Source organism: Dendrobates tinctorius, unplaced genomic scaffold (assembly GCF_039654945.1).
Source record: "Dendrobates tinctorius isolate UK_male_01 unplaced genomic scaffold, ASM3965494v1 ptg000297l, whole genome shotgun sequence".
NCBI classification, from domain to species: domain Eukaryota; kingdom Metazoa; phylum Chordata; class Amphibia; order Anura; family Dendrobatidae; genus Dendrobates; species Dendrobates tinctorius.
In genome coordinates this window covers 837278-909366 of record NW_027361964.1, presented here as the reverse complement: position 1 = coordinate 909366, position 72089 = coordinate 837278, and the positions used below count along the sequence as shown (strand labels likewise).

General features: G+C 47.0%; 2 protein-coding genes across 3 annotated transcripts in view; both read right to left on the bottom strand.

The window, feature by feature from the left end:
• The window catches only part of LOC141073163 (uncharacterized), a 35541-nt gene extending 4417 nt beyond the window's left edge, over nt 1-31124 (bottom strand). The window contains exons 1-2 of the mRNA XM_073560549.1: nt 30789-31124; nt 7523-7643 (exon numbers count right to left, since the gene is read on the bottom strand). Coding sequence (XP_073416650.1) covers nt 7523-7643; nt 30789-31098 — 431 coding nt within the window. The 5' untranslated portion in view covers nt 31099-31124. The remainder of the gene's footprint in view (nt 1-7522; nt 7644-30788) is intronic.
• Nucleotides 31125-51754: 20630 nt separating this feature from the next.
• LOC141073127 (uncharacterized) lies at nt 51755-71888 on the bottom strand. Of its 2 annotated transcripts, XM_073560484.1 has the most exons (4): nt 71520-71887; nt 58510-58630; nt 56424-56497; nt 51755-53881 (listed from the first exon to the last, which is right to left on the bottom strand). In XM_073560484.1, the coding sequence occupies exons 1-4, from the start codon at nt 71833-71835 to the stop codon at nt 53346-53348; spliced, it is 1047 nt and encodes a 348-aa protein (XP_073416585.1). In that variant the 5' UTR covers nt 71836-71887; the 3' UTR covers nt 51755-53345. The 2 variants fall into 2 exon arrangements, with proteins under 2 accessions (XP_073416585.1, XP_073416586.1); XM_073560485.1 differs by lacking the exons at nt 56424-56497; nt 58510-58630 and having other exon boundaries at nt 71520-71888.
• Nucleotides 71889-72089: the final 201 nt, after the last annotated feature.

Here is a 72089-nt window from a genome sequence, read left to right as displayed (position 1 = left end):
TGGACACAAAATATTCAAAATCTCTCAATTTATTCAGTATGAGCCAGTAATGTAGTGTCTCGGGACTTGTCTCCATCGAGCACATCGAGGACGTCATTGGTTGGTGATTACACAGGAGCTGCCGGCAGCATCTCCAGACTTGTCTTCATCGAGCACATGGGGACGTCATTGGTCGGTGATTATGGGTCGCCCTCCATCCCAGGGCCGTGGGGTACTCGGTACCGGGCCGGTGTCAGGGGGATGTGCTGCGGTGGCGGTGACCCGGTCCGTGGCCCTGGGCGCCCAATGAATATGGTGGAAGTTTATATTACAGTTTATAGGAATAGTTTGTGATGCCACGTGTGATGTTTGGCAAGTGTGATGTTAAGCCAACGCTGCGTGCAGATCCACTGGGACTGATGGCGGGTGCAGCATAGATGGTAAAGCTCCCCACAGGTGGAGCTGAAGTCCCAGGGCAGTGTAGATGTAGTTATGGAGGAGAGGCGCAGATGGTATGGCTGTTGGTACTCAAGTGTAGCGGTACTCGAATAACTGGAGGACACCAAAGCATGTAGTTCCAAAGCTTTATTCACTGATGCAGTTCACACAGGGGCCTGCCTCCGTACCATGTTCTCCAGATCAGGGCTCCAGCCAACCTCCAGGTATGACAGGACTCTCCCTTCCAACACTCCGCCAACGTGTACCTTCCTGACAGTCTCCTCTAATGCGCCTTTAAGTGTGAAGCACCCCAGTACCGTTTTTCCCTGGAGTACCTCTTATCTCGGGGTCCTATGACCCTTACTTGTATGACAGACAGCTGTAGCCTCTATCGGGGACTCCTCACTCCTGGCTCACTATTAAGGTGCTGTTGTATCCCAAGTCTATGATGGGAGCAAGGCGTTAGCGGCTCACTACTCCACCGGTGTCTGTTGCTGGATATTAAGGATCCGATCAACCTCGGGACCGGGCCCCGGCCTTGCGCTTTGGACTGGAAGGGTTATCTATCTCTCTAACCCACTTCCCACTGTCCTTCTGTTCTCCTTCGTTCCGATCTGTTCTATCTTTCTATGGAAGCTGTAGTTTCAGGTCTACGTCTCTTCTCCTTCCTTTCCTTTCCTTTCTGTGCCAGCTGGCCCAGATCACTGCTAATGTTCACACTTGATTTTGTTGGTCTATTCAGTTTTTTGTGTGGTCAGCCAGCCCCGGCTGGGGCTGTGCTGAATTTCCACTCTTATTTATCTGTATTTGCCAATTTGCTTTTTAGTCCCTTATTAGCTTGGCCTCTTTTTGCTCTGTCTCAGAATATTTCAGAGTGCTGATATAGTGGGAGAAGTCTAGTGACTTCAGGGTTAATTTTTTTATCAGAAGTGTTGGACATTATTTTGTAGGGTTTTTTGGCAGATTGCAGACAGTGTCTTTCCTTTCCTGTTGTTTATAGTTAGTTTGGCCCCATCTTTTGCTCAGCCTATTTTCCTGCCTGTGTTTGTGTTTTCATCTTGCTTCACCGTCAATACATGTGGGGGGCTGTCTGGCTGTCTTTCCTTTGGGGTCTGCTCTGGGGCAGTTAGTTTTTCCTTTTCTTGCTTTAGGTTTATGTAGTCCTCCGGCCATGACGAGGCGTCTAGGAACATTGTAGGAACGCTCCACTGCTACTGCTAGTTGTGTGGTTAAGATCAGGGATCTGCAATCTGCATAGTTAGCAACCTCTCTGGTTTTCTGGGACTTAGCTTTTGTTGTTCCATTCATAACAGAATCACCAGCCATACCGCAGATTCTAGGGTACTCAAAAGCAGGGAAAGATTGTTTAAAAGAAAAAGAAAAAAAATGTGTCCATTTTTTTATATATATATATATATATATATATATATATATATATATATATATATTTATATATATATATATATATATATATATATATATATATATATATATATATTTTCCTCTTTTTTTTCTGGGGCCGTAGGAGGATTTTTTTTTTTTTCCTAATGGAGATTAAGCAATTGTCTGATCATGTGGAGCAACTTGCTGCTGAAGTGCAGGGAATTTTCACCTACCTCATTCAGTCACATGCTGCTGAACCTAAGATTCCTACTCTTGATGTGTTTTCTGGGGATTGGTCTAAATTTCTGAATTTTAAGAATAATTGTAAATTATTTCTTGCCTTGAAGCCTAATTCATTGGGGAGCTCTGTGCAGCAGTTTAAAACTGTCATCTCCTTGCTGCGCGGCGATCTCCAGGATTGGGCTTTTTCTCTGACACCTGAAAATCCTATTCTGACTAATGTGGATGCATTTTTTCAAGCCTTGGGGTTGTTGTATGATGAACCTAATGCTGTTGATCAAGCTGAAAGAACCCTGTTGGCATTAAGCCAGGGTCAGGATTCTGCAGAGTTATACTGTCAAAAATTCCGAAAGTGGGCGGTCCTTACTACATGGAATGATAGTGCATTGGCAGCTCTCTTTCGGAAGGGTTTGTCAGAGACCATAAAAGATATGATGGTGGGATTTCCTGTTCCCTCTGGTCTGGATGATTCTATGTCATTAGCCATTCAAGTTGATCGGCGTTTACATGAACGTAAAACTACACGAGAGGGGCTGCCACCTTTTGAACAAATGTCTGAACCTATGCAATGTGATGGGGTTTTGTATAGGGCGGAACGTCAGGAGTTTAGAAGGCGTAATAAGCTGTGTTTTTTCTGTGGAGACGCCTCTCATACTATTTCTGTCTGCCCTAAACGAGAGAAACGTTTTGCACACACATTTGCTGTGGGCAGTATACAATCTAAGTTTCTTTTGGCAATTACTCTGATCTGCTCCTTATCCACGTTTTCCACTAAGGCTTTTGTGGATTCAGGAGCCGCTCTGAATCTGATGGATTTGGACTTTGCTAAACATTGTGGTTTTCCCATGATACCTCTGCAGACACCTATTCCTTTGAGGGGTATTGATGCTACTCCTTTGGCGGAGAATAAACCTCAGTTTTTGACCCAGGTGACAATGCGAGTTGCCCCAGACCACCAAGAAAATTGTAAATTTCCGGTGCTGCATAATTTGCATGATACTATTGTTCTGGGTTTTCCCTGGTTGCAAACTCATAACCCAGTTTTGGATTGGAAATCTGGGTCTGTGGTGAGTTGGGGCTATCAGTGTGTTCTTAGAGACGCTCCTGTTTTCTCCACCTCTCCTCAGTCTCATGATATTCCTGATTATCTGGCTGATTTTTCTGATGTATTTAGTGAGAGTAAGTCTGCATCTTTGCCCCCTCATAGGAGTTATGACTGTGCAATTGAGTTGATGCCCGGTTGTAAATTTCCCAAGGGTCGGCTTTTCAACTTATCTGTACCCGAACATGATGCTATGCGATCCTATATTAAGGAGTCATTGGAGAAGGGTCATATTAGACCATCCTCGTCACCTTTAGGTGCTGGGTTTTTTTTTTGTGGCCAAGAAAGATGGTTCATTAAGACCGTGTATTGATTATCGTTCCCTTAACAAGATGACTGTTAAATATCAGTATCCGTTACCTCTGATGTCTGATTTATTCTCCAGAGTAAAGAGTGCCTGCTGGTTTACTAAGCTTGACCTCAGGGGGGCATATAATCTTATTCTCATCAAGCACGGGGATGAATGGAAGACGGCGTTTAATACTCCGGAGGGACATTGAGTACCTGGTGATGCCTTTTGGGCTCTCTAATTCCCCTTCTGTCTTCCAATCCTTCATGAATGATATTTTCCGAGACTTTGTGGATAAGTTTTTGATCATCTATCTGGATGATCTGATCTTTTCCAGTGATTGGGATTCTCATGTGGAACATGTCCAGACTGTGTTCTGGATTTTGAGGAAGAATTCCCTGTTTGTTAAGGGATCGAAATGCCTCTTTGGTGTACAGAGGATTTCATTTTTGGGATTTATCTTGTCTCCGTCGACTATTGAAATGGACTCAGCCAAGGTATAGGCCATTTATGATTGGGTTCAGCCTACTTCTTTGAAGGCTCTCCAGAAGTTTTTGGGTTTTGCTAATTTCTATCGTAAATTTATAGGTCATTTTTCTGGTATTGTCAAACCACTGATTGATCTGACCAAGAAGGGCGCTGATGTGCTGAATTGGTCTCCTGAGGCTGTCTCAGCATTTCAAGAGCTTAAGCGGAGATTTACTTCAGCTCCAGTTTTACGGCAACCTGATGTCTCACTTCCATTTCAGGTGGAGGTAGATGCTTCTGAGATTGGTGCAGGAGCTGTTTTGTCCCAAAAAGACCCTGTGACTTCTAAGATGAATCCTTGTGCCTTCTTTTCTCATAAGTTCTCCCCATCTGAACGCAATTATGATGTGGGGAATCGGGAATTGTTGGCCATGAAGTGGGCATTTGAGGAGTGGAGACATTGGTTGGAGGAAGCTAGACATCAAGTTGTGGTCCTCACCGATCACAAGAATTTGATTTATCTGGAGTCGGCCAAACGCTTGAATCCTAGACAGGCTAGATGGGCCTTGTTTTTCACGCGTTTTAATTTTGTGGTCTCTTTTCTTCCGGGCACTAAGAATGTTAAGGCAGACGCTGTTTCTAGGAGTTTCTTTGCTGATTCTCTTAATGTGACCGAGCCTACTACCATCCTAGGGTAGTTCTTTCTGCCATTTCGCCCGATTTGAGACGCACCCTGGAGGAATTTCAGGAGGATAAACCTGAGCGTTGTCCTATGGGAAAATTGTATGTTCCTGACCAGTGGAGGAAGGGAGTGATGTCTGAAGTTCATTGCTCCGTATTGGCTGGTCATCAAGGTATTTTTGGTACCAGAGATTTGGTGAGTCGGTCTTTTTGGTGGCCCGCTTTATCTCGTGATGTCAGGAATTTTGTGCAGACCTGTGGGACTTGTTCTCGGTCTAAACCCTGTTCTCGTTCTAGTTGGTTGCTGATGCCTCTGCCATTGCCCAAGAGACCATGGACCCATATCTCAATGAATTTTATTTCTGATCTTCCTGTCTCTCAGAGGATGACTGTGATCTGGGTGATTTGTGAAAGATTTTCGAAGATGGTCCATCTTGTACCACTCCCAAAGTTGCCTTCTTCCACTGAGTTGGTGCCCTTGTTTTTACAACAAATGGTTTGGTTGCATGGGATTCCTGAGAACATTGTGTCGGATAGAGGAGTCCAGTTTGTTTCCAGATTTTGGAAAGCCTTTTGTTCCAATCTGGGAATTCAGTTATCCTTCTCCTCCGCGTTTCATCCCCAGACCAATGGGCAGACTGAGAGAACAAACCAGACCCTGGAGTCTTATTTAAGATGTTTTATATCTGCTGATCAGGATGATTGGGTTTCATTTTTGCCCTTGGCCGAATTTGCGCTGAACAATAGAGCTAGTTCTGCCACTTTGATGTCACCCTTTTTCTGTAACTTTGAGAGTCATCCTCGATTCTCTTCAGGGCAAGTGGAATCTTCATCCTGCCCAGGTGTGGATACTGTGGTTGAGAGAATGCAGCAGATATGGGACCAAGTAGTGGATAAGTTGTCACTCTCTCAGGAAAAGGCCCAGCGATTTTCCAACCGGCGTAGGACCATTGGTCCCCGGTTTAAAGTGGGTGATATGGTCTGGTTGTCGTCTAAGAATATTCCTATGAAGGTTGCATCTCCAAAATGTAAGCCAAGATTTATTGGACCTTATAAAATTTTGGAGATTCTTAATCCTGTTTCTTTTCGATTGGCTCTTCCAGTTACGTTCAAGATTCATAACGTATTTCATAAATCACTGTTGAAGAGGTTTGTTGAGCCAGTGGTTCCTATGGCAGCACCTCCTGACCCTGTATTGGTTAAAGGCAATATGGAATATGAGGTAGAGAAAATATTGGATTCTCGTTTGGTTAGACGGAGACTCCAGTATTTGGTCAAATGGAAGGGTTATGGCCAGGAGTATAATTCTTGGGTCTCTGCCTCTGATATTCATGCCAATAGATTGGTTCGTGCTTTTCACCAGGCCCATCCTGATCGGCCTGGTGGCATGCATGAGGGTTCGGTGACCCCTCCTCAAGGGGGGGTACTGTTGTGAGTTCATTCTCTGGTCCACCAGTGGTGACTTCGCCTTCCAGACTCCCTCTAGTGATGACAGGAGGTGGTGAGGCTGATTTGGTCAGTGGAGATCTACCACCAGATGGTGATGATGACGATTGGACCTCAGGAATCTTAGATTGGATTTAAGACTGCCGACGCCCTAAGTCAGTGCTGGTGATTGCTTCAGGCTGCTCAGGTCTTGGTTTTCAGCTCTGTTCCAGCCTTCTCAAAGCTAAGTGTTTTTGCTAATGTTCACACTTGATTTTGTTGGTCTATTCAGTTTTTTGTGTGTTCAGCCAGCCCCGGCTGGGCTGTGCTGAATTTCCACTCTTATTTATCTGTATTTTCCAATTTGCTTTTTAGTCCCTTATTAGATTGGCCTCTTTTTGCTCTGTCTCAGAATATTTCAGAGTCCTGATATAGTGGGAGAAGTCTAGTGACTTCAGGGTTAATTTTGATATCAGAAGTGTTGGACATTATTTTGTAGGGTTTTTGGCAGATTGCAGACAGTGTCTTTCCTTTCCTGTTGTTTATAGTTAGTTGGGCCCCATCGTTTGCTCAGCCTATTTTCCTGCCTGTGTTTGTGTTTTCATCTTGCTTCACCGTCAATACATGTGTGGGGGCTGTCTATTCCTTTGGGGTCTGCTCTGGGGCAGTTAGTTCTCCCTTTTCTTGCTTTAGGTTTTTGTAGTCCTCTGGCGATGACGAAGCATCTAGGAACATTGTAGGAACGCTCCACTGCTACTGATAGTTGTGTGGTTAAGATCAGGTATCTGCAATCTGCATAGTTACCAACCTCTCTGGTTTTCTGGGACTTAGCTTTTGTTGTTCCTCCTCGGTGACCCATTCATAACACTTTCCCCTTCTTTTATACTAACTCCACCCACCTCCCCAGCACCTCTCGTGTTACGAAGCCAGGGACCACAAAAGGTACTCTATTACCTTTCCAGCATGAAGCATGGATGGGCCCCTGCTGAACTATCCTATGTGTGGGGTGCAGGTGTTGGAGTGTGGTCAGGAGTTCCCACCTTACCTGGATGGTGGGGCACTACACCTTAGGAGAAGGTGCAGTACCTCTGTGGCGACTGAAGCCTCAGGGGCGCCACAATTACACAGGAGCTGCCAGCAGTGGATCCTGATGATTTGTAATATTAGCCCCAGAACCTTCCTCAGACGACCATGAATTACCCCAGTGACAGCAGCCAAGGCCGGAGGTGCCGGGATTTCTTCATGTGGCTTAGTTACCAGATTGAAGAAATTCAGAGGCTTGATAATTATGTTTCCACTCGCCATCTTCTGCTGATCAGTGACATCTCCATCCTGTGATTTCCAGAATTGTGCCTCTTTTCCTTCTTGGTGATGTAATCTCTTTGTTGAGGGGTGTATCGCCTATAATACTGCCCCTATATACAGGAACAGAGGTTCAGTGCTGCTCTATATCACACTGATGTAGATTCTTGGCTGTAGCACTGAGCCAACGTGTTGGTGTCCGGTCTCTTACTCACCTGTGCACAAATACTGGGAAGATGAAATCGGAGGTTCTTACGTCTTTCTCGGCTTTGACCATTCTTTCTGCAATTTCAAATCCCATTATCCATTGTACGTTACCCAGTGGCAGCAGATTCCCTGGAGATATAACAGAAATCAGTGTTAGACACATAAGTGTCACCTCCAGTCCTCTTCTCAGAGATCAGTATTGGGGGTGGTAAGTGGCCGGCAGGGACGTAACCAGAGTCTTATGGACCACACGGCAATAACCGGCATGGTCCTCAGTTGTGAGGACCCCAGTAGCGCTGATACACTCTGTGTTAGCTGCTGATAAAAAAAAATACAGATGCAATAAATGTAAAAGATAATTTTCTATGTAATAAATGTACAGTGACATATGAATAATATATCTTTGTACCGTGTTAGCCAGTAGATAGAAGAATATTCAGAATTGAGAGTCCTCAGTGGTTGATACCTTTTAATGGCTAACTGAAAAGATGGTGACTAGTGTTGAGCATTCCGATACCGCAAGTATCGGGTATCGGCCGATACTTGCTGTATCGGAATTCCGATACCGACTTCCGATATTTTTTCAATATCGGAATTCGGCATCGGAATCGGAAGTTCAGTTGATTGACGGCCTGACGTCATCATGATGCGCGGTGTGTGCGCATCATGATGCGCCGTCATTTCGGGCCTTCCGGGGGTCTCTGCCGGCCTGCCGGGGGGCTGTGCCGGCCTGCCCGGGGTCTCTGCCGGCCTGCCGGGGGGCTGTGCCGGCCTGCCGGTGGTCTGTGCACCCTGTGGGGGTCTGTACCGGCCTGCCGGGGGGCTGTGCCGGCCTGCCGGGGGGCTGTGCTGATGTCCGGGGGTCTGTGCAAGCATCGTCCGATGGGACTACAAGTCCCATCGGGCGATGCCTGCTACCATGACAGTGATTGACACATTAGCCAATGATGGGACAGTAGTAGTCCCATCATCCGGCTAATGTGTTAAATGTTAAAAAAAAAAAAAAAATACTACATACATACTACATGCATGCTACATACATACTACATGCTACATACATACTACATATATACTACATACATACTACATACATGCTACATACATACTACATACATGCTACATACATACTACATGCTACATACATACTACATGCATGCTACATACATACTACATATATACTACATACATACTACATACATGCTACATACATACTACATACATACTACATACATACTACATGCATGCTACATACATACTACATGCATGCTACATGCATGCTACATACATACTACATGCTACATACATACCACATACATACTACATACATACTACATATATACTACATATATACTACATGCATGCTACATACATACTACATATATACTACATACATACTACATACATACTACATATATACTACATACATACTACATACATGCTACATACATACTGCATGCTACATACATACTACATACATACTACATACATACTACATGCATGCTACATACATACTACATACATACTACATGCTACATACATACCACATACATACTACATACATACTACATATATACTACATATATACTACATGCATGCTACATACATACTACATATATACTACATGCATGCTACATACATACTACATATATACTACATACATACTACATACATGCTACATACATACTGCATGCTACATACATACTACATACATACTACATACATACTACATGCATGCTACATGCATGCTACATACATACTACATGCATGCTACATACATACTACATGCATGCTACATGCATGCTACATACATACTACATGCTACATACATACCACATACATACTACATATATACTACATGCATGCTACATACATACTACATATATACTACATGCATGCTACATACATACTACATGCTACATACATACTACATGCATGCTACATACATACTACATGCATGCTACATACATACTACATACATATGGGAAATTCCCACGCAGCAATGGCATAAAGTGAGACTAGGGACTTTTTTTTTTTTTAAGTGGCGGAGGAATACAGTGCGGAAGGATACCTACCTTCCGTCATTGGATTCCTGCAGCCCGTAGAGAACGGCAGCATCATCTGATGCTGCCGTTCTCTACCCAAGATCGTCATGGGACACACTCGTGGACTGCTTCGGATCGTGGGTGAGTATTTTTGTGGTTTGTTATGTTAATATTTATTCCGTACACGACAATGGCTTCGGGGAACAATGTGACAAGTATTGGTAAGTATGTTACTCTATGTTATATGTACTGTATGTCTATGTATGTATTGTATGAATGTATTGTATGTATGTAGTATATATGTGGTATGTATGTAGCATGTAGTATGTATGTAGTATGTATGTAGCATGCATGTAGCATGCAGTATGTATGTAGCATGCATGTAGTATATATGTAGTATGTATGTAGCATGTAGTATGTATGTAGCATGCATGTAGTATATATGTAGCATGTATGTAGCATGTAGTATGTATGTAGCATGCATGTAGTATGTATGTAGCATGCATGTAGCATGTATATGGCATGCATGTAGTATGTATATGGTATGTATGTAGCATGTAGTATGTATGTAGTATGTATGTAGCATGCATGTAGCATGCAGTATGTATGTAGCATGCATGTAGTATATATGTAGTATGCATGTAGCATGTAGTATGTATGTAGCATGCATGTAGTATATATGTAGTATGTATGTAGCATGTAGTATGTATGTAGCATGCATGTAGTATGTATGTAGCATGCATGTAGCATGTATATGGCATGCATGTAGTATGTATATGGTATGTATGTAGCATGTAGTATGTATGTAGCATGCATGTAGTATATATGTGTTATGTATGTGGTATGTATGTAGCATGCATGTAGCATGTATATGGCATGCATGTAGTATGTATATGGTATGTATGTAGCATGTAGTATGTATGTAGCATGCATGTAGTATATATGTGTTATGTATGTGGTATGTATGTAGCATGCATGTAGCATGCATGTAGTATGTATGTAGTATGTATGTAGTATGTATGTAGTATGTATGTAGTATATATGTAGTATGTATGTAGCATGTAGTATGTATGTAGTATGTATGTAGCATGCATGTAGCATGCAGTATGTATGTAGCATGCATGTAGTATATATGTAGTATGTATGTAGCATGTAGTATGTAGCATGCATGTAGTGTATATGTAGTATGTAGCATGTAGTATGTATGTAGCATGCATGTAGTATATATGTGTTATGTATGTAGCATGTAGCATGCATGTAGCATGCATGTAGTATGTATGTAGTATATATGTGGTATGTATGTAGCATGCAGTATGTATGTAGCATGCATGTAGTATATATGTAGTATGTATGTTGCATGTAGTATGAATGTAGCATGTATGTAGTATGAATGTAGTATGCATGTTGTATGTATGTAGCATGTAATTTTTTTTTTTTTTACATTTAACACATTAGCCGGATGATGGGACTACTACTGTCCCATCATTGGCTAATGTGTCAATCACTGTCATGGTAGCAGGCATCGCCCGATGGGACTTGTAGTCCCATCGGACGATGCCTGCACAGACCCCCGGAGCCTGCACAGCCCCCCGGCAGGCCGGCACAGCCCCCCGGCAGGCCGGCACAGCCCCCCGGAGCCTGCACAGCCCCCCGGCAGGCCGGCACAGCCCCCCGGCAGGCCGGCACAGCCCCCCGGAGCCTGCACAGACCACCGGCAGGCCGGCACAGACCACCGGAGCCTGCACAGACCCCCTGGCAGGCCGGCACAGCCCCCCGAAAGGCCCGTACAGACCCCAGAGAGGCTGTACAAGGGCAGGAAAGGGTTTTTCTTATTCCGATACCGGAAGTCCCATAGACTTGAATGGGACTTCCGGTATCGGAATCGGCGATACCGATACTTTTTTTAAAGATCGGCCGATACCATCCGATACGATACTTTGAAGTATCGGACGGTATCGCTCAACTCTAATGGTGACACATTGTAGTCTCGAAAGCTTGCAATGTGTTACCATCTTTTCAGTTAGCCATTAAAAGGTATCAACCACTGAGGACTCTCCATTCTGAATATGAATAATAATACAGCCATACACTGATAACAGGTATCACCCACATACTATTACTGAGCAAGGTCCACAAAACAAGGGGCCAATAACATCACCATATACCATCACCATATATTATAATATCACCAGAAAGTGACCAAATATACCACTATTCTCATTATTAACCCCTTAATGACCAGGCCAAATTTTGACCTTAACCCCTTTACCCCCAAGGGTGGTTTGCACGTTCATGACCGGCCAATTTTTACAATTCTGACCTCTGTCCCTTTATGAGGTCATAACTCTGGATCGCTTACATGGATCCCGGTGATTATGACATTGTTTTCTCGTGACATATTGTACTTCATGTTAGTGGTAAAATTTCATTGATATTTCTTGCGTTTATTTGTGAAAAAAACGGAAATTTGGCGAAAATTTTGAAAATTTCACAATTTCCCAACTTTGAATTTTATGCCCTTAAATCACAGAGATATGTGTGGCGTCCCTGAGAGTCCAGTCGCCACAGAGGTACTGCACCTCACCCAGAGGTGTGGTATCCCACAACCAGGTAAGGTGGAGGCACCCGACTAGATTCCAACACCCATATCCCACACACACCAGTAGTGTAGCAGAGCACCCTTTATGGCTCCCTGCTTGGAACACGAAGAGTGCTGGGAGGTGGGCGGAGCGTAGTTTAGGAGGGAGAATCCTAGAATTGTGGGCTAGGTGAGATCCCTCTGAGGGAGGGAAGCAGACAGACGTGCTCTGAGCAGCTCCTGACTTGCAACAGTGGACTTAAACGGAAGGTTCTCCGTAGGAGAGATTGGTTCTTCCAGGGACACGGTTGGAAAGTGTATCTCGTGGGTCTCGTTCCACGCTGACCGCCGTCAGGTGGAGGAAGGAACCAGACTGGTCACAAAGGGAACAGCCCCTAGCCTAGATCGCATTCCTCTGGGTGCCACTAGCAAGCCGACAACTTTGGTTACTTTATGGACCATCGCCCCTACCACAGTTAGTCCGACTGGAAAGGCAGCTATATAGAGTCACAGAAACGTTGAGGCGTTGTCTGAACAGGATTCGCAGCTGCTGGCCCAGAACGATAACTGTGAAGTGCTGGAGTGGAAGGAAGGAGTTGAAGCAGAATAGTTTGGAAATGGCCATGAAAGGCACACACTGACAGGGAAAGCTGGGAAGGTGCATTTCATCTTGTTTGGAAGTTGGCTGGACCCCTCACCTGGAGAACACAGCATTGAAGCGGGCATCTGTGCGCACCAGAACTGTGAGTAAAGCCCATTGGAACTACATGCAATTGTGTCTTCCACGCTCTTTCCGCACCTCACACCCAGCTCTGCTACATTCTCCACTCCTCACTTCCTCACCATCTACCCACTCACTTCATCTGCCCTGGGACTACAGCTCTACCTGTGCAGGGATTCTACACCTCAGCTGCACCACAACATCTGTCCCAGAGAAGCAACACTGCAGCGCTGGTCAATCTGACCAGAAACCACAGGTGGTGTCACGAATCACTTCAGAAACTTTATCCCCATCAATTCTACCCCTTTTACATGACTGCTTGAGGCCACCGACCGGGTCCCTGCCACTGTGACATTTCCCATTGAAGTTAACGGGCCCGGCGCCGAGTATCCCACGGCCTCTGGGGCACATCATATGTCACACAAAAAACTTAATAAATAACATTTCCCACATGTCTACTTTACATCAGCACAATTTTGGAACCAAAATTTTTTTTTGTTAGGAAGTTATAAGGGTTAAAAGTTGACCAGCGATTTCTCATTTTTACAACACCATTTTATTTTTAGGACCACATCACATTTGAAGCCACTTTGAGGGGTCTATATGATAGAAAATACCCAAAAGTGACACCATTCTAAAAACTGCACCCCTCAAGGTGCTCAAAACCACATTCAAGAAGTTTATTAACCCTTCAGGTGCTTCACAGGAATTTTTTGAATGTTTAAAAAAAATGAACATTTAACTTTTTTTCACAAAAAAATTATTCAGGTCCAATATTTTTTATTTTACCAAGGGTAACAGGAGAAATTTGACTGCAAAAGTTATTGTGCAATTTGTCCTAAGAAGGCTGATACCTGATATGTTGGGGGGGAACCACTGTTTAGGCGCATTGGCAGAGCTCAGAAGGGAAGGAGCACCGTTTGACTTTTTCAATGTAAAATTGGCTGGACTTCAGATCGGACGCCATGTCACGTTTGGAGAGTCCCTGATGTGCCTAAACAGTGGAAACCCCCCACAAGTGACCCCATTTTGGAAACTAGACCCCCCAAGGAACTTATCTAGATATGTGGTGAGAACTTTGAACCCCCAAGGGCTTCACAGAAGTTTATAACGTACAAATAATCATATTTTTTCCACAAACATCTTTTAGTCACCAATCTTTTTATTTTCTTAAGGGTAAGAGGAGAAATTGGACCCCAAAAGTTGTTGTCCAATTTGTCTTGAGTATGCTGATACTCCATATGTGGGAGAAAACTACTGTATGGGGACACGTCGGGGCTCGGAAGGGAAGTAGAGACATTTTGGAATGCAGACTTTGATGGAATGGTATGCGGGTGTTATATCGCGTTTGGAGAGCCCCTGATGTACCTAAACTGTTGAAACCCCCAACAAGTGACCCCATTTTGGAAACTAGAACCTTTAGGGAGCTTATCTAGATGTGTCATTAGCACCTTGAACCCCCAGGTGCTTCACAGAAGTTTATAACATATAGCTGTGAAAATTAAAAAAAAAAAATTTACCCACAAAAATGTATTTTAGCCCCCAATTTTTTTTATTTTCACAGGTGTAACAGAAGAAAATGGACCAAAATATTTATTTTGCAATTCTCCTGAGTACGCCGATACCCCATAAGTGGAGGAAAACTACTGCTTGAGTGGACGGCAGGGTTAAGAATGAAGGAGTGATATTTAGGAAGTGCAGACTTTGTCATGTCACATGTGGAGAACCCTGGATGTGCCTAAGAAGTGAAAAACCTCCACAAGTGACACCATTTTGGAAACTACAGTCATCGATGATTTTATCCAAGGGTACAATTAACATTTTGAACCAACAGTTACTAAAAAGAATTTGATAACACTAGGTAGTCATATTGAAAATTTTCAATTTTTTTTCACACTGTTGTTTTAGCCCCAAATTTGTAATTTTCACAATGGATGATAGGAGAAAATAGACCCCATAATTTTTGCACAATTTGTCTCAAACACGACTATACCCAATTTGTGGTCAAAAACTTCTGCTTGGGCACATGGCAGGGCTAGGAATGGAAAGAGCTCAATTTGCCTGGGATTGATTGTGAATGCCATGCCGCATTTGAAGAGCCCCTGACATGTGAAAACATCAGGAACCCCCACAAGTGTCCCCATTTTGGAACCTAGACCCCTCAAGGAATTCACCTAAGGGTTTAGTGAGTATTTTTAACCCATAGGTGTCTCACAAAATTTTATGAAATTGAGACGTGGAACTATGAGATCATAGTGGTAATAATATAACTTTTGCATTTGCTGCAAATTTGTCAGATACACAAGGGTTAACAGGTTAAACTAGACCCCATAATTTCTTGCACAACTTTTCCTGAACATGGTGCAGCCCCTTATGTTGTCAGAAATTACTGTTAGGCCACATGTCATGGCTGAGGAGGAAGGAGCGCTATTTGGTCTCTGGAGCACAGATTTTGCTAGAATAGTTTGCAGAGCGACATTTGCGGAGGCTCGAAGGTGCCAGAAGAGCAGAAAATCCCCAAAAATGAACCCACTGTGGAAACTGTGCATCTCAATGAATTCATCTACGGCTGCAATGACCATTTTGTAACATCCACGCCATGCTTAATTCTGGAGAATTGCAAATCTGCCAGTCTAGTACCCAAACATTGTGTCCCCATACAGTGTAGCGGCACATTGTGCCCAGCTTGTGCTTCTGGCGATATGCACCCGTAAATTAAGCGCCTTCTCTTTATTGCAATAATGACAAACATGTGGCCACTTGCTGTGGTGTAGGCACAGGGGGTCTCAGAAGGGGTCTCAGAAGGGGACATTTGGATTTGAGAGCACATAATTCACTGGATTTTATTTGGGGGGTGGGAGTCATGTCGCTTTTCCAGAGTCGTTGTTCTACCACTAACATGGGAACCCGCTATAGCTCCAGTGACAGGTGGCAGACCTGAGTGGGGGCTGGTTTTGCGCAAGATAAATTAGGGTTTTTATTGGTAACATTTTGGGGTATATTATATTTTTCTATTGCTACCAGAATAAGACTGAGATCACCTTCTTGTGTTCTACACTGAGCACTTACCTTGGGGTTTTCCTTGTAAATCCCACTCAAATGCGATTTATGGATGATGGAGACACTTCATACTCCGTTTGGCATCTGCTCCGATGGTATCCATCTTCTTAGGCGTGCACAGATCTGACATCACCAACACTTGTGCACTAAAAAGACACCTAAAATGATGGGACACTGCCAGAACACATACAAGTCCAAAGTGACTCCATCTGTCACATAAGTGAGTGTTTCCATTGGGGTTTTGTCTGAATTACAATTTTGGGGAATTTACATGGAAACCCCAACGTAAGCGCTCAGTGGAGAGAGCAGGATAAATGTGAGCCGAGCCTTATTCTGATATTTGTGAGGTAGAATGAACAAATAGGCAACAGTGCAAGAATAGTTCTTAATTTTATTTTTGCATGGCATGATGAGGTGGATTTATTCTTGGGGCAGGTGAGACTACAGCGATACCAGATTTATATCTGTTTTTTTTTTAGGTTTTGTTGCAATCACACAATTAAAATGCTTTTTTTTTTATAAAAAGTGGGGGTTTTTTTTTTCACCATATTCTAAGAACTGTAACTTTTATTTTTTGGTGAACAGAGTTGTATGAGGGGTTATTTTTTGAGGGACGAGTTGCAGATTTTTTTGGTACCAGTTTGGGGTACATAATATTTTTTGATTGCTTTTTATTAAAAATTTTCAGACACAGTTATTGTTTTTATTTTATTTTTTGCACTGTTCACCGTGCGGTAAAAGTGCTTTATTTTTCTATAGTGCTCTGAAATTTAAGTGTAAGCCTCTTTTTTTCTCTTTTACCAAGGACATGCCCTTCTCTATGAACGTAGTGTCTCCCAGCAGCTGGCTCAGTCACCACATTGATACTGAGGACAGAAGACCCCTGATCCACATAGTACAGAACGGACCAGAACTGACAAGCTCAAGTGATCCCACAGCCCAAGCCTCCCATAGTAGCTAGGATTACAGGTGTGCGCCACAGCACCCAGCCGTGCGGTAAAAGTGGTAACACCAATTTGTTCAATTACTGCGATACCAGATTTATGCAGCTTTTTATGATTTGCTGTTTTTACACTCTAAAAGCAATATTTTAGCAAATTGAATGCATTTTTGCATCGTCCTATTCTGAGAACTGCAACTTTTTTATTTTTTGCCGAATGAGAAATATTAGTGCTTGTTTTTTGCCGGACGGTTAGGCGTTTTCATTTATATCATATTTTTTTACATGACTTTTTGATCGCTTTTTATTCACTTTGTTGTGAGTCACTATGATGAAAAAGCAACATTTTTTTTCTTTTTTATTGTTTTTTTTTATATGATGCTCGCTAAATGGAATAAATAACGTGCCAGTTTAATAGAGCGGGTCATTCCAGACGCCACAATACCAATTATGTGTATTTTTTTTTGTTTATTATTGTTTTATCAGAAATGCTGCATTTTGAGCGGCGAAACAGATTGTAGTGATTTGTGTAGGCTTTTTTTTTTGTTTTTTACTCTTTTATATATTTTATTTTACTTATTTTCATTTTTTTACACTTTTTCACTGTGGGATATGTATAATTTTCTGTTTGATCACTGGTCTCATACGCTGCTTATTGCTGGATCTCACAGGCCAACGTACTCTGGGGTCATCACATGACCTCAGGGTACCATAGTAACCATCGGGACCCGCGATTTTCATTGCGGGGGTCCAATGGTTATTAAGGGGGTCTTATGACCCACTTGTAACAACTTAAATACCAGTGTTGTGATTAACAGCGGTATTTAAGGGGATAATTGGCCCCGATCGGTCTCAAAACCGGTTGAGTCTGGAGCTGCAGGATGTAAATGTAGTTAAACCTCCACCAGGGGGAGCTGGTGAGGGAAGAGAGGTTACACACTAAGAGCAGCAACCCTGAGCAACAGCACAGGTGCCTCAGGTAACGAGAGAGAATAGTCAGACGAACCGAGTCAGAAACTAGCAGGAGCAGACGTACCAGAAGGAGCAGCAATACACGTAGTCAAAATACCAAGCCGAGAGTCAGAAAGTCAGAACATGAGCACGGGGTCCAAAACGTGAGACGAAATACATGGTTGGGGTACAAGCCGGGGAGTCAGATGCCAGAGCGGGAAGTAACAGCAGAGACGAATACCAAGAGACGGGGTCAGAAATCAGTCCAGGTCATACACGTGAATATCAGTCAAAGGCAGGAGGAACACCAAGGTACAAGGGTCAGCGGCTCTAAACTGGAAGCTTGAGCTATCACTAACACTGGTCAGCAGGCTGTGAGAGACTGAAATAGCCCAGCTAGCTCCAGAACGAGGCTGAGATTAACTCCCGCATGACCAGTCCGGAGTGAAGACAGCAGAAAATAAACTCCGGACTGGACCATGACAGTACCCCCCTCTCAATGGGGGCCACTGGACCCCCAGACTTCCCTGGATGACGAGCGTGAAAGGCCCCGACCAACCGATCCGCATGGACCGAACACGCCGGCACCCATGACCGATCCTCAGGACCGTATCCTTTCCAATGGACCAAGTACTGAAGTGAACGACGGAGCATACGAGAATCCACCACCTGTTCCATCTCGTACTCGGTCTGACCATCTACCATAACAGGCAGCGGGTGCGAGGGAGACTCATCAGAGGAAGGCACCGACGGCTTCAGAAGCGCTTTATGGAACACATTAGGAATCCGTAATGACGGAGGCAAACGCAGGCGAAAGGCCACAGGATTAATCACCTCTAAAATCTCATACGGACCAATAAACTTGGGACCCAACTTAGCAGAGGGAATTCTCAGCCTTATGTTTTTGGTGGATAACCATACCTTATCCCCCACCTGATAAGTCGGCCCCATCGAGCGTCGTTTATCCGCAAAAAATTTATATTTGCCCTGAGCCTCCCCAATGTTTCTCTGAACCTCCCTCCAAGCCTCCTCCAACCGCAAAAAGGCCGAATCAGCCACTGGACACTCCAAATCCAGTCTGGAGAATTCACCAAAATGAGGGTGAAACCCATAGTTGCAGAAGAAAGGAGAAGTACCAGTAGACTGATTGACACGATTATTAAAAGCGAATTCCGCCATCGGTATCACAGAGCACCAATCATCCTGTCTGGATGTGACAAGACACCGCAGGATCTTGTCACCGCAGAACAGCCTAGTGATGGCCTAGTGATGGCTTTACGAGTGGCCGAGATTCCAGGATGCCCACTCAGAGCCGAGTCGTGGAACTCCTGAAGCACCCTTAACCGATACTGGACAGGCACAAAGAGCTTATTTTCAGGTATGGACGGAGGAGCAAGAGATTGGGCCTCACGAATCTCCTGATCCAATCTCGGGGACACCACAGCCACCACCACCCCACGCTGAAGAATGGAGGAAGGAGGCGATACCGGATCTAGGCTGCGAGACAAGGCATCCGCCTTCACATTCTTGGAACCTGGTCTGAAAGTAATGGAAAACTGAAATCGGGAAAAAAAAAGTGACCACCTTGCCTGTCTTGGAGTCAAACGTTTGGCGGATTCGATGTAAGACAGGTTCTTGTGATCTGTAGTAATGACAGTGATACGATGGACAGCCCCCTCCAAAAAATGCCTCCATTCTTCAAAAGCCAATTTAATGGCCAACAACTCTCGATTACCCACATCATAATTCCTTTCAGCAGAGGAAAATTTTTTAGAAAAGAAGGCACGGGGTCTTAAGTTAGTTAATGTGGTGGGCCCCTGGGACAACACAGCCCCCACCTCAGAGGCAGCCACTTCTATGATGAATGGTTTAGACAAGTCAGGTTGCACCAGTAGCGGAGCAGTCATGAGACGTTCTTTTAACAAAGAAAACGCCGCCACAGCTGGAGCTGACCAGTTTTTGGGATCCGCCCCCCTTTTGGGTGAGATCAGTGAGGGGTTTGACCACTTGAGAGAACCCCTTGATGAATTTTCTATAATAATTGGCGAAACCCAGAAATCGCTGAAGACCCTTGAGATCTCTGGGTTGCACCCAATCCACAATGGCCTGTACCTTACTAGGGTCCATACGAAACCCCTCAGCGGACAGGATGACCCCTAGAAAGGACAATTCTTGAGAAAAAAATGAACATTTCTCCAATTTGGCAAAGAGTGAGTTCTCCCTGAGCCTCTGGAGAACCGCATGAAGATGACCCATATGACTTTGTCTATCAGAAGAATATATGAGTATATCGTCAAGATAAACAACTACAAAGCGTCCAATAAAATCAGAAAAAACATGGTTAATGAAATTCTGGAATACCGCTGGTGCGGTAGTCAAACCGAAGGGCATAACCAAATTTTCAAACAGACCCTCAGAGGTGAGAAACGCAGTTTTCCATTCATTCCCCTCACGCATACGGATGAGATTGTATGCTCCCCTGAGGTCAACTTAGAGAACCACCTGGCCCCCGACAATTGATTGTACAAATCAGGTATTAGTGGGAGAGGGTAAGCGTTTCTTATGGTTATTTTATTCAGTTCTCGAAAATCGAGGCATGGGCGTAAACCACCATCCTTTTTTTTCACAAAAAAGAACCCCGCTGCCACGGGAGAGACAGATGGCCGTATATGCCCTTTACGGAGGCTCTCAGAGATATACTCCTTCATAGCAGCCCGCTCAATTTGGCACCGGGAACAAGATCCACGGCACAATCGAATGGGCGGTGTGGTGGTAGAACCTCAGCCTCCTTTTCGGAGAACACATCCTCAAAATCATTCTGGTACTCCAGAATACCCTCCAGACTGACGGATGACAGACACAGTAGCAAGACAATTTTCAGAACAACCAGGTCCCCATTTAACAATATCCCAGGACCCCCAGTCAATAACTGGGTTATGCCGTTGCAACCAGGGAAACCCTAACACCAGGCCAGCAGGAAGGTTATCCAAAACAAAGCATGACATGCGCTCCTGGTGTAGGGCCCCCACCCTGAGGGTGAATTCTTTAGAAATGAAATGGAGACCATCCTTAGTGAGAGAGGTGTAGAGTCAATAGCCACAATTTTTAAGGGAGTCCCCAACCTAACTGTCCCTAATCTACAGCGAGCAACCAGCTTAGAGTCAATCAGGTTCAGGGATGACCCACAGTCTACAAAAGCCGAAGTATGGAAAAAGCCGTTCTCGACACCAAGTTCCACCTTTAGCAGTATCTTTGAAAAAGAATAAATAGGTACCTGAGAGTCTGGGTGACCTCCACGATTATCACCCAGACTCAGCCGCTTGTTAGTCGGAGGACAGGAGGGGCAGTCTTTTTTCCAATGTCCGGGATCTCCGCAGTAAAAACACAATTTTCCATCACATCGTCGTTTCCTCTCTTTCTCTTGGGGGTTGGTGGCTCCCACCTCCATAGGTTCAGATGGAAGCAAAACATCAGGGTTAGCAGGGAAAAACGGAAACCCTCGCTGAGTAACACCTCTCTCCCGCAGTCTCCGATCCATACGGATAGCCTGACTCATTGCCTCCTCCAATGAGCTGGGAGGTGGATGGAGAGCCAGAGCGTCCTTCAAGCAATCCAACAGTCCCTTCCTGAACAGACATCTCAGTGCGGAGTCGTCCCAGGACACCTCAGTGGACCATCGACGGAATTCGGAGCTGTACCATTCGGCTGAGTGCTTCCCTTGCCCCAGACCCAAAATAGTGTCCTCTGAAACCCTAACATGGTCCGGTTCATCATAGATAAGTCCTAGGGCCTCAAAGAACCTATCTACCGACATCTGTTCAGGGGCAGTAGGGGGCAATGAAAAAGCCCAGGATTGGGGACCCTCCCTAAGTAAGGAGATAACAATCCCCACCCGCTGAGTCTCATCCCCAGACGATCGGGGTCTAAGAGAAAACCATAATTTACAACTCTCCTTGAATATATGAAATTTATCTTTTTCGCCAGAAAATGTGTCAGGAAGTTTAACTGAGGGTTCAGGAGAGTGCAAAATAACATCTACAGAGTCACCTGGTGGACAAACAATATGAGAGGTGTTTCCCTGCATGGTCTTAATAGTCTCAGTCAGTTCTTTCTGTAAGTGGGTCTGAGACATGACAAGGGACTGATGATTCACAGAAAAGTCCTGCGCCATCTGCGTCAAACTGGACACTTGATCTGCCAAGTTATGCAGCAGATCCATGGCCAAAGAAAAAAAAGTGCAAAATCCCATTTAAATGTATTGGTTAGTGATAATGTAGTGAAACCTCCACCAGGGGGAGCTGGTGAGGGAAGAGAGGTTATACACTAAGAGCAGCAACCCTGAGCAACAGCACAGGTGCCACAGGTAACGAGAGAGAATAGTCAGACGGACCGAGTCAGAAACTAGCAGGAGCAGACGTACCAGAAGGAGCAGCAATACACGTAGTCAAAATACCAAAGCCGAGGGTCAGAAAGCCAAAACATGAGCACGGGGTCCAAAACATGAGACGAAATATGTGGTCGGGGTACAAGCCGGGGAGTCAGATGCCAGAGAGGGAACGTAACAGCAGAGACGAATACCAAGAGACGGGGTCAGAAATCAGTCCGGGTCATACACGTGAATATTAGTCAAAGGCAGGAGGAACACCAGGGTGCAAGGGTCAGAGGCTCTAAACTGGAAGCTTGAGCTATCACTAACACTGGTCAGCAGGCTGTGAGAGACTGAAATAGCCCAGCTAGCTCCAGAACGAGGCTGAGGAGATTAACTCCCACATGACCAGTCCGGAGTGAAGACAGCAGAAAATAAACTCCGGACTGGACCATGACAGTAAACTGTTATGTACAGGTGACACTCGTGGGAATTGCTGGGTTCTATTCCCTTATTCCTCAGCACCATTTAAAAACTTATCAGCGGTCTTTAAGGTGTTTATACAAACCACAATACTAATGTTACCATCATACAATGACCGCCTGGTGAAGTCATTGATTGTCATTTTTCTTCATCTGGCGCAGACCGCTATGACTTCTTCCAGTCAGGATTCGTCTCTATAAAGGTCACACCTCCAGTTGAAAGTAGTGATGGCTTCTACAGGCTCTCCTCATTGTCAGGTCCTCTGCAACCTTATGAGGAGCTATTGGACTGAAAAGAGCCCATATACTGTTCTTGTACATGGACCCTTTTTGACTATGTCCGACAGTGAATCCCAGACTAGAACAAATGTATATCTTTGTACCGTGTTAGCCAGTAGATAGAAAAATATTCAGAATTGAGAGTCCTCAGTGGTTGATACCTTTTAATGGCTAACTGAAAAGATGGTAACAAACAAGGTCTTAGGAGCAAATTCCTTAATTGATGTAAAAAGACATAAATCCATGTGACACATTCATTCCTGTATTGAGAGTGTCAAAGGTCATCATGAATTTGTACTCACAGACTCTTCTCTCTCTCTGAGATGTGAAGTTACCTTTCAATACCAGTAATTTCATGTCCATGGTGCTGTGATCAGGCATACAAAAATGTTTTGGGGGTCTGTAAGTGGGGGAGACAGGGCAAAAGCTTAGAACAAGGATGAATTCTCATCGCCACACAATAAGAGAAAAAAGAATGGATCTACCTGTGGCAAAACATTTTTGTATGATGGACCACAACACCATGGATATGAAATTACTGGTATTGAAAGGTAACTTCACATCTCAAAGAGAGAGAAGAGTCTGTGAGTACAAATTAATGATGACCTTTGACATTCTCAATGCAGGAATGAATGTGTCACATGGATTTATGTCTTTTTACGTCAATTAAGGAATTTGCTCCTAAGACCTTGTGGGGGCATCACAACACATTACCAGACCCCAATCAGAGGACAATAAAACTTTCACGCCTTATATATGAACTGGTCCAATATTTATGTCTATCTCTCTCCCATATTGATAATTCTGCTTCACGTCACTTGTCTTATCTATTGCATTTTTTATGTCCTGTTGTGTATAAATATGTGATTCTTCAGATGTTGTATTAGTCTAGCCTGATGAAGCAACCTGAGTAGTCTCGAAGGCTTGCAATTTGTCACCATCTTTTCAGGTAGCCATTAAAGGTATCAACCACTGAGGACTTTCAGTTCTGAAGAATAGAACAAAGTCAGTAAAGTATTTATTCTGGCAAAAAATGAGGACAAAAAAGATTGTGGTGTCGCTGTCAGGATCAAGACAAGGATGAACAGATGTAGAAGAACAGCAATAATTGCTTAACAAATAGCAACACAATTCAAAATCCTCAGGCTATAAAGTGCGGTGGGAAAGGTTGTCACTTTATATAAAATTATAAGTCTATAAAACAACTAATAAAGGAAGATGTGATTCGAGGAAATGACCCCCACTGGTGAGTATCAAAACCCGGACACACAAGAGAGGAACACATGAATTGTTTAGAATCAGTTTACAAAACAATTGAACATTATATATACAATCTCTAGATGAAAAAACAAATAATTGTGAAAAAAAGATAAAGTGCAGCAAGGCGGGACAAGGTGCAGATGGAGAGTTCGGCACTAATATCACCAGGACTTTACAGCGAGGTGGGACAAGGTGCAGATAGAGAGTTCAGTACTAATGTCATCAGGACATTACAGCGAGGTGGGACAAGGTGCAGATGGAGAGTTCGGCACTAATATCATCAGGACTTTACAGCGAGGTGGGACAAGGTGCAGATAGAGAGTTCAGCACTAGCGTCATCAGGACACTACAGCGAGGTGGAACAAGGTGCAGATGGAGAGTTCAGCACTAATATCATCAGAACATTACAGCGAGGTGGGACATGGTGCAGGTGGAGAGTTCAGTACTAATGTCATCAGGACATTACAGCGAGGTGGGACAAGGTGCAGATGGAGAGTTCAGTACTAATGTCATCAGGACATTACAGCGAGGTGGGACAAGGTGCAGATGGAGAGTTCAGCACTAATATCATCAGAACATTACAGCGAGGTGGGACAAGGTGCAGGTGGAGAGTTCAGTACTAATGTCATCAGGACATTACAGCGAGGTGGGACAAGGTGCAGATGGAGAGTTCAGTACTAATGTCATCAGGACATTACAGCGAGGTGGGACAAGGTGCAGATGGAGAGTTCAGTACTAATGTCATCAGGACATTACAGCGAGGTGGGACAAGGTGCAGGTGAGAGTTCAGTACTAATGTCATCAGGACACTACAGCGAGGTGGGACAAGGTGCAGGTGGAGAGTTCAGGACTAATGTCATCAGGACATTACAGCGAGGTGGGACAAGGCGCAGATGGAAGAGTTCGGCACTAGCGTCATCAGGACATTACAGCGAGGTGGGACAAGGTGCAGGTGGAGAGTTCAGTACTAATGTCATCAGGACTTTACAGCGAGGTGGGACAAGGTGCAGGTGGAGAGTTCGGTACTAATGTCATCAGGACATTACAGCGAGGTGGGACAAGGTGCAGATGGAGAGTTCAGCATTAATATCATCAGGACATTACAGCGAGGTGGGACAAGGTGCAGGTGGAGAGTTCAGGACTAATGTCATCAGGACATTACAGCGAGCTGGGACAAGGTGCAGATGAAAGAGTTCGGCACTAGCGTCATCAGGACATTACAGCGAGGTGGGACAAGGTGCAGATTGAGAGTTTGGCACTAGCGTCATCAGGACATTACAGCGAGGTGGGACAAGGTGCAGGTGGAGAGTTCAGCTCTAATATCATCAGGACATTACAGAGAGGTGGGACAAAGTGCAGGTGGAGAGTTCAGTACTAGCCATCAGGACATTACAGCGAGGTGGGGCAAGGTGCAGATGGAGAGTTCGGCACTAGCGTTATCAGGACATTACAGCGAGGTGGGACAAGGTGAAGATGGAGAGTTCAGCACTAATATCATCAGGACATTACAGCGAGGTGGGACAAGGTGCAGGTGGAGAGTTCAGTATTAATGTCATCAGGACTTTTCAGTGAGGTGGGGCAAAGTGCAGATGGAGAGTCCGGCACTAGCGTCATCAGGACATTACAGCGAGGTGGGACAAGGTGCAGATGAAGAGTTCAGTATTAATGTCATCAGGACTTTTCAGTGAGGTGGGGCAAAGTGCAGATGGAGAGTCCGGCACTAGCGTCATCAGGACATTACAGCGAGGTGGGACAAGGTGCAGATGGAGAGTTCGGCACTAATATCATCAGGACATTACAGCGAGGTGGGACAAGGTGCAGATGGAGAGTTCAGTACTAATGTCATCAGGACTTTACAGCGAGGTGGGACAAGGTGCAGGTGGAGAGTTCAGTACTAATGTCATCAGGACATTACAGCGAGGTGGGACAAGATGCAGATGGAGAGTTTGGCACTAGCGTCATCAGGACATTACAGCGAGGTGGGACAAGATGCAGATGGAGAGTTTGGCACTAGCGTCATCAGGACATTACAGCGAGGTGGGACAAGATGGAGATGGAGAGTTTGGCACTAGCGTTAGCAGGACATTATAGCGAGGTGGGAAAAGATGCAGATGGAGAGTCCAGCTCTAGCATCATCAGGACATTACAGCAAGGTGGGACAAGGTGCAGGTGGAGAGTTCAATACTTAAGTCATTAGGACATTACAGCAAGGGAGACAAGGTGCAGATGGAGAGTTCAGTACTAATGTCATCAGGACATTAAAGCGAGGTGGGACAAGGTGCAGGTGGAGAGTTCGGCACTAGCGTCATCAGGACATTACAGCGAGGTGGGACAAGATGCAGATGGAGAGTTTGGCACTAGCGTCATCAGGACATTACAGCGAGGTGGGACAAGGTGAAGATGGAGAGTTTGGCACTAGCGTTATCAGGACATTACAGCGAGGTGGGACAAGGTGAAGATGGAGAGTTCAGCACTAATATCATCAGGACATTACAGCGAGGTGGGACAAGGTGCAGGTGGAGAGTTCAGTATTAATGTCATCAGGACTTTTCAGTGAGGTGGGGCAAAGTGCAGATGGAGAGTCCGGCACTAGCGTCATCAGGACATTACAGCGAGGTGGGACAAGGTGCAGATGAAGAGTTCAGTATTAATGTCATCAGGACTTTTCAGTGAGGTGGGGCAAAGTGCAGATGGAGAGTCCGGCACTAGCGTCATCAGGACATTACAGCGAGGTGGGACAAGGTGCAGATGGAGAGTTCGGCACTAATATCATCAGGACATTACAGCGAGGTGGGACAAGGTGCAGATGGAGAGTTCAGTACTAATGTCATCAGGACTTTACAGCGAGGTGGGACAAGGTGCAGGTGGAGAGTTCAGTACTAATGTCATCAGGACATTACAGCGAGGTGGGACAAGATGCAGATGGAGAGTTTGGCACTAGCGTCATCAGGACATTACAGCGAGGTGGGACAAGATGCAGATGGAGAGTTTGGCACTAGCGTCATCAGGACATTACAGCGAGGTGGGACAAGATGGAGATGGAGAGTTTGGCACTAGCGTTAGCAGGACATTATAGCGAGGTGGGACAAGATGCAGATGGAGAGTCCAGCTCTAGCATCATCAGGACATTACAGCAAGGTGGGACAAGGTGCAGGTGGAGAGTTCAATACTTAAGTCATTAGGACATTACAGCAAGGGAGACAAGGTGCAGATGGAGAGTTCAGTACTAATGTCATCAGGACATTAAAGCGAGGTGGGACAAGGTGCAGGTGGAGAGTTCGGCACTAGCGTCATCAGGACATTACAGCGAGGTGGGACAAGATGCAGATGGAGAGTTTGGCACTAGCGTCATCAGGACATTACAGCGAGGTGGGACAAGGTGAAGATGGAGAGTTTGGCACTAGCGTTATCAGGACATTATAGCGAGGTGGGACAAGATCCAGATGGAGAGTCCAGCTCTAGCATCATCAGGACATTACAGCAAGGTGGGACAAGGTGCAGGTGGAGAGTTCGGCACTAGCGTCATCAGGACATTACAGCGAGGTGGGACAAGGTGCAGGTGGAGAGTTCAGTACTAGTGTCATCAGGACATTACAGCGAGGTGGGACAAGGTGCAGGTGGAGAGTTCGGCACTAGCATCATCAGAACATTACAGCGAGGTGGGACAAGGTGCAGGTGAAGAGTTCGGCACTAGTGTCATCAGGACATTACAGCGAGGTGGGACAAGGTGCAGGTGAAGAGTTCGGCACTAGCATCATCAGAACATTACAGCGAGGTGGGACAAGGTGCAGGTGAAGAGTTCGGCACTAGTGTCATCAGGACATTACAGCGAGGTGGGACAAGGTGCAGTTGGAGAGTTCGGCACTAGCGTCATCAGGACATTACAGCGAGGTGGGACATGGTGCAGGTGGAGAGTTCAATACTTAAGTTATTAGGACGTTACAGCAAGGGAGACAAGGTGCAGATGGAGAGTTTGGCACTAGCGTCATCAGGACATTACAGTGAGGTGGGACAAGGTGCAGTTGGAGAGTTCGGCACTAGTGGGTCGCCCTCCCAGGGCTTTGGGGTACTCGGTACCGGGCCCGTGTCAGCGGGATGTGTCACAGTTGCGGTGACCCGGTCCATGGCCCTGGGCGCCCAAGTAATGGGGAATTGAAATGGTGGAATGTAGTTAATGGAATAGTTCGTGACGCCACCTGTGGTGCTCTGCAAGTGAGGTGTTAGGCCGATGCTGCATGCAGATCCTCTGGGATAGATGGTGTGGTGCAGCAGTGATGTTTTAGCCCTCCACAGGCAGGGCTGTTGTCCCAGGGCAGAGTAGGTGAGGTGACAGTCAGATGGTGTAGTGTCCGGCGCAGGGGATGTAGCAGTGCCAGGCAGGCGGACGCCGGAAGGAATAGAGGACACCAGGGCATGTAGTTCCAAAGCTTTACTCACGGTCTGTAGTGCCCGCTTCTGTGCCGTGTCCTCCGGGTCAGGGACTCAGTCAACCTCCAGGCAAGATGGAATGCTCCCTTCCAACACTCTGCCAACTTATGTGCCTTTTCTGCTCTGCTACACTCCAAGCAGGGAGCCACAATGTGGCTTTGCTGAACTACTGTTTTGTGTGGGATGCAGGTGTTGGAGCGTGGTCAGGAGCCTCCAATCTACCTGAATGGTGGGGTACCACACCTCAGGAGGAGGTGCAGTACCTCTGTGGCAACTGAATCCTCAGGGGCGCCACATTAATGTCATCAGGAGGTGGGACAAGATGCAGATAGAGAGTTCGGCACTAGTGTCATGAGGACGTTACAGCGAGGTGGGACAAGGTGCAGGTGAAGAGTTCGGCACTAGCGTCATCAGGACATTACAGCGAGGTGGGACATGGTGCAGGTGGAGAGTTCAGTACTAGTGTTGAGCATTCCGATACTGCAAATATCGGGTATTGGCCGATATTCACTGTATCGGAGTTCCGATACTGAGTTCCGATATTTTTACAATATCGAATACCGGAATCGGAAGTTCCCATAATGCAATGAGCCAGTTGTGTTAGCCATGTTAACTAATGGCATGGCAGTGATTGGCTGCTGAAATGATGTCATCATGATGCCCTGTCTGTGCGGGCCTCTCGGGGGTCTGTATGGGCCTGCCGGGGGTCTGTGCGGGCTTGCCGGGGGTCTGTGCGGGCCTGCCAGGGGTCTGTGCGGGCCTGCCGGGGGTTGTGTGTGTGTACAGGCATCGTCCGATGGGACTACAAGTCCCATCGGGCGATGCCTGCTACACTGACAGTGATTGACACATTAGGCAATGATGGGACAGTAGTAGTCCCATCATCCGGCTAATGTGCTGAAAGTTAAAAAAAAAAAAAAAAAAAACATACATACTACATACATACAACATACATACATACTACATTCATACAACATATTGTGAGGTAGGGCAATGGAAATGCTTATACGGCTGTCCTGGGACACCCACACAGCGCCCCCTAGCGGACTCAGCGGTCACTGCACCACATACCTCCCCCCTATGTTCAAACCTGTGGGGTTGAACACACAGCATAACCCCCGGCTCTCGAGACTGGGCACTCACTACACCTTGCCCACCAGGTCGAGAGAACCGTCTCCATTTGTCATACGGACTCATCTCTACGTTAGGCCTCCCCCGCTCCCAGCGGTCATAATACCGGTCATTGTCTTTGACCCCCCAGTCACGGTTTGTCTGCGTCATCAGACACTCTCTAGTCTCCATCTGTCTGCAGTACGCTTCATCACCTGATCTTTCTCTCACTGACCATCTCTCTCGGTTGGTGCGGTCATAAGTCTTAGTAGAGCCGGCTGTCTGGTCTGTCTGACTCAGTCAGCATCTCACAGGAACTATGGTCTTTCAACGTCATCCTGCCAGTCGAACTACCACTTGCTGACACTCTTTACATTCAACACATTAGCCGGATGATGGGACTGCTACTGTCCCATCATTGGCTAATGAGTCAATCATTGTCATGGTAGCAGGCATCGCCCGATGGGACTTGTAGTCCCATCGGACGATGCCTGCACACACACACACACACAACCCCCAGCAGGCCCGTACAGACTCCCGGCAGCCGGCACAGACCCCCCGGCAGGCCCGTAAAGACCCCGCCCGCACACACACACGCACAGTCTCCGCCCACGCACTTCCCGCACTCTTCCCCCCTCCCGAACTGGATGTGCAAGGAAAGAAAGGGTTTATTTTCATTCCGATATTTGTGCCCCATTGACTTGCATGGGTTTCTGGTATCGGAATCGGCGATACCCAATATTTTTGGGGTATCGGTCCAATCCAATCTGATCCGATATTTCCCGATATCGGAAGGTATCGCTCAACACTATTCAGTACTACTGTCATCAGGACATTACTGTGCTTGTGCTGCCTCGAGCAGTGATGGTTTTTGTGTGAGATCTCGTTACAGAAAGCAGATCACTGAAGAAGGGTGAGCCGGACGTCTTCTCATGTAAAGAAACAGAACCCTAATTCTAGCTGTAACCATCTCCCTGATGTTTTCTAATTGGAAAACATTTAGGAAAAATCTCTTCAGACTCCCGGACCCTGATATTACGGACCCCTCACTACTCACCGAGCTGAGCGAAGATGACTCCATATTCTCTGTCATCCATTGTCATGCAGCCTCTGTTATCCACCAGGGTGATGTTCTCTGTCAGCTTATATGGGGTCCTCTCTCTTGTCACTATGTTAGCGCTGGCCTTTGCACAGTTCTGGAACTCACAATCTTCCCAGACGTAGATGCAGGTGTTAATGAACGATGACTTCCCTTGACCTATAAAACCAAACAGTTGGATGAGGATGTGGTGGAAGCCTTGGTTTCCTTTCTTACATTGATCAAAGCTGAAGTCTTTGATAAAACATCTCATCTCATCGCTGTCCATGTCTTCTCCTCAGATCGCTTTTTTTCTTAGTGAAGGACTGAAAGGAGCCAAAGTCTGTCTGATATTATATTTCAAGACACTTTTATCTTCTTTCTTGATCAGCATGAACTATCGTTACAGCCATGATTGTCCCTTCACTTCCTCATACCTGGAAGGCTCAGAGGTTACAGATCACCTTCTGCAAAACTAATCTTATTAATATCCATATTGATCAAATATGTTATTGAGGAAAGAAGAGAGGAAAAAAGGAAAAGACTGACAAATATTGACATTTATACCCAGTATTGTAAGTATTGTAGATATAACTAATATTCTCATGATACTTCTAAGGATGTCACTACAAGCTGTACTCCATGTTGTACTCCATAGACGTGTGTCTTCTCTCCACCTTCAGAATATTAAGTGACAAACCCTTGAAATGACCAGTACTTCTGTTCCATAATCCTCACTTTATGAGGTGACTCCTGATCCTTCTGATATTTCTCCCCCATTCTGTGGGAAGATTGAAGCAGACTGAAGCAAGAGCCTCGTACAAGTAGCGCCATTATTATTGGCCTGTCTCTCCACCACTAAAAGTTGCTGCATTACATTATTGTTCCTCTGTGCTGGGATCATCTATGGTGGGCAAACAAGTATTACTCAGCTCTAATTATATATAGTGTCAATCTTATATTGAGGATCGAAGCATGGCTTCATGAGGAATTGAAGGAAGAAAAGCCAGCATTCAATTAAGCTCCACATGACCCCAATGAAGCTTGTACCCCCTGCTTCATACAGGTAATTAAAGTGGGTCATCTGATGGATAGTAGGTACGAAGTCCAGGCACAGCTGGGATAAGAATTTGGGAAGCGACAGATTTATGGACTGTGGAGATGACTTATGGCCCTTGCCTCCATATGTACAGGCTGCTGTGAGCCCGGACACCAGCTATGAATATTGTTTTGTTGTGAATTGCGTGGATCCTACAATTATGGCAAACACAATTTCTGTGTTGTGACAAAGTGGATAACAAAACGCTTTGACTTACATCACTATGCAGTCAGTCTCAAATTAAAATCTGATAGCTGGATGACAGTATATATGTCATATTTCTTATCTATGAAAAGCTAAAATCATAATAAGAAATATGATATTAATATCTCCTACCTGGGACCTCCAGAGGTGAAGATATCCTGAAAATTGTACATCTCTGAATTTTTGGGACACCAGTCACATCCCATGACCGGCCCCTATATGATGAGAGGTATGTGGGAATGGTTTTTATCTAATAACAGCAGGGTTTGAGTTTTTGTGATTGTCAGTCCTGAAAGACCTAGTTTTCTGTGGTTCTGTTCGAGTATCTTCTGTAAATTTCATGAGATTTGCCCATTCAAGTCAGAGCTACAGTATAGCATCAGATTTTTACAGATACATTGTGATTCAGTAGCATGAGAAACTGTAAATGGTCTTTTAAAAAATCAATAGCTGCTGCATAACAAAACAGATTGTATACAGATGGCAAATGAAAAAACAAAATAGTTCTAGTTTTCTGGATGAGACCCCAATGATTTTTTATATGATGGTGTGAACCTGCCCTTACTGTGACATGATACAGTTGAAGTGAAGCGTCGTCCATCTGTGGTAGGGGCCGGGATTCGGGGGTGGACCATTGCTTACCAGATGAGGCAAAGATGAGACGGAGACAGCTTCCACTTGTAACAGTTCCAGATTTATTTGTCGTCCTCCTGACGACCACCAAACACGCATCGCAGCTTCTTTACACCACTGTATCGACAGGCCCGGGTACCTATTCTTCAGCTCCAGTCTGTGAGGTACTCCTGGGGTCGACCCGCTAGACCGTGGCAACGAACCTCCCGGGGGCGAGCTGACCAGGTGGACCACCCCCTATACAGGAAGTGTTTGGGGCAAGCCCACGGGTAACTATTAACACAGCAGCTGGTACCCAGGGGATGTATCGACAGACAGACAGGTAGATCCGAGTTGGGGACACAGGACTGACGGGTTCGGCTTGGAGACACAGCACAGGCGGGCACGGCTTGGAGACACAGGACAGACGGGCACGGCTTGGAGACACAGGACAGACGGGCACGGCTTGGAGACACAGGACAGACGGGCACGACTTGGAGACACAGGACAGATGGGCACGGCTTGGACGGGGCACGACCACGGACCTCCCGAGCCTAGGAGAGAGGATAATGGAAGAGGCGAATGAGCAACGGACGGACAGGACGCAGGGGCGTACATAGAGAGCGGCCAGAATCACTAAGGAAGCGCAGTGATAATCAGGCACCGCCAGCAGGAAGAGGCGGCCTGATATAGGGGAAGTAGGAGGCCTTCCGGGTCGTGACCTCCTAGTGGAGGAGAGGAAGACGCGCGTCCTCAGGAGGAGGAGGAGGCGCGCGTGTGCCCGGGCATTAGTGTGTGCGCGCGCCCGCCGAGGAGGAGGGGCGGGAGCGCGCACCCGGCGCAGTCCAGAAGACCGGACGGAGGCGATCGCCGGACGGAGGAGAGGAGCCGGGAGAGACCGCGGAGAAGCCCGCGGCAGCTGGCGCCGAGGCGAGGAGGCCACCGGCGAGCGGGTAAGCTGCGGCCGGGAGGAGGCAAAGGGAGGAGTGTGCGGCAGCCGCCGCGTGACAGTGTCGCAGTAACACACCTCGCGGATCTTTCACTGGGGGCTGTCCTAGACCAATCTACCCCCAGCGCTTCACCTGCCCGAGGTCATCTTCCAATCGGTACCCCCGGGGCCTCGTCTGTCTTGCGGTACGTCGAGTCAGGGTCTCCCCCCTGGCTGCCTCTTCTCCTTGCCTGTCCTGCAGTCCGTCGGGTCAGGGCCACCCCCCTGACTGTCTCTCCTTTGTCCGTCCCCCTGGCCGAGCTCTTCTCACTTTCTCCGTCTTCTTCTGAGCTCCTCCCGGGACTAAACTCTCCTGGAGCCCGCCTTCTTCTGTTTATCCCCTCTCTCACAGGCGAATTTCCCACCTGGGCTCCTATCTCCCCGCCCCCCATGACTAAGCGGATTCTTAAGCCCTAAACTGATGTTAAGTCCTGTACTACTCTCCCCTGCCATCTTCTGGTCATTTCACGGTAATGCACTCCCTTTTCTGTCTTTCCCTGCTGTTACCTTTCTAACCTGTCAATCTCTGTCACTAGTGCACAAACCGTCCCCTCCTTCTACCAGTCACGTCTGTCCATCAAGTCACCTTCTCCACACTCCTCCACCCTTTCTCCATTGTCGTCCCGACAATCATACGTCCTACCTATGTCGTTCTGAATCTTATCCACAGTCTGTTGTCGGACCGGTCGTTGGGCCACACCCGCCACGGGGACCGAACTAAACCAGGAGCACCATGCGGCGAGCAGCCTACTGCTACCCGCCAGCGCGCACGCCACGTGACAACTTCTTTCGGGTTGGCGAGGTCCACCCGGACTACTCTACGGCGTCTACCTCCCACTGCTCTCCCCTTCCACTACTTTCAACCATTTCTTCCTTTTTGGGGTCTCCGTGGTGTCGGGGATCTGACTTGGGACCACTGTCTGGTTCAATATCTCTCATCTCCTCGTCCTTCACTAAAAGAGTCATGGTCGGCGTCTTCGTCACAACTACCTCGTACCCGGAACCTGTTACATACATTTTTTTTTTAACACATTACTCACTAGATCAACTCTTAACGTATGTTACACACTACTCACTAAATCAACTCTAAACATACTGTTACTCTTACTTTAATAACATTAGGAGTTACCCAACTGGAGTAACCCCTTTTTCCTTTTTTTCTGTTTTTCTCTCTTTTTTTTTTCCTTTTTCAAACACATTAACACATTTTTCTTTTCCACAACATTTCCCATACAGCTTTCCTAAAATAAAGACTCCCCCTCCCTTTAATGTTAATACTCCCTTTTTCGCATCCCCGCTATGTCAGGCAAAACCAAATTCAACAATTATAAAAAACATTTTTCCTTTAACCTGGACGCAAACTGTCCTCATGGTCTGCACAACGGTGCAGCAAAGTCCTGACAGTCCGGGCCACCTCCTGATAGCCGGTAGCAGGGGGCCCCACAGCTGTGGAGCTCCCGGGATGTCTCGACTGTTCCTGAGCCCCGACTGTTCTTTTTGCCCAGGGCTCAGGGGTCATCTCCCTCCTGAGAGATGAGTCAAAAGGGGTAGAAGGGGCCGAAAGTGGTTCCACGGCCCGCGTTCCGCGCCAGTTCTCCGCTTGGGAACCAGCAGCCCACCACCGGTGGTGGCGTGGACGCTCTCATTTCTGCCGACGTGGTGGCTTCGCTCCGTCCGGCCCCCAGCTCCTGCAGCTCCAACCGCAGGAGAGGGACCGGGGTCGTTGACCGATGAGAAGTGGAGCGGCGAAGCTGGGGCCTGCTAGCGTGGTTAGCAGACAGCTCTGCAGAGGCGGCAGAGCCCGATGACCTGGCCGAAGCCGCAATCCGGAGCAGCCGGGGACCTTGATGGGCAGGACGCAGCCGCGCTATGGTGTGCGGCAGAGGCGGACGCGGACATTGGTGAGCAGGCCGCAACTGGAACCATGAGCGAGGCAGAGGCGGCCGCGAGTGCCGCCGGGTAGGCCGCGGCCGGTGCCGCAATCAAACCAGGGGCGGCCACGGAGCAGGCCGCAACCGGAATTGCAGACGGGGCCGGAGTAGCGGCCGGCTTCATGGACGGGGCCACTGCTGAAAGGGGGAACGCAGCAGTGTCGGCCGCGGGCTGGCTCGACACAGGCGGGGTGGTTCGGGGACGTGGCAGTTCCGCACTGGCGACACCGGACATGGTGCCGCCAGGCGGGGTGGTTCGGGGACGTGGCAGTTCCGCACCGGCGACACTGGACATGGCGCCGCCGGGTGGGGTGGTTCGGGGACGGGAGCAGGGGCATCCATCAGCCCGGCGGAGGTCGCCGAGTCCTCCGCGGCCGAGCCTCCAGGAGCACAGGAGGCCGCGCGGTGCGGCCGGGTGGTTGGGGCCGCTTGCGGAGCCGCCGGCAGAGCCGGGGGAACTCTCACCTTCCCCAGCGCTTTGGCCTCCGACACGTCATCCCGCGGCTCCTCCCGCAGCCTCCGTTCTTCACCCCGCCGTCCGGCGGGGCTAGCCTCCAGGCTGGGGGATCCCACGGGGAGGCTCCCTGGCAATGTCTTCAGCGGCCGCTCCCGCGGCCCCGCAGTCGCTCCTCTTCTCCGCCCGTTGTCTGGCTTTCGTACTGTAGGGAAGGTGACCTGACGGACGGACGGATTAGTCAGAGTGAAGAAAGATAGGTTTGCACAGTGTAGGTAGGAGTCAGTGATTACAGTGGGGAAACAACTAGGAAAGTGTAGTGGACGTGCAGTACCTTGGGATGACCATTAGATGGCAGGGTGGAGTGTGAGCAAAGGACTTTACAGCAGCTTAGGGCTTTAGAAACCGTTGGTCATGGGGGGCGTGGTGACAGTTAGTGACAGTTTCAAGGAACCGGGGAAGTTATAAATTCTGAGGGAGGGTTCCAGAAGATTCCAGTCCCCAGGGGGAGCCCAGGTGACAGGAGGACTTCGCCAGTCTGTGTGTCCTGAGGAGAATCCGACCAAGGGGACTGAGGAGAGGAAACGTCAGGGGGTGGTCCTGACAGAAAGATACCGCAGAAGAGACGAGGCAGTGAGTGCCATATACCGTATTTGACACGACGACTGACCAGTGAAAGCGCTGTTGGTTATTGGGCCTAGGGCGGCCACAGTGGCGGACCTGTCAGGAGCGTCGAACAAGTGAAGGAGGGACAGTACGCATATGTACGTCCCTATTGTAAAAGTACGGTGTGTAAACGGCTCTGGAAACGGAGGGCCGATAAGTGAAGAAACGTGTGGTGTGCTGCGGAGGCCGTCAGGCGGACGGCAAGTAAAGAAATAAACTTGGACCTGTTGCACCCAGAATCTGCCTCATCGTGTCTCTGTTATCATCTCTGCGCGGTATAAAAGTAGGACCACCCCCCCCAGCTCGGCACCCCACCACCGACACTACATTTGGCGTAGTCGGCAGGATCACCGCCGCTAATACATCATCTTCTACAGCAGACCTGCCTCAAAGAATGGAAAAGGACTCAGTCTACTCAGTTTGGATTACAATTACCGGTGGATTGCAATTGGCTTACCAGTGGATTACAAATGAGTAGCGCAGTGATGAATCTGTGTGGCCAGTAGAGGATCCGGGGCGGTACCAGAGACAGTGCAGTATGGCAGCGCTCCTTCAACGCAGAGGCGAGGTCCGGGTGTTCGCAGTAGTTCAGAATGGACTGGGACCCCCTCCAACGTTCCCCCGTGGACAGCAGTATGTGCCCGTAGGCCGACGTTTCCAAAAATTGGACCCTGACAGGTGGGTGGAGAGGCCTGCCAACGCCCCACCCCACAGAGGGAGTGACGCCGAAGAAAAGCCTGGGAGCGACTGTTTGGCGCCATTCGATTGCTGCCCACCGAACGGTATGAGACGCTGCGGAAGTCGGGGTATTGGCCGCCTAGAATGGCAGTGGCGGCAGGAGAATGATCTGAGACACAAGACATCATCTTCGGGTCCATGGGCAAGAAGAGAAATCTGTGCGGAGCCCCTGCGGAACCAGAAGGAGCGTCCGCCATTGATACCGGCGGAGAGTCTCCCTGCGGAGCCCCTGAGCCTGGAGGCTGGGCCCGCTGTGCAGCGAGTTGGAGAGCGGAGGCTGCGGGATGAGCCGTGCGGTGGTGTGACGGAGGCCGTGGCGCCGGGGAAGGTGAGAGTTCCCCCGGCCCTGCCGGCGGCTTCACAAGTGGCCCCTATCATTTTGCCACAACACGCAGTCTCCAGTGTACCGGAAGGCCCGGCTGCGGAGGGCCCTATGCTATACGTTGAATTGAGCAAGGCCCTAGCTTCCGTTCCTGAATCTCCCCGCACGGAGTCACCAGGGCGGAGCTTATTTACAGAAGGCGCGGTTGCGCTCCCTCGGCCGGTGTCAGTCTCATCACCCGAACCGGCCGTTACTCCGGCTTTGCTGGGAGTTGTGGATGCGGCCTACCCTGTGGCCGCGGTGAAGCCAGTATTGGAACCGACTGGGGTTTGTTTATCGGGCCCTGTGGACCAGCCCTCCGGAGTCACGGCTGCTCCCATCCGCTACCCGGTCCCAGCGGCTGCTGGGCCACGGATATCATCGGCCGCCTCTACCCCACGCCCTTTCTCGGCAAGGTCCCGCCCACCGGACTCTGGGACTGGCGCGGTACCCTCCGTTTGGGTTGCGGAGGTGGTAAAACAAAAGAAGGTTCGAGAGAAGGAGGTATGGAGCCTGCTTCATTCAAAAGGGGAGGCTGGCATGGCGGTGGAAAGATCCCGGGGGCGGCTGGTGTACACTAATGTGGCCCGGGGGTATGGCTTCATACGTGATCAGACTGGCCAGAAGGTATACGTGAACGTAGCCTCCATACGCCACGGCCGTGCCCTGGAAATAGGGGACTATGTCTCTTATTATAAGGAATACTGCCCCCGCGGGTATTATGCGGTGGCGGTACTGGCAGTACCCGAGGAACGCGAACCCCCGTAAAGAGGACTGTATTGGACACTCCCTTCACCCCAGGAGTTCCACGGCTGTGGGCCCCTTGCTACCGGCCATCAGGAGATGGCCTGGACTGTCAGAGTCTAGTTTTAAAGAAAAAATGTTTTATGTGATTAGGCTGTTTTTTTTAGAATGTTCCTCTTACAGGATGTTATTTACTGATTTGGAAACTTGACAGAACGGGGATACGAAGACAAGAGGGAGTGTCCATGTCCAAGGAAGGGGGAGGGAAAAGGAGTGCTGGCGATGTTTATTGTTAAACGTTGAGTTTTAAAGCAAAAGAAAAATGAAAAAAAAAAATTATAAAAAAAAATGGGGTACTTGTGCTATTATAAAGTTGTTTATTGTATAATATGCCAAAGTAAAATGCAACAGGTCCGGGTAAGGGAAGGTCTGCGGGACCAAAGGAAAGTGTGAGATCCGGTAGGGATCTAAGAGTTGAGGTCTGGGAGACCGGGACGCCGACCATGACATGTAATTGAAAGAAGGAAAATGAATGGGAAGACGTGAGAAAGACAGCTGTCCTAGGTCAGGTCCCCAACACCACGGACACCCCTGAAGAAGGAAAGGCGGGCGCCGGCAATGATCTGGTAGGTGAGTGGCCTCGATCATGGCGTACTGGATAGTGAAAGGTAACAGTAGGGGAGAGTAGGGGAAAGATACACGCCGTAGAGAGGATACGGGTGTACCTTGCCCAATTTGAAAGACGTTGTCATGTGGCGTGCGCGCTGGTGAGTAGCAGTAGGCTGCTCAGAGCATAGTGCTCCCAGTATGGTTCGGCCCCGCAGATAGTGGGTTTGGCTCAACTTCTGGTCCGACAACAGAATGTAGGTGTAGATTCAGAACGACGAAGGCAGGGATGACGATTGTCGAGGACGACAATGGACAAAGGAAGGGGGAGTGTAGGGAAGGTGACCTGACGGACGGACGGATTAGTCAGAGTGAAGAAAGATAGGTTTGCACAGTGTAGGTAGGAGTCAGTGATTACAGTGGGGAAACAACTAGAAAAGTGTAGTGGACGTGCAGTACCTTGGGATGACCATTAGATGGCAGGGTGGAGTGTGAGCAAAGGACTTTACAGCAGCTTAGGGCTTTAGAAACCGTTGGTCATGGGGGGCGTGGTGACAGTTAGTGACAGTTTCAAGGAACCGGGGAAGTTATAAATACTGAGGGAGGGTTCCAGAAAGTTCCAGTCCCCAGGGGGAGCCCAGGTGACAGGAGGACTTCGCCAGTCTGTGTGCCCTGAGAATCCGACCAAGGGGACTGAGGAGAGGAAACGTCAGGGGGTGGTCCTGACAGAAAGATACCGCAGAAGAGACGAGGCAGTGAGTGCCATATACCGTATTTGACACGACGACTGACCAGTGAAAGCGCTGTTGGTTATTGGGCCTAGGGCGGCCACAGTGGCGGACCTGTCAGGAGCGTCGAACAAGTGAAGGAGGGACAGTACGCATATGTACGTCCCTATTGTAAAAGTACGGTGTGTAAACGGCTCTGGAAACGGAGGGCCGATAAGTGAAGAAACGTGCGGTGTGCTGCGGAGGCCGTCAGGCGGACGGCAAGTAAAGAAATAAACTTGGACCTGTTGCACCCAGAATCTGCCTCATCGTGTCTCTGTTATCATCTCTGCGCGGTATAAAAGTAGGACCACCCCCCCCCAGGTCGGCACCCCACCACCGACACTACAGTACCACCCCGGATCCTCCGATGACAAGCAAGGATCCGGAACACAGTCTCCAAATTATAATCCACAGGTCAGCGATTTGTAATCCACGGGTGTTTGTAATCCACAGGCACTTGTAATCCACAAACGAACGGTCCAAGTCCTTCTCAGTTCTTCAAACGCAGGCCTGCCGCGAAAGGTGTCGTATTAGCGGTGGTGATCCTGCCGACTACGCCAAATGTGGTAGGGGCCAGGATTAGGGGGTGGACCATTGCTTACCAGACAAGGCAAAGATGAGACGGAGACAGCTTCCACTTGTAACAGTTCCGGATTTATTTGTCGTCCTCCTGACGACCACCAAACACGCACCGCAGCTTCTTTACACCAGTGTATCGCCAGGCCCGGGTACCTATTCTTCAGCTCCAGTCACAGTAACGCACCTCGTGGATCTTTCATTGGGGGCTGTCCTAGACCAATCTACCCCCAGCGCTTCACCTGCCCGAGATCGTCTTCCAATCGGTACCCCAGGGGCCTCGTCTGTCTTGCGGTACGTCGAGTCAGGGTCTCCCCCCTGGCTGTCTCTTCTCCTTGCCTGTCCTGCAGTCCGTCGGGTCAGGGCCACCCCCCTGACTGTCTCTCCTTTGTCCGTCCCCCTGGCCGAGCTCTTCTCACTTTCTCCGTCTTCTTCTGAACTCCTCCCGGGACTAAACTCTCCTGGAGCCCCGCCTTCTCCTATTTATCCCCTCTCTCACAGGGGAATTTCCCACCCGGGCTCCTATCTCCCCGCCCCCATGACTAAGCGGATTTCTAAGCCCTAAGCTGATGTTAAGTCCTGTACTACTCTCCCCTGCCATCTTGTGGTCATTTCACGGTACTGCACTCCCTTTTCTGTCTTTCCCTGCTGTTACCTTTCTAACCTGTCAATCTCTGTCACTAGTGCACAAACCGTCCCCTCCTTCTACCAGTCACGTCTGTCCGTCAAGTCACCTTCCCCACACAACCATGAGTTGTTGGAGAACAATGGAAGGAAAACAAGCCGGGAGGCTGTCATCTTCACCCGATGGAAGGATGCCAGAGTAACAAGTCACAGTCCTTTAGTCCGGAAGACAGCCGGCTGATATACACATTGATCACCAGATAAGCAACTATTGCCTCCGGATTGGGGTTAGGGCCCCATGATGGCAGAGAAGTAGAATAGTGAGACCAGAATTTTCCATATTAATTAGAACCAAAATCAAGTTAAAGTGACCTGTCAGCAGGATTCTGCTCAGTAACTACAGACAGTGTCAGGTCGGTGTCGTTATACTGATTACACTGATACCTGGTGATGAAATCCATCTTCTGGTTGTTGTTTAATCAGGGAACAGTGACCTGTCAGAAGTAACCAGTATGAATACCTAAGCAGAGCACCACATAAAGACCACCCACGGGCCACCGACAGCCCCACCCACAGGCCTCCAAAAGCTCTGCCCACTGACCCACCCCCAGGCCGTCCGGGAACAGGAGCATATCATTACTGAAAACTACAAATAAAGATTAAACAGTAACTACAAGGCGGATTTCATCACCAGGTATCATTGTAATCAATATAATGGCGCCGACCTGACACTGTCTGTAGTCACTGAGCACAATCCTGGTCAAAGGGAGACTTTACCCCTTTCTGCCATTGGACCTATGATCCTGTCCATGTGCCCTGGGACTTACTGCCCATGGACGGGATAGTACATCATGGGCGATCAGCCGCGCTCACGGGGGGAGCGCGACTGATCGTGGCTGGGAGTCAGCTGATTCTCACAGCTGCCACCCGGCACTAAGTGCCAAGAGTATTCACGGACTTCTCCCGGCACTTTAACCCCCGGAATACTGCGATCAAACATGATCTCAGCATTCCGGGAGCAGACAGAGGGGCTGTCAGCTGTGCCAGCCCTTCTGCCTTTTGATCGGAGACCCTGTGGCATGACGCGGGGTCCCGATCACTGCCATGGAGACCCAATGTCGTCATGATGATATCGGGGTCTCCAGAGCTGAGAGACGTCCTGTCATGCGCAGTGATGACCAGGAAGTCTCTCAGGTCAGTTTTGTAGAAACTGCTGCGTAGAAGCTGACAGCTTATATGGCATGCAGATCTGCATGCTATAGAAGCGATCAGCCTGCACAAAATGTGTGTCCCATAGTGGGACACAGTGTAAAAGTAAGAATGAAATAAAAAAAATATTTTGAAATAATTGTAAAAATATTTTTTTAAAAAATAATAAAAAAAATCAATGTTTATTCCATCAATAAATAAATATTTGAACAAAAAAAATCTAAGCAATAAAAGTACACATATTTAGTATCGCTGCGTCTGTAATGACCCGTCCTATAAAAATACAGCAAAAAGACAGCTGACAGCACAGCAGGGACAAAATGGATGCAAGCTCAAAGTTCATAAACCCAGATGAACGAAAATATCCATAAAAGAGAAAAGGAGCAGCATCCAATCCAGGTGAAAAATCGTATCAAAGATTTATTCTGCCAGTATAAGATACAACGTTTCGGCCATATTGTGGCCTTTTTCAAGTATAAATGTCCCACTAGTTAACGCCTTTAGTGAGCACCATTAAAAAAAGGCAAAAAAAATGCTTTATCATCATACCGCTGAACAAAAAGTGGAATAACACGCGATCAAAAAGATGGATATACCCTAAATAAACAAGGTACCGCTGAAACATCATCTTGTCCCGCAAAAAACGAGCCGCCATGCAGCGTCATCAGCGAAAAACTAAAAAAGTTATAACTCTCAGAGCTCTCAGCGATTGTATAAAAGCGGCAAAACATAAAAAAATGACATAAATGAGGTATCGTTGTCACCATACTAACCCGAAGAATAGTACCGCTTTGTCAACCGCGGAACGGTGTAAACGCCCCCCTAAAAGAAATTCATAAATTGCTGGCTTTTGTTCATTCTGTCTCCCAAAAATCGGAATAAAAAGCGATCAAAAAATGTCATGTGCCCAAAAATGGTACCAATAAAAATGTCAACTCGTTGCGCAAAAAGTAAGACCTCACATGATTCAATGCGTCAAAATATGGAAAAATTATAGCTCTCAAAATGTGGTGAGGCAAAAACTATTTTTACAATAAAAAGCGTCTTTTAGCGTGTGACAGCTGCCAAATATAAAAACCGCCATAAATAGTAAATCAAACCCCCCTTAGATAGGGAAAATTAATAAAATTAAAAAATTATTTATTTCCATTTTCTCATTAGGGTTAGGGCTAAGGTTAGGGTTGGGGCTAAAGTTAGGATTAGGGTTGGGATTAAGGATAGGGTTGGGATTAGGGTTTGGGCTGAGATTAGGGTTAGGTTTGTGGTTGGGATTAAGGATAGGGTTGGGATTAGGGTTTGGGCTGAGATTAGGGTTAGGTTTGTGGTTTGGGTTATGGTTAGGGTTGGGATTAGGGTTAGGGGTGTGTTGGAACAGTAGAAAAAAAAACGTAGCACTCACCAGCAAAAATAAGATCGTGAAACGGCTGTAGTCCTCTCTCCCCCGCATGTCTCACATGTCCTGCTTGTCCACTTGCTGTCCATGGCACTTACGTGAATAAAGGACTATTGGATGTTATTTTTGCTGGTGAGTGCTACATTTTTTCTTCTACTGTTCCTTTGATTTTGTCTGGTTTTCGTCAAGCACCAATACCAGCTATGCTGAGCACGGTTTTCAGATTTATTTGGTTTCTTGTCTGTTAAGTGGTGATTTGTGTTCACTAGTGTCGTTCGCCTGTTCTCTTTTCTTTAGGGGTGTGTTGGAGTTAGAATTGGGGGTTTCCTCTGTTTAGGCACATCCGGTGCTCTCCAAATGCAACAAGTCGTCTGATCTCAATTTCAGCCAATTTTGCATTGAAAAGTCAAACGGCGTTCCTTCCCTTCCGAGCTCTGTCATGCGCCCAAACAGTGGTTTACCCTCACATGTGTGGTATCAGCGTACTCAGGACAATTGCACAACAACTTTTGGGGTCCAATTTCTCCTGTTACCCTTGGGAAACTAAAAAATTGGTGGCGAAAGGATCAATTTTGTGAAAAAAATAGTTTTTATTTTTACGGCTCTACATTATAAACTTCTCTTAAGCACTTGGGGGTTCAAAGTGCTCACCACACATCTAGATAAGTTCCTTAGGGGGTCTAATTTCCAAAATAGGGATCACTTGTGGGAGGTTTCCACTGTTTAGGCACATCAGGGGCTCTCCAAATGCGACATGGTGTCCGATCTCAATTCCAGCCAATTTTTCTTTGAAATGTCAAACGGCGCTCCTTCCCTTCCGAGCTCTGCCATGCGCCCAAACAGTGGTTTACCTGTATATATGGGGTATCAGTGTTCTCAGGACAAATTGTACAACAACTTTTGGGGTCCTTTTTCTCCTGTTACCCTTGGTAAAATAAAACAAATTGGATCTGAAGTAAATTTTTTGTGAAAAAAAGTTGAACGTTAATTTTTTTTAAACATTCCAAAAATTCCTGTGATGCACCTGAAGGCTTAATAAACTTCTTGAAGGTGGTTTTGAGCACCGTGAGGGGTGCAGTTTTTAGAATGGTGTCACTTTTGGGTATTTTCTATGATATAGACCCCTCAAAGTGACTTCAAATGTGATGTGGTCCGTCAAAATAAAATGGTGTTGAAAATGATAAACCACTGTCTAATATTTAACCCTTATAACGTCCTAACAAAAAAAAAAATTGGATCTAAGATTGTGCTGATGTAAAGTAAACCTGTGGGAAATGTTACTTATTAAGTATTTTGTGTGGGGTCATAACGCGGAGCCATTTTATTGCTGATTACAATGTGATACTGAGATGTGGACCGTGTCACTGAGGATGCCCGGCAGCACCGATTCTGGCTTTTCTCTAAATAAAGCAAAAATTGAATTTCGCCCCTCCCTGCAGTGCAAAATAAAGCTGCAGTGAATAAGTGCTATACTTCCATACTTCTGATTACAGTCGTACCAGACTTGTGTGGATTTATTTTTAATTTATTATTTAAAAAAAACAACTGAATTGTCAGACGTTTAATGAAATAAGGAGAAAAATTAGGTTTATGTCTTTATTTTCTGGGCCCAGTTATGTTTTTGTCTTTCCCTCGATGGAGGTATTTGAGGGCTCGTTTTTTTTGGTGATGGATGGTTTTAGTGAAACCATTTTAGGGTTTTTTTAGGGAAGTGGGGTGAATGAAAAGATCACTTTGTTCTATGTGTGAGCATGATGGCGCTATTACAAACTGTCTCGAGGTCCGACTCCGGTATCACACAATCTGCAGAACTAGAGGTGAGTGAACGATCCCAAGAACCTTTATTACATGCAAATCAAAAGGTCCAAAAAACAATCCACCACACAGAGGATAAAATAGTCCAGGATTACAGATAGAGTACAATAATGGGATACATGTCCCTGGAGATGAGAGTCACAATCCTCCGCCTAGAGATCAATATGGCTCCAGGTACTTCTCCGTATAAGCTCCTCCAGCAGAATTTCCAGGGCAAACCAGGTTTCTCCATATCTCTCTAGGGTTCTAGCCTCAGCATCCCACACATGATCTATCTTCTGAGAAGGATCAAAAGTTCCTCTTTATACCCACATTTGGGTTTCAGGTCATAATGCACAGGCCAGGGGGGAGGTGTGACGAGATCATCTCGCACTGTGTAAGTATCCAATCAATCTGGATAGTTCGCTCTTCTCTATCAGGTCAACAAACTAGCTGGCCTGGTACAATGGATAATCGACATATTAGTAAACATTGATTGTTCCATTATCCTGGATCCCTGTCTTGCAAAGTTAACAGTACAATAAACTGTAGGAGCTGATATAAGAGGTAAATAACAACCAATCATCAATTTACAAATAGCAATTCAACCTACAAGAAGAGTCAACATTCAGATTCTTGACTAACCATAGAAGAAAGCATAAATTAAAAAGTCAACCTAAAGATCATTGTGTATGTTTCCTGGCCTACTGAGTTTACTTCTGGATAATTAACATTAAATGTTGTGTCGTCACATTAGAGGAGATAATGATACAGAGCAACAAGACGACACTCTGATAATCAGTAAAAATATTATCATAGACAGAATGATACCCCACTCTCCATGTTACACTATCACACAAACCTATGGAGCCAACTCTGGGAAACAGATGTTAACGGCAATCGAACAGTATAACAATTCACATACACTTTTACCAAGGTTTAGAGAATACAAACGTGAATGGAGTGCTGCTTTAATGGGGAGAATGGGGTGAATTTAATTTTAAGTTTCTTCTTTTTCACTTTATTGTTTAGCTCCATTGAGACCTTGCTCTGAGCGCTGACTCGGCTCTGCTCTGTCAATATAAAGCCTCATCATATGTCTGAACGAGGCTTTACTGCTGCATCGGCAAAGCGCATGAGAAGAGTTTACGGTCACTGCTTACTGCACTCTGTACATTGAAGTCGGATGTGCACAGCGCTGTAAGTAGTGACAAAGTCATCTCAGACCTCGGATGAGGCTTTACACTGACATAGCAGACCTGAGTCAGGGTTCAGAGCACAGCGGCATGATGATTTCACTACTGTGCTCTATGGCGGTGACAGCGGCGGTTAATGCAGGTCGAGCAGCCTGGCATTGCACTACTAGTGTCAGGCTACTGGGCTGTTCTCACCGATGGATGAAGTCAATGCCACAATCCTGTCACCTCTCGGAGCAGGACTATTGCGGTGATCGCAGGTTGGGTAGCCTGACATTGCACTACTAGTGTCAGGCTACTGGGTTGTTCTCACCGATGGATGAAGACAATGCCACAATCCTGTCACCTCTCGGAGCAGGACTATGGTGGTGATCGCAGGTTGGGTAGCCTGACATTGCACTACTAGTGTCAGGCTACTGGGTTGTTCTCACTGATGGATGAAGACAATGCCACAATCCTGTCACCTCTCGGAGCAGGACTATTGCGGTGATCGCAGGTTGGGTAGCCTGGCATTGCACTACTAGTGTCAGGCTACTGGGTTGTTCTCACCGATGGATGAAGTCAATGCCACAATCCTGTCACCTCTTGGAGCAGGACTATGGTGGTGATCGCAGGTTGGGTAGCCTGACATTGCACTACTAGTGTCAGGCTACTGGGCTGTTCTCACCGATGGATGAAGACAATGCCACAATCCTGTCACCTCTCGGAGCAGGACTATTGCGGTGATCGCAGGTTGGGTAGCCTGGCATTGCACTACTAGTGTCAGGCTACTGGGTTGTTCTCACCGATGGATGAAGACAATGCCACAATCCTGTCACCTCTCGGAGCAGGACTATGGTGGTGATCGCAGGTTGGGTAGCCTGACATTGCACTACTAGTGTCAGGCTACTGGGTTGTTCTCACCGATGGATGAAGTCAATGCCACAATCCTGTCACCTCTTGGAGCAGGACTATGGTGGTGATCGCAGGTTGGGTAGCCTGACATTGCACTACTAGTGTCAGGCTACTGGGCTGTTCTCACCGATGGATGAAGACAATGCCACAATCCTGTCACCTCTCGGAGCAGGACTATGGTGGTGATCGCAGGTTGGGTAGCCTGACATTGCACTACTAGTGTCAGGCTACTGGGCTGTTCTCACCGATGGATTAAGACAATGCCACAATCCTGTCACCTCTCGGAGCAGGACTATGGTGGTGATCGCAGGTTGGATAGCCTGACATTGCACTACTAGTGTCAGGCTATTGGGCTGTTCTCACTGATGGATGAAGAGAATGCCACAATCCTGTCACCTCTCGGAGCAGGACTATTGCGGTGATCGCAGGTTGAGCAGCCTGGCATTGCACTACTAGTGTCAGGCTACTGGGTTGTTCTCACCGATGGATGAAGACAATGCCACAATCCTGTCACCTCTCGGAGCAGGACTATGGTGGTGATCGCAGGTTGGGTAGCCTGACATTGCACTACTAGTGTCAGGCTACTGGGTTGTTCTCACGATGGATGAAGTCAATGCCACAATCCTGTCACCTCTTGGAGCAGGACTATGGTGGTGATCGCAGGTTGGGTAGCCTGACATTGCACTACTAGTGTCAGGCTACTGGGCTGTTCTCACCGATGGATGAAGACAATGCCACAATCCTGTCACCTCTCGGAGCAGGACTATGGTGGTGATCGCAGGTTGGATAGCCTGACATTGCACTACTAGTGTCAGGCTATTGGGCTGTTCTCACCGATGGATGAAGAGAATGCCACAATCCTGTCACCTCTCGGAGCAGGACTATGGTGGTGATCGCAGGTTGGGTAGCCTGTCATTGAACTACTAGTGTCAGGCTACTAGGCTGTTCTCACCGATGGATGAAAACAATGCCACAATCCTGTCACCTCTCGGAGCAGGACTATGGTGGTGATCGCAGGTTGGATTGCCTGACATTGCACTACTAGTGTCAGGCTACTGGGCTGTTCTCACTGATGGATGAAGTCAATGCCACAATCCTGTCACCTCTCAGAGCAGGACTATGGCGGTGATCGCAGGTTGGGTAGCCTGACATTGCACTACTAGTGTCAGGCTACTGGGCTGTTCTCATTGATGGATGAAGACAATGCCACAATCCAGTCACCTCTCGGAGCAGGACTATGGTGGTGATCGCAGGTTGGGTAGCCTGACATTGCACTACTAGTGTCAGGCTACTGGGCTGTTCTCACCGATGGATGAAGTCAATGCCACAATCCTGTCACCTCTCGGAGCAGGACTATTGGCGGTGATTGCAGGTTGGGCAGCCTGACATTGCGCTACTAGTGTCAGGCTACTGGGCTGTTCTCACTGATGGATGAAGACAATGCCACAATCCTGTCACCTCTCGGAGCGGGACTATGGCGGTGATCGCAGGTTGGGTAGCCTGACATTGCACTACTAGTGTCAGGCTACTGGGCTGTTCTCACTGATGGATGAAGACAATGCCACAATCCTGTCACCTCTCGGAGCAGGACTATGGTGATGATCGCAGGTTGGGCAGCCTGACATTGCACTACTAGTGGGAGGCTACTGGGCTGTTCTCACCAATGGATGAAGACAATGACACAATCCTGTCACCTCTCGGAGCAGGACTACGGTGGTGATCGCAGGTCGGGCAGCCTGGCATTGCACTACTAGTGGCAGGCTACTGGGCTGTTCTCACCAATGGATGAAGACAATGCCACAATCCTTTCACCTCTCGGAGCAGGACTATGGTGGTGATCGCAGGTTGGGCAGCCTGGCATTGCACTACTAGTGGCAGGCTATTGGGCTGTTCTCACCAATGGATGAAGACAATGCCACAATCCTGTCACCTCTCGGAGCAGGACTACGGTGGTGATCGCAGGTCGGGCAGTCTGACATTGCACTACTAGTGCCAGGCTACTGGGCTGTTCTCACCAATGGATGTTCTCACCACTGCTGCCCAGAACTCCGGTCACTGATGAGTAGTGACGGGGGAAATTGTAGCTACACCCTGGGTAAGGCAGCCCAACAAAAAATCGTGGCCAGTTCCACCACAGCTGTTCTCAGTTGCTCCCAGGACTTGTCACGTTCACAGCTGAGGCCACCACACTACAGGAGATGCGGTTGGGCACTGACTGCAGTCTCCTATGCCTTATGGCAGCTTTTTTTGCAGTTATATAATTACTTAATATTTATTAAAAAAAATTACAAAAACCTGATCCGTTTTATCAAATATTGTCAATGGTTTCATTTAAGCCCTCAGGGGAAAAGTGTGCAAAGTATAACGTCCAAAAGGATTGTGTATTAATCAGCCTCTGAAGTTTCTTATGATCCGTGTCAGGAATTTATTCTAATCTTGTGAAACGGAGATTACTGGGCTCTGTGAGGTAGCGCTGTCATTCAAGGTTGGGGGACACTCGCTTGGCAGCCACACAATCACATCCAGCACCAGGATTTCCATAACTATAACAGTCCGTGCGGTTTATTATTCAGCATAAACCCAAGGAAGCACCACAAAGTTCATATCAGCATAGCGTCCATTATATAGGCTATTCAGCCTCATCATTATCTCACCCGTCAGGGTTCCTTATGCGGCTTCACCATCGCACACGTTAGTTCCCTCCAGGGAGCTCTCAGCCACACATCAACAATGCTCACACAGCCACTCCACAGGCTGTTAGTGAGGAGATCCTTCTCCTCACAGGACCTTCCAAACTGGACCAATCAGGTCCCAGCATTCACTCCATGTGACCTACCCTGGCCACCATATATGGTGAGTAGCCACACCCACTGGTCACATGGCTATGACCTCATCACAGGTCCTTCACATACTCACATAGCCTTTTACTATAGGTGTTATCAGACACACCCCTGGGTGGATTTGTAGGCAGCTAGAACCCGCCCATCTCTCCAGCTGCCTGAAGGCTTCTCCCTAACACATAGGCACGAAAGATCAGCTCTGCTGATCAGCACATAACCAAGCCTTCATCTCAAAGCCACCCGCTTTGAGATACACAACGGCCACTCAATATTCTGCCACTCATCCTATCTCTTGGGACATCCACACAGCGTCCCCTAGCAGACACAGTAGTCATTACACCACAGGTCTTACCGGGGTCTTACAAAAACTTATTGGATAGTCTGTGATTAATTGCTCCATGTCATCCTCATATCAACCACGGCTTCACTATGAATCATACATCGTGGCCATGGGAGCAAGAACTGATGCTCTCTTTCTTTCATTTGCTCTTCGACCCCCCCACCACCCGATGTGACGCAGCCCCCGCCTGTGAAGGGTCAGTATGTATAGTAGCCAGGCTGGTGTAGTGATACTTTTCGGTCACTGTGAAATTAGGCTTCCTGACTACAAAGCAACACAGGGCCGATGTCTCAGACGTGGTGCAGCCATGTTACCAGATACAAATCTTGGGTCTTTAGTGACAGGTGCTATAGATATGGGAGACGTATTTTCAGCATCGTGGTGCAGTGTCGGGAGCAACGCATTCATTTGCATCGCTGTGTGGCCTGCTTATTAGTCTAAAATATCGGCAGGTTGATAACGTTGTATATGTCTTGTCTCATATATATAGAAAGCTAAAATTGTGATGGTGGTCAGTGACGTTCCAGGAACGCCTGGAGCCGCTTGCCTCAGCCCAGCATCCGGACACCTACTTTGCCACAGTGTGTGAGGATTGTCCCAACCCCACCCTTTACAACCAGCTAGTACGACACAAACAAATACTGACATTTGTATAAACTTTGGAGTAAAGTTAAAAAGTCACGTGTGTGGCAGACCGGCATTGTCTCCTGTAGTCAAATTCCTGAAAGCAAGACCCGCACAGGAGGAAAGGAGGCGGGTAACAAATCTCACCGCGGGCCACTTTTGTCCTTCCTGTACATTCTCCAGTTTGGGTTGCTTTGTCAAGGAAACAGAGGTGCTGGATATGCCCGCATTCTCCACCACTCGATATAGCAAATCCAGCAATGATTCAGCCTTCACACGTGATTTGGATAAAAGGAACATTTATTTACATTTTGCTGCAGAAAATTTTATTTATAGCAAAACAATTAAGTGTTTCCTGGCAAAACTACTACTTTCTAAAGGTAACAGTTTTCAGTTTTTACATTTCCTTGACAGACTGTGAACAGAGGAATGAGCTTGGTAAAAAAAATCCTTTATGCTCAGTCAGCTTAGAAGAGGATTTATTTAGTGTTCTGTCACAGCTCTTCTTCAGCAGCTCCAGTATGTGACCTTACGATACAGCTCCTCTGTAAGTTGAGACACAGGTTTCACGATCTGGGGTTCTTCCCACTGCAGCCCATTCTGACAAATGACCAGGATGGGCTGATGTTTGAGTTACATGGTGAGGGACATTTTATCACATCTTTGGAGAACCCTTTAAAGCCTTTTCTGATTAATTATACAGTATGAATGATTAGATTAGTTTTATCGCACAATAACATTGATTATGAGATAAACACCCAGCCTTTTTATAAATGTATACATGTATCTATACTCTATGCATTCCTCTTTTGGTCAGGTATTCTACAAGAAATCCGTAATTCCGCAGTGATTTCTCTGATAGGTTTATAGTCATTCAGATCTATAGATTTATACTAACGATGATCAAATCTGTCAGGATTCAAATAACTCAAATTTGTCAGAAAAATTAAATTTGCATCAGTTTAATTATTCTATTCAAATCAAATGTTCTACATTATGCTCCAGACCCCAGAACATAATCGACAAGGGGGAAAATAATACATAAACGCTGCCACTGGCTGCCATCTGGTCCTTGCCACATCCTCTTCTATGATCTTCAGTGAGCACCAAAAGCTCCGGTGCCGATTAGGCCTTAGATTTCACAAAGGCTTCATGACACTGAAGGGCTGATCAGCGCCTTGGAAAATGTGCACTTTAATGCATGGACATGTGTTGCCATATCTGAGACCTACTTGGCAGCAGAAGCCCAACATTGAGGGAAGATTGTGGAAGAAGACGTGAGATCAGGTGTCTTGGACTGTGGCAGTGGGACAGGTAAGTGGCGACATGAATATTTTAATTTTTGTGATCATTTTGCTCATTGCAATTTAGGATCCTAGCAGCACCTGACCGACATTTTGGTAAATTCCAGAGAAGTGAATTGCAAAAAATTCAGATTATGACGAATTCAATTCTTTTGTAAAATTCAAGGCAAATTCAGATTCCCTCAAATGAATGCGCTCATCTTTACATTACATGCAGTTCTCCTTTATTTTTCTCACTCTGATCTCAGGTTTTCGGCTTCCCCAGCCCATTCTGCTTCCTATAGCCTCATGAGCCGGATTACATTTATAATTCAATCAGTCACTGAAGCTTTCTGTCCAGAGACACTGATAACTTTCTCCTATCTTGTATACTGGGAAAAAAAAAATTAAAAGTCAAGAGAATGTCGATTGGTGGAAAGAGTTTTGCTGCATGTTAGAAATGAGGTAAACAAGCAGGAGATGCTGAGACATGTTGGCTTTGAAACTTGGAGAGTTGTGGTAACTGGTACAGGTCTCCATCTTCTGCTCTTGAGTTTTTATGTCTGGATCATGAAGATTATTTTTCCTTTTTAAAACAATCCAAGGAATTTTTTTTTCTTTTTCTTATTCTGCTTTTCTGTCTGGGCCCTGATTTCCTCCTCTTGTCTAGCTTGATCACGTTCTCTCTCCCATTGGAGCTCTTGCTGTTGCCTCTTGAATTCTTCATCCTGCTCTCGCTGTTCTTTCAGACTCTGTTTCTTCATCTCCTCTTCCTGTTGCTTATGTCTCTTCTCCTGTAAAGCTTGGCCTAAGGCCTTCATCTTTTCCACTTTTCTCTGCTGTTCCTTCTTCTCACACTCATGGATGTAGTTAAGCACAAATTTACTCCTCATCTTCATCTCTTCCGATGGATTTCGAGGTTGTTCCACCTGAAACTGAACGTCTCTAATGACTTCACACAAGAATTTCAGGACTTCTTCATGTTTTCCTCTGGTTTTCATGTGATCTTCTCTGGTGTAATTCTCAAATGAAAAGATTCTGTCGATTCCGATGTCCCTGAATATTCCTTCTGTTTTAGTTAGAGACCCCGCTGTCTTATGAGTGAGAACGACTATTGGGACGACTCCTGGAAGACAAGAGACACAAGGTAAGAAGAGATCCATAGATTCCATCATTTGTCACACAAGATACTCTGGAGATCCTGGTGTGAGATTAGATGATTCTAATGTCCCACACTCCATCATAAATCTCTTTTGGGTCATTTTAGGGCTTTAGAAAACTTTACTTGAGAGTAATGTAACTATTTGTTCAGGTAACAAGGAAATCATAACAATAGCTTCTACAAGAAGACTGGAGAAGAGCAAATGTTGTTCCTATCTTCAAAAAGGGGAAGAAGGTGGACCCAAGCAACTATAGGCCGGTGAGTCTGACTTCTATACCAGGAAAGATCTTTGAACAAATTATTAAACAACATGTATGTCAGTACCTGGATAAGAATGAAGTGATTAAACAGAGTCAGCATGGGTTTGTAACTAATAAGTCATGTCAGACTAACTTAATTTCCTTCTATGACGGTATCACTGATTGGGTGGATCAAGGAAATGCTGTAGATATAGTATATCTTGACTTCAGCAAAGCATTTGACAAAGTCTCTCATAAAATCCTTATTGAAAAAATGACTAAGTATGGAATGGACAAGGCAACTGTTAGGTGGATTCATAACTGGCTTAGTGATCGGACCCAGAGAGTGGTCGTAAATGGCTGCACATCCAGTTGGAAGAATGTCTCAAGTGGGGTACCACAGGGCTCTGTCCTGGGCCCTGTATTGTTCAACATCTTTATCAACGATTTAGATGAAGGAATTGAGGGTAAACTGATTAAATTTGCTGATGACACAAAGCTAGGAGGGATAGCTAATACTAGAGAAGAGAGAGAGAGGATTCAAAAAGATTTAAATAAACTGGAGAAGTGGGCAGCAACTAACAGAATGGTTTTTAACAGGGAGAAATGCAAAGTACTACATCTGGGCAATAAAAATGAAAAAAGCATATACAGAATGGGAGGAATAGGGCTAAGCAACAGCACATGTGAAAAAGACTTGGGCATACTAATAGATCACAGACTGAGTATAAGTCAACAGTGTGATGCAGCAGCAAAAAAGGCAAATGCAATTCTAGGATGTATTAACAGAAGCATACAGTCTAGATCACGTGAAGTCATTATTTCCCTCTACTCCTCTTTGGTCAGACCTCATCTGGAATATTGTGTCCAGTTTTGGGCACCACATTTTAAAAAAGACATCAACAAACTGGAGCAAGTTCAGAAAAGAGCGACCAGAATGGTGACCGGTCTGCAAACCCTGTCTTATGAGGAAAGGTTGCAAGATTTGGGAATGTTTAGTTTGCAAAAGAGAAGACTGAGAGAAGACTTAATAGCTGTCTACAAATACCTAAAGGGCTGTCACATTGTAGAAGGATCAACTTTATTCTCATTTGCACAAGGAAAGACTAGAAGCAATGGGATGAAACTGAATGGGAGGAGACACAGATTAGATATTAGAAAAAACTTTTTGACAGTTAGAGTGATCAAAGAGTGGAACAGGCTGCCACGAGAAGTGGTGAGTTCTCCTTCAATGGAAGTCTTCAAACAGAGGCTGGACAGACATCTGACTGGGATGATTTAGCGAATCCTGCTTTGAGCAGGGGGTTGGACCAGATGGCCCAGGAGGTCCCTTCCAACTCTACGATTCTATGATTCTAAGTAATGAGATACGACCAATGAAGTCATTATTATGCAGAGAGATGAAGGCGAGCTGTCTCTGTTACCTACTATCTCTGCCGGGTGAGTGTAGTGGGCATGCGCTACGACCTATGAAGTCATTATTATGCAGAGAGGTGGAGCCGAGCTGTCTCTGTTACCTACTATCTGTTGCGGGGGAGTATAGTGGGCATGCTCTATGACCTATGAAGTCTTTATTATGCAGAGAGATGGAGCTGAGCTGTCTCTATTACCTACTATCTCTGCCGGGAGAGTGTAGTGGGCATGCTCTACGACCTATGAAGTCATTATTATGCAGAGAGGCGGAGCTGCTTTCTACTTAATACCTATTTATTTTTTGGGCTAGTGTAGTGGGCATGCGCTTTCCGCAAAAAATGTTGCGCAGAGAGTTGAAGATGAGTTATCAACATCCAATATTGTCATATCCATGAAAAGTGGAGTGAGCATGCTCCATGAGAGGAGGAGGAGCCGAGACATCGAAATCCCCGAACAGAACCTCCTTGACTAATTCCACCATCTTTGATGAAGAGAGTAATGCTAACACCGCCCTCTTACGATAACAATGAGAGTGCTGAGAAGAGATCTCCACAGAATAGAAAGTGTCAGTCTATTCTGAGACTCATTGGTCACAGGGAAAACTGCAAGATTCCTACATCACTTCATCTACATGAATAAACTGTGGCCAAAATGTGCGGATTCAGCCTCAGGCTCGGTGCACATGAGCCGACACTCGGTCACTCAGGTTATGACATTAGCTGCGGCCGGGTGACCACAATATCGGATGTGAGAAAAATCTATGATTTTATAGTAATCTTGGGGGAAGGGAGACACAGAAGACCCCATAGGTGAAAAAGATCCCCCTTCATGTACACTATGAGGAGGGATAATACCTGTCAGCTTCTGTGCAGTTTTAAATAAAGTTTTCAGATCTTCTTTATCAACACTTGTGATTTCTTTTGTTACACTAAAATCACAAAAAAAAACAAAAAACTTTAGAACGATCAGTAAATGGGAGAATAAAAAATATATCAAAACCAACAAAAGAAAGAGCAAAATAATAAAGCAACAGAGCAATCAAGAAAATTACAACCAAATTATTATTGTAAAATCTTACCAAATACCAGACTGCCCGGATAAATGATGTAATATAAAAGATTACAAGCAGATTATTTATAGGTTATAAGAATAATTTATATAATACTGCCCTAGATAGAAAAAAAACCTACTAAAATACTGCCCCTATGTACAATTACATAACCACTATAATATGACTTATTTTGAACAAGAATATAACTAATATAATAAAGAAGAGGCCGGAGCCAAACTTGTAGGTTTAGTGACCAGAAAAACCATTACTAATGTATGTTATATGTCATTTGTAAAGTGTGTTCTCTATTCCTTACATGATTACATTTGTGACACCGGCTTCCCGTTTTGCCTTGGGAGGAGGTAAATTATTTAATACTATGCTGCCCTCTCCTGCCTTGTTATGGTATTACAACTTGTAGTACTATGCTGCCCTCTTCTGCTTTAGTTTGGCATTGCAACTTGTTTTTCTGATTTGAAAATAAGTGGCAGTTGGAGGTGTGAGGGAGACTGAAAAGGTCCTGTTACGGGTGGTTTTGGTAGAGAGAGGAGGTAGAAAATTGGGGCTCCTCGACTGGGACAAGTGGGGAGTACAAACAGCACCCTATTCAAAGAGCCCCGCGTTTACAGCAACAGAGTGCTGAGACAAGAGAAGGAACTGCAGAATGCACAGCAGATTTCCCGGATACTCTGATCCGATTAAGCTCGGCTGATCCTCCCCCTTCACACAGCAAGTTAGTCAAATGAAAAGTTACCGAAAAAAGGCTTTGACTGACGCAATGTGTAAGGAAAATTGTATCTGCTGTCCATGACTGTTATATTGAAAAACATAAGAACTGTTACAAGTCTTCACTCTTCAGTAAAGTTCATTTTTCACGTTTGCACGGGACTCCCGGTGTATGCTTCTTTTGTCCGCGGCCTCATACCTTGGGAGTATCAACATAACTCTCAGTCTCATAGGTCCATCAACTCCCCCTTTATAATTGCCATCTAACCTAGGGATTGTTAGAGCATTCGGAGTCACTGCGATTGAACCATCCTCCGAGATACCATGCCCTGCATCCCACAAGGCGTGCAACCTAGGCAGAGGCCGATATGACGATGACTGGGCCAGGAGAGGCAGATAAAGTTTGAATTGGGGCTATGGGATTGGATCAAGAAGGCGTGCAAGGGGGCAGTAGAGGGAACGTATAAAAGAAAAAGTGTAGGGAAAAGGGGGGTCATTCTTTGGGGATATCATTTACCACCAACCTTCTTTTTCAGGAAATTGAGGGATTCATTAGTGAAATGTTTATGTTTTATTATATTGTATGATTTGGGCTTATGTTGAAAGTCTAAATCTTTTCTGTGAGTCACAGTCGCAGTGGCTGTGGCAGTGCGGGGTCTTGGGGTTGATGGAATTTATTATGGTGGGATATACAGAGAGGTTTCTCCTCAGGATGGAATAATTCTGGCCGCGGTTGTAACCGGGGAGTCAGTGGTGGTGGTCTTTAACCTCTGATTGCGGTGTGTGCCCTTGAGCTTGTGGTTACGGCTGAGGGTAAAATATTTCTATTAAAAATACTTTGTCCGGCATGTGCCGAATCTTGGAGCCCCCATGACTTCTCCCAATTCTATCACTGGTTACTGTTTGTTAATAAATGGCCACTGTGGCCAATTATATCCATAAAGAATGTCTCCTGTGTATCATTATTAAACGTTTAGTGGTACGGGAGACTGTGGGAAGAAAAATGAATGAATTAATCTAGGAGATGGTTTCAGTGGAGTGATGTGGACCATACACCATCATGCCCCTATGTACATGAATGGCTACTCTGGTGTATCTCACTTTGAGGTGAACATTTGGTTGTAGCACTGAGCCGACATGTTGATGTCTGGTCTCTTACTCACCTGTGCACAAATACTGGGAAGATGAAATCGGAGGTTTTTACTTCTTTCTCGGCTTTGACCATTCTTTCTGCAAGTCCGAATCCCTCTCCCCATTGTACGTTACCCAGTGGCAACAGATTCCCTGAAAATTTAACATATTCATATTAGACACATAAGTGTCACCTCTAGAGTTGAGCGATACCGTCCGATACTTCAAAGTATCGGATCGGAATGTATCGGGCGATCTTAAAAAAAAGTATTGGTATCGCCGATTCCGATACCGGAAGTCCCATTCAAGTCTATGGGACTTCCGGTATCGGAATAAGAAACACCCTATTTTTCCCTTGTACAGCCTCTCTGGGGTCTGTACGGGCCTTTCGGGGGGCTGTGCCGGCCTGCCAGGGGGTCTGTGCAGGCTCCGGTGGTCTGTGCCGGCCTGCCGGGGGGCTGTGCCGGCCTGCCGGGGGAGCTGTGCAGGCTCCGGTGGTCTGTGCCGGTCTGCCGGGGGGCTGTGCAGGCCTGCCGGTGGGCTGTGCAGGCTCCGGTGGTCTGTGCCGGCCTGCCGGGGGGCTGTGCCGGCCTGCCGGTGGGCTGTGCAGGCTCCGGGGGTCTGTGCAGGCATCGTCCGATGGGACTACAAGTCCCATCGGGCGATGCCTGCTACACTGACAGTGATTGACACATTAGCGAATGATGGGACAGTAGTAGTCCCATCATCCGGCTAATGTGTTGAATGTAAAAAAAAAAAAAAAAAAATTACATGCTACATACATGCTACATACATGCAACATGCATGCTACATACATGCTACATTCATACTACATATATACTACATGCATGCAACATACATACTACATATATACTACATGCATGCAACATACTACATATATACTACATGCATGCTACATACATGCTACATACTACATATATACTACATACATACTACATGCATGCTACATGCTACATATATACTACATGCATACTACATACATGCTACATACTACATATATACTACATACATACTACATGCATGCTACATGCTACATATATACTACATACATACTACATGCATGCTACATACATACTACATGTAACATACATACTACATGCATGCTACATACATACTACATGCTACATATATACTACATACATACTACATGCATGCTACATACATACTACATGCTACATACATACTACATACATGCTACATACATGCTACATACATACTACATGCATGCTACATACATACTACATGCATGCTACATACATACTACATGCATGCTACATACATACTACATGCTACATACATACTACATGCTACATACATACTACATGCTACATACATACTACATACATACTACATGCATGCTACATACATACTACATGCTACATATATACTACATACATACTACATGCATGCTACATACATACTACATGCATGCTACATGCTACATACATACTACATACATACTACATGTAACATACATACTACATGCATGCTACATACATACTACATGCTACATATATACTACATACATACTACATGCATGCTACATACATACTACATGCTACATATATACTACATACATGCTACATGCATGCTACATACATACTACATGCATGCTACATACATACTACATGCTACATACATACTACATACATGCTACATACATGCTACATACATACTACATGCATGCTACATACATACTACATGCATGCTACATACATACTACATGCATGCTACATACATACTACATGCTACATACATACTACATGCTACATACATACTACATGCTACATACATACTACATGCTACATACATACTACATACATACTACATGCATGCTACATACATACTACATGCTACATATATACTACATACATACTACATGCATGCTACATACATACTACATGCATGCTACATGCTACATACATACTACATACATACTACATGTAACATACATACTACATGCATGCTACATACATACTACATGCTACATATATACTACATACATACTACATGCATGCTACATACATACTACATGCTACATATATACTACATACATGCTACATGCATGCTACATACATACTACATGCATGCTACATACATACTACATGCTACATACATACTACATACATGCTACATACATGCTACATACATACTACATGCATGCTACATACATACTACATGCATGCTACATACATACTACATGCATGCTACATACATACTACATGCTACATACATACTACATGCTACATACATACTACATGCTACATACATACTACATGCTACATACATACTACATACATACTACATGCATGCTACATACATACTACATGCTACATATATACTACATACATACTACATGCATGCTACATACATACTACATGCATGCTACATGCTACATACATACTACATACATACTACATGCATGCTACATACATACTACATACATACTACATGCATGCTACATACATACTACATACATACATACTACATGCTACATACATGCTACATACATACTACATGTAACATACATACTACATACATACTACATATATACTACATGCTACATATATACTACATACATACTACATGCATGCTACATACAATACATTCATACAATACATACATAGACATACAGTACATATAACATAGAGTAACATACTTACCAATACTTGTCACATTGTTCCCCGAAGCCATTGTCGTGTACGGAATAAATATTAACATAACAAACCACAAAAATACTCACCCACGATCCGAAGCAGTCCACGAGTGTGTCCCACGACGATCTTGGGTAGAGAACTGCAGCATCAGATGATGCTGCCGTTCTCTACGGGCTGCAGGAATCCAATGACGGAAGGTAGGTATCCTTCCGCACTGTATTCCTCCGCCACTTAAAAAAAAAAAGTCCCTAGTCTCACTTTATGGTAAAAGCTGTGTGGGAATACAGTGCGGAAGGATACCTACCTTCCGTCAGTATGTATGTAGTATGTATGTTACATGTAGTATGTATGTAGCATGTATGTAGCATGCATGTAGTATGTATGTAGCATGCATGTAGTATGTATGTAGTATATATGTAGCATGTAATATGTATGTAGCATGCATGTAGTATGTATGTAGTATGTATGTTACATGTAGTATGTATGTAGCATGTATGTAGCATGCAGGTAGTATGTATGTAGTATGTATGTAGCATGTAGCATGCATGTAGTATGTATGTAGCATGCATGTAGTATGTATGTAGTATGTATGTAGTATGTATGTAGCATGTATGTAGCATGCATGTAGTATGTATGTAGTATGTATGTAGTATGTATGTAGCATGTATGTAGTATGCATGTAGTATATATGTAGTATGTATGTTGCATGCATGTAGTATATATGTAGTATGAATGTAGCATGCATGTTGCATGTATGTAGCATGTAATTTTTTTTTTTTTTTTTTTTTTTTTTTTTACATTCAACACATTAGCCGGATGATGGGACTACTACTGTACCATCATTGGCTAATGTGTCAATCACTGTCAGTGTAGCAGGCATCGCCCGATGGGACTTGTAGTCCCATCGGACGATGCCTGCACAGACCCCCAAAGCCTGCACAGACCACCGGAGCCTTCACAGCCCCCCCGGCAGGCCGGCACAGCCCCCCGGCAGGCCGGCACAGACCACCGGAGCCTGCACAGCCCCCCCGGCAGGCCGGCACAGCCCCCCGGCAGGCCGGCACAGACCACCGGAGCCTGCACAGCCCACCGGCAGGCCGGCACAGCCCCCCGGCAGGCCGGCACAGACCACCGGAGCCTGCACAGCCCACCGGCAGGCCGGTACAGCCCCCCGGCAGGCCGGCACAGACCCCGGGCAGTACACACAGCCCCCCGGCAGGCCGGCAGAGACCCCCGGAAGGCCCGAAATGACGGCGCATCATGATGCGCACACACCGCGCATCATGATGACGTCAGGCTGTCAATCAACTTTGAACTTCCGATTCCGATACCGACATCCGATATTGAAAAAATATTGGATGTCGGTATCGGAATTCCGATACAGCAAGTATTGGCCGATACCCGATACTTGCGGTATCGGAATGCTCAACACTAGTCACCTCCATTTCTCAGATGACAATTCTTGGCGGTGGAAATCAACAGGAATGACAAGCTCTGAGAACATTCAACCATCGCCTGCCTCCATGGAGATGTTCGGAGAAGCAAACTGGCCTTGTACCTCAATGGACTGTCATCTTCCTAAGCTTGTCGTTACTTCTTCTCTGTTTGTGTACCACAGTTGGGGTAGTCAATCCTGGAAGATGAAGCCAGGTTGTGACTCTCCGGTCAACTGGCCTTGTATCATAATGGACTGTCATCTTCCTACGCTTGTCGTTACCTCCTCTTTGTGTGTTCCACTGGTGGGGTAGTTAACCCTGGGAGCTCTGACATAATAGCTGCCAATCCCAGCAAGTCAGGGGACGGGTGAGACTCTGTAATGTGCACCATCTTGGGGTATTTTTCTGTTATCAGCCTGTTTTGTGGTTCAACAAAGCATTGCCAATTTAACTTCACGCTATGTTTTCTGAGTAGTGTTATGCCTACATGAAAAGGAGAGCGGGCATTCGGCAGACGATCCCTGGTCCATGCGGTTCTGGCTAATGGACCTGGGCATCTGCTTACCCTCGTGTCTACACAATAGGTTTTCCAAACATTCATACTTAGCAGTAAGCTTTTGCTATGCAATGTAAGCAAATTCAAAATACAAAAATTGAGCTTGCTTTAAGTTGTTATGCATGCAGCACATAAACACATGTTCACATTGTCCATAAAGCATATAAAACCTACAAGAGGTAAAATGAGCACAAACCCTCCTGTAGCTAAATAAGTAATGCTACATAATGCTGTAACTGCTGTCCTCCATCCTGCTGTGGCTGATCTCCCACATTCTGCTGTGGCTGCTCTCCTACATCTTGCTGTGGCTGCTCTCCTACATCCTGCTGTGGCTGATCTCCTACATCCTGCTGTGGCTGCTCTCCTACATCCTGCTGTGGCTGCTCTCTTACATCCTGCTCTGGCTGATCTCCTACATCCTGCTGTGGCTGCTCTCCTACATCCTGCTGTGGCTGTTGTCCTACATTCTGCTGTGGCTGTTCTCCTACATTCTGCTGTGGCTGCTCTCCTACATCCTGCTGTGGCTGCTCTCCTACATCCTGCTGTGGCTGCTCTCCTCCATCCTGCTGTGGCTGCTGTCCTACATCCTACTGTGGCTGCTCTCCTACATCCTGCTGTGGCTGATCTCCTACATCCTGCTGTGGCTGCTCTCCTACATTCTGCTGTGGCTGCTCTCCTACATCTTGCTGTGGCTGCTCTCCTACATTCTGCTGTGGCTGCTGTCCTACATCCTACTGTGGCTGCTCTCCTACATCCTACTGTGGCTGCTCTCCTACATCGTGCTGTGGCTGCTCTCCTACATCCTGTTGTGGCTGCTCTCCTACATCTTGCTGTGGCTGCTCTCCTACATCCTGCTGTGGCTGCTCTCCTACATTCTGCTGTGGCTGCTGTCCTACATCCTACTGTGGCTGCTCTCCTACATCCTACTGTGGCTGCTCTCCTACATCGTGCTGTGGCTGCTCTCCTACATCCTGTTGTGGCTGCTCTCCTACATCTTGCTGTGGCTGCTCTCCTACATCCTGCTGTGGCTGCTCTCCTACATTCTGCTGTGGCTGCTCTCCTACATCTTGCTGTGGCTGCTCTCCTACATTCTGCTGTGGCTGCTGTCCTACATCCTACTGTGGCTGCTCTCCTACATCCTGCTGTGGCTGATCTCCTACATCCTGCTGTGGCTGCTCTCCTACATCCTGCTGTGGCTGCTCTCCTACATTCTGCTGTGGCTGCTCTCCTACATCTTGCTGTGGCTGCTCTCCTACATTCTGCTGTGGCTGCTGTCCTACATCCTACTGTGGCTGCTCTCCTACATCCTGTTGTGGCTGCTCTCCTACATCCTGCTGTGGCTGCTCTCCTACATCCTGCTGTGGCTGCTCTCCTACATCCTGCTGTGGCTGCTCTCCTACATCCTGCTGTGGTTGCTCTCCTACATCCTGCTGTGGTTGCTCTCCTCCATCCTGCTGTGGCTGCTCTCCTACATCCTGCTGTGGCTGCTCTCCCACATTCTGCTGTGGCTGCTCTCCTACATGTTGCTGTGGCTGCTCTCCTACATTCTGCTGTGGCTGCTGTCCTACATCCTGCTGTGGCTGCTCTCCTACATCCTGTTGTGGCTGCTCTCCTACATCCTGCTGTGGCTGCTCTCCTACATCCTGCTGTGGCTGCTCTCCTACATCCTGCTGTGGCTGCTCTCCTGCATCCTGCTGTGTCTGCTCTCCTACATCCTGCTGTGGCTGCTCTCCTACATCCTGCTGTGGCTGCTCTCCTACATTCTGCTGTGGCTGCTCTCCTACATCCTGTTGTGGCTGCTCTCCTACATCCTGCTGTGGCTGCTCTCCTACATTCTGCTGTGGCTGCTCTCCTACATTCTGCTGTGGCTGCTCTCCTACATTCTGCTGTGGCTGCTCTCCTACATCCTGCTGTGGTTGCTCTCCTACATCCTGTTGTGGCTGCTCTCCTACATCCTGCTGTGGCTGCTCTCCTACATCCTGCTGTGGCTTCTGTCCTACATCCTGCTGTGGCTGCTCTCCTACATCCTGCTGTGGCTGCTCTCCTACATCCTGCTGTGGCTTCTGTCCTACATCCTGCTGTGGCTGCTCTCCTACATCCTGCTCTGGCTGTTCTCCTACATTCTGCTGTGGTTGCTCTCCTACATCCTGCTGTGGCTGTTCTCCTACATCCTGCTGTGGCTGTTCTCCTACATCCTGCTGTGGTTGCTCTCCTACATCCTGCTGTGGCTGCTCTTATACATCCTGCTGTGGCTGCTCTCCTACATCCTGCTCTGGCTGTTCTCCTACATCCTGCTGTGGTTGCTCTCCTACATCCTGCTGTGGCTGTTCTCCTACATCCTGCTCTGGCTGTTCTCCTACATCCTGCTGTGGTTGCTCTCCTACATCCTGCTGTGGCTGCTCTCCTACATCCTGCTGTGGCTGTTCTCCTACATCCTGCTGTGGTTGCTCTCCTACATCCTGCTGTGGCTGTTCTCCTACATCCTGCTGTGGTTGCTCTCCTACATCCTGCTCTGGCTGTTCTCCTACATCCTGCTGTGGTTGCTCTCCTACATTCTGGTGTGGCTGCTCTCCTACATCCTGCTCTGGCTGTTCTCCTACATCCTGCTGTGGTTGCTCTCCTACATCCTGCTGTGGCTGCTCTCCTACATCCTGCTGTGGCTGTTCTCCTACATCCTGCTGTGGTTGCTCTCCTACATCCTGCTCTGGCTGTTCTCCTACATCCTGCTGTGGCTGCTCTCCTACATCCTGCTGTGGCTGCTCTCCTACATCCTGCTGTGGCTGTTGTCCTACATTCTGCTGTGGCTGCTCTCCTACATCCTGCTGTGGTTGCTCTCCTACATCCTGCTCTGGCTGTTCCCCTACATCCTGATGTGGTTGCTCTCCTACATCCTGCTGTGGCTGCTCTCCTACATCCTGCTGTGGCTGTTCTCCTACATCCTGCTGTGGTTGCTCTCCTACATCCTGCTGTGGCTGTTCTCCTACATCCTGCTGTGGTTGCTCTCCTACATCCTGCTGTGGCTGCTCTCTTACATCCTGCTGTGGCTGCTCTCCTACATCCTGTTGTGGCTGCTCTCCTACATCCTGCTGTGGCTGCTCTCCTACATCCTGTTGTGGCTGCTCTCCTACATCCTGCTGTGGCTGCTCTCCTACATCCTGCTGTGGCTGCTCTCCTACATCCTGCTGTGGCTGTTGTCCTACATTCTGCTGTGGCTGTTCTCCTACATTCTGCTGTGGCTGCTCTCCTACATCCTGCTGTGGTTGCTCTCCTACATCCTGCTGTGGCTGTTCTCCTACATCCTGCTGTGGCTGTTCTCCTACATCCTGCTTTGACTGCTCTCCTACATCCTGCTGTGTCTGCTCTACTACATCCTGCTGTGGCTGCTCTCCTGCATCCTGCTGTGGCTGCTCTCCTGCATCCTGCTGTGGCTGCTCTCCTGCATCCTGCTGTGGCTGCTCTCCTACATTCTGCTGTGGCTGCTCTCCTACATCCTGCTGTGGCTGCTCTCCTACATTCTGCTGTGGCTGCTCTCCTACATCCTGTTGTGGCTGCTCTCATACATCCTGCTGTGGCTGCTCTCCTACATCCTGCTGTGGCTGCTCTCCTACATCCTGCTGTGGCTGCTCTCCTACATCCTGCTGTGGCTGTTGTCCTACATTCTGCTGTGGCTGTTCTCCTACATTCTGCTGTGGCTGCTCTCCTACATCCTGCTGTGGTTGCTCTCCTACATCCTGCTGTGGCTGTTCTCCTACATCCTGCTGTGGCTGTTCTCCTACATCCTGCTGTGACTGCTCTCCTATATCCTGCTGTGTCTGCTCTACTACATCCTGCTGTGGCTGCTCTCCTGCATCCTGCTGTGGCTGCTCTCCTGCATCCTGCTGTGGCTGCTCTCCTGCATCCTGCTGTGGCTGCTCTCCTACATTCTGCTGTGGCTGCTCTCCTACATCCTGCTGTGGCCGCTCTCCTACATTCTGCTGTGGCTGTTGTCCTACATTCTGCTGTGGCTGCTCTCTTGCATCCTGCTGTGGCCGCTCTCCTACATCCTGCTGTGGCCGCTCTCCTACATTCTGCTGTGGCTGCTCTCCTACATCCTGTTGTGGCTGCTCTCCTACATCCTGCTGTGGCTGCTCTCCTACATCCTGCTGTGGCCGCTCTCCTACATTCTGCTGTGGCTGCTCTCCTACATTCTGCTGTGGCTGCTCTCCTGCATCCTGCTGTGGCTGTTGTCCTACATTCTGCTGTGGCTGCTCTCCTATATCCTGCTGTGGCTGCTCTCCTACATCCTGCTGTGGCCGCTCTCCTACATTCTGCTGTGGCTGCTCTCCTACATCCTGTTGTGGCTGCTCTCCTACATTCTGCTGTGGCTGCTGTCCTACATTCTGCTGTGGCTGCTCTCCTACATCCTGCTGTGGCTGCTCTCCTACATTCTGCTGTGGCTGCTCTCCTACATCCTGCTGTGGCTGCTCTCCTACATCCTGCTGTGGCTGCTCTCCTACATCCTGCTGTGGCTGCTCTCCTACATCCTGCTGTGGCTGTTGTCCTACATTCTGCTGTGGCTGTTCTCCTACATTCTGCTGTGGCTGCTCTCCTACATCCTGCTGTGGTTGCTCTCCTACATCCTGCTGTGGCTGTTCTCCTACATCCTGCTGTGGCTGCTCTCCTACATCCTGCTGTGTCTGCTCTACTACATCCTGCTGTGGCCGCTCTCCTGCATCCTGCTGTGGCCGCTCTCCTATATCCTGCTGTGTCTGCTCTCCTACATCCTGCTGTGGCTGCTCTCCTGCATCCTGCTGTGGCCGCTCTCCTACATTCTGCTGTGGCTGCTCTCCTACATCCTGCTGTGGCTGCTCTCCTACATTCTGCTGTGGCTGTTGTCCTACATTCTGCTGTGGCTGCTCTCCTACATCCTGCTGTGGCTGCTCTCCTACATCCTGCTGTGGCTGCTCTCCTACATCCTGCTGTGGCTGCTCTCCTACATCCTGCTGTGGCTGTTGTCCTACATTCTGCTGTGGCTGTTCTCCTACATTCTGCTGTGGCTGCTCTCCTACATCCTGCTGTGGCTGTTCTCCTACATCCTGCTGTGGCTGTTCTCCTACATCCTGCTGTGGCTGCTCTCCTATATCCTGCTGTGGCTGTTCTCCTACATCCTGCTGTGGCTGTTCTCCTACATCCTGCTGTGGCTGCTCTCCTATATCCTGCTGTGGCTGCTCTCCTGCATCCTGCTGTGGCTGCTCTCCTGCATTCTGCTGTGGCTGCTCTCCTACATCCTGCTGTGGCCGCTCTCCTACATCCTGCTGTGGCCGCTCTCCTACATTCTGCTGTGGCCGCTCTCCTACATTCTGCTGTGGCTGCTCTCCTACATCCTGTTGTGGTTGCTCTCCTACATCCTGCTGTGGCTGCTCTCCTGCATCCTGCTGTGGCTGTTGTCCTACATTCTGCTGTGGCTGCTCTCCTGCATCCTGCTGTGGCTGTTGTCCTACATTCTGCTGTGGCTGCTCTCCTACATCCTGCTGTGGCCGCTCTCCTACATTCTGCTGTGGCTGCTCTCCTGCATCCTGCTGTGGCTGTTGTCCTACATTCTGCTGTGGCTGCTCTCCTATATCCTGCTGTGGCTGCTCTCCTACATCCTGCTGTGGCCGCTCTCCTACATTCTGCTGTGGCCGCTCTCCTACATTCTGCTGTGGCTGTTGTCCTACATTCTGCTGTGGCTGCTCTCCTATATCCTGCTGTGGTTGCTCTCCTACATCCTGCTGTGGCCGCTCTCCTACATTCTGCTGTGGCTGCTCTCCTACATCCTGTTGTGGTTGCTCTCCTACATCCTGCTGTGGCTGCTCTCCTGCATCCTGCTGTGGCTGTTGTCCTACATTCTGCTGTGGCTGCTCTCCTACATCCTGCTGTGGCTGCTCTCCTGCATCCTGCTGTGGCTGTTGTCCTACATCCTGCTGTGGCTGCTCTCCTACATTCTGCTGTGGTTGCTCTCCTACATCCTGCTGTGGCTGCTCTCCTGCATCCTGCTGTGGCTGTTGTCCTACATCCTGTTGTGGTTGCTCTCCTACATCCTGCTGTGGCTGCTCTCCTGCATCCTGCTGTGGCTGTTGTCCTACATTCTGCTGTGGCTGCTCTCCTACATCCTGTTGTGGTTGCTCTCCTACATCCTGCTATGGCTGCTCTCCTGCATCCTGCTGTGGCTGTTGTCCTACATCCTGCTGTGGCTGCTCTCCTGCATCCTGCTGTGGCTGTTGTCCTACATTCTGCTGTGGCTGCTCTCCTACATCCTGTTGTGGTTGCTCTCCTACATCCTGCTATGGCTGCTCTCCTGCATCCTGCTGTGGCTGTTGTCCTACATCCTGCTGTGGCTGCTCTCCTACATCCTGTTGTGGTTGCTCTCCTACATCCTGCTGTGGCTGTTGTCCTACATCCTGCTGTGGCTGCTCTCCTACATCCTGCTGTGGTTGCTCTCCTACATCCTGCTGTGGTTGCTCTCCTACATCCTGCTGTGGCTGCTCTCCTGCATCCTGCTGTGGCTGTTGTCCTACATCCTGCTGTGGCTGCTCTCCTGCATCCTGCTGTGGCTGTTGTCCTACATTCTGCTGTGGCTGCTCTCCTACATCCTGTTGTGGTTGCTCTCCTACATCCTGCTATGGCTGCTCTCCTGCATCCTGCTGTGGCTGTTGTCCTACATCCTGCTGTGGCTGCTCTCCTACATTCTGCTGTGGCTGCTCTCCTACATCCTGCTCTGGCTGTTCTCCTACATTCTGCTGTGGTTGCTCTCCTGCATCCTGCTGTGGCTGCTCTCCTACATCCTGCTGTGGCTGTTGTCCTATATCCTGCTGCACCAGAGCAGACACGGTACTACTAATCCCAGGCTATAGTACATTGCTAGGGTGCACACTCTTTTCTCACCACCACTGCCCTAGAGCCTGAGCCTGCTGAGAGAAAGGTTGGGCAGTCTGGTATTAGTAGTTCCATGTCAGTCGTCCCAAACTGTTGTCACCGCCGCTGGCCTGGTGCCTGAACCGGGAGTATTCTGAGCTCAGTAGTCAAATCATTACGACTGCTGCACTCTGCACACCGACTCTGATCTGCTCTATCAATGTAAAGCCTCATTCAGACGTCAGGACCACGTATGGACCATGATGCACTGGCGGACCACGGGACTCCTGACCTGAACTTGACAGCCCGCATGTGCCTATTGCCTATGAGGTTGTCAACCAGTCCAAGCATCATGGACTATTGAATGAGGTTTTACTGCTGCCTCTGCAGAGTGCAGCAGATGAGATGACTTTGTAATTGGCTACTGGACTCTGTACATTCAACTTCAGTATTCAAAGTACAGTGGCCAGTGACCAATTCATCTCAACTGCTGCGCTCTGCAGAGGCAGGAATTACACTGACATAGCCTATCTATGATGATTTCGCTACTTAACTGCTGCACTTTGCATTGTTATTTATACAATTTTGTCATAAATACCACCTTTTAATAGATTTTTATTGTTTTTTTGTGGTTAATGCAGAGATAAAAAAATGTTATTGTTGGATTTTGAATAAATTTTACTCTTCACCGATATCCAAGAAGTATTGTTTTTTCTTGCGGAGAATGACATGATAAGCATGCCGAGATGAGGAGACTTAAAGCCGCAATGCTCCTCTGGGAAATATGCGAATTGTCTCTTCAGAGAGGAAGAGGACTAGAACTCTAGTGCCACCTATTGGAAGTAGCCATGCTACACAGCCAAACCAGATCTCGCACTTTGCACTGACGAGGGGCAGTACCCCGAAACACAGTGTCTGCAAATTAAAATTCAGGTTTGGCTTTTATCCTAAGTCATGTAACAAGGCTCGTTAAAGAGTCGACATTGACTTTTAGGATTGCTACTTCCAATAGGGGGCACTAGAGTTCTAGTCCTCTTCCTCTCTGAAGAGACAGTTTGCACTCTTCACTACTAAATGTTTGGTTGAAATAATTTCGTATCTTCAAGAATCAGATTTTTACGGCCATTATCTGTTGGGTATGAGGCAGGCTAATGCCGTGAGCCCACTCCATACACCCGCGAATGACTTGCGCCATACTACGGATGTCGGTAAGGAGTTACTGACGCCTCCCTTTTGATTTATTCCATAAACCTGTGTAAACGTTAATGTAGTGAGAGGGTGTAAATAAACTCACCGACTTCTCCAGTCTCCAGCCATGCTCCGACCCTCTCCAGAGACATCTGACTGCTCTTCAGACTCTCCCGATCCCACCGCAGTCTATCCATGAGCCGGAAGTGACTTTTACCATGTAAGTCTATAGAGCGTCAGATCGGGGCTTTATATGGTTACATAGCAAAATCAGCTTCCAGCTTTCATACAACAGACCCCTCAGTACTCACCGAGCTGAGCATAGATGACTCCAGATTCTTTGTCATCCATTGTACCACAACCTCTGTTGTCCACCAGGGTGAGGTTCTCGGTCAGCTCATACGGGATTCTCTCTGTTGTTGCTCCTCCATCCACACCTCTGGCTTTTGACCAGTTCTCAAACTTACAATCTTTCCAGGCGTAGATGCAGGTGTTAATGAATGACGACTTCCCATGACCTAAGAGGCCAAAGAGTTGGATGAGGATGCGGTGGAAGCCTTGGTTTCCTTTCTTACATTTATCAAAAGTGAAGTTCTCAATAAAGCGTCTCATCTCGTCGCTGTCCATGTCTTGTCCTCAGATCGCTCTTTTCTTACTGACTGGAGGGACTGGAAGGAGACAAAGTCCTTCTGCTATAACATTCCTGGGACGTTTTATTTTCCTTCTTGTTACAACCATAATTGCGCCTTCACTTCCTCGTAGCTGGAAGGCTCAGAGGTTACACATCACCTTCTGCAAAACTTATTATTAGTCAAAAAGGAAAATACTAACATGTATATAAAGAACTGTAAACATTAATAATATTCTCATTAATATTTCCA

Bases quoted from the DNA above. Each gene is read 5' to 3' on its own strand.
- LOC141073127 (XM_073560484.1), bottom strand. From the start codon at position 71,835: ATGGACAGCGACGAGATGAGACGCTTTATTGAGAACTTCACTTTTGAT. The intron at 56,498-58,509 runs GTGAGTAAGAGA...TTGTGATTTTAG, and splicing joins TTCCCAGTATTTGTGCACAG to TGTAACAAAAGAAATCACAA. The intron at 53,882-56,423 runs GTATTATCCCTC...CTTGTCTTCCAG, and splicing joins AACTGCACAGAAGCTGACAG to GAGTCGTCCCAATAGTCGTT.